Source organism: Papaver somniferum, chromosome 7 (assembly GCF_003573695.1).
Source record: "Papaver somniferum cultivar HN1 chromosome 7, ASM357369v1, whole genome shotgun sequence".
NCBI lineage: Eukaryota > Viridiplantae > Streptophyta > Magnoliopsida > Ranunculales > Papaveraceae > Papaver > Papaver somniferum.
The window spans coordinates 188,581,465-188,653,553 of record NC_039364.1 but is presented as its reverse complement, the minus strand read 5'-3'; the positions used below and the strand labels follow the sequence as shown (position 1 = coordinate 188,653,553).

The 72,089-nt window shown below is 35.9% G+C and overlaps 1 protein-coding gene across 2 annotated transcripts; it reads right to left on the bottom strand.

The window, feature by feature from the left end:
- Positions 1 to 46,751: 46,751 nt before the first annotated feature.
- LOC113299219 (E4 SUMO-protein ligase PIAL2-like) lies at positions 46,752 to 57,768 on the bottom strand. Of its 2 annotated transcripts, XM_026548201.1 has the most exons (17): positions 57,441 to 57,768; positions 55,871 to 55,943; positions 55,211 to 55,276; positions 53,887 to 53,952; positions 53,695 to 53,777; positions 52,750 to 52,801; positions 52,583 to 52,651; positions 52,423 to 52,490; positions 52,179 to 52,227; positions 51,972 to 52,056; positions 51,781 to 51,882; positions 50,603 to 50,654; positions 49,517 to 49,568; positions 49,142 to 49,258; positions 48,448 to 49,063; positions 48,217 to 48,326; positions 46,752 to 48,076 (listed from the first exon to the last, which is right to left on the bottom strand). In XM_026548201.1, exons 1-17 carry the CDS (start codon positions 57,650 to 57,652, stop codon positions 47,339 to 47,341), a joined length of 2,610 nt encoding a protein of 869 aa, XP_026403986.1. In that variant the 5' UTR covers positions 57,653 to 57,768; the 3' UTR covers positions 46,752 to 47,338. The 2 variants fall into 2 exon arrangements, with proteins under 2 accessions (XP_026403986.1, XP_026403987.1); XM_026548202.1 differs by lacking the exons at positions 53,695 to 53,777; positions 57,441 to 57,768 and having other exon boundaries at positions 55,871 to 55,939.
- Between the last annotated feature and the right edge of the window lie 14,321 nt (positions 57,769 to 72,089).

The window sequence follows — 72,089 nt, the reverse complement described above, 5'->3', positions numbered from 1 at the left end:
TAAACATAAGAAAGCAGCAATGGGTAACATACCGTCGATGGGTTTATCAGAAACCTCGTCTTTGGGCCACCAGTGTGTCAACCAGGAAGCATAGCATCCTTTACTACCAGCCTTATTCGCTTTCTCCATTGCAGCTGTCAAGACATGAGAAACGACGGTCTCCTCATCTGAAAGATCCCCAGGAAGATTGCCCGTGATCGGGAGATGCATCAGAGCCGCCACGTCTTCCAAGGTAATGGTAAACTCTCCCCATCTACATATGAAAGTGTGAGTGGGAATGCACCAGCGAGCAAACAGAGCCACAATACCACTTGCGTCATGATAAATGAACAACTCTCCAGAAGCTTGAATAGCTCTCGTCACCTGCGCCTGGTCGAGCATAGTCCTCACATGAGGAAAACCCAACATATGCCTCGCCCAGCCGGCAAATTTCTCCAAAGGTCGTCGAGAAAGCTTAAACTCTATGATTGATGAGGCGAAGACCCCTCGTTCAAGACAAAATCGAATCACTGTCTTAGGAGTCACCAATTCTTCTGAGTAACAGTTCTGGGATTTATCAAAAGACGATACACTGGGGATTTCAAATGTTGCTCAGCTCCTGGGATATCTTTTTCAAAGAATGCATCATCTATGTTCGGGACATTCTTAATCCCAGGGATTTCGTCTTCGTCTCCCCCAACGGAAGTTTCATCCATGCATGTCTCATCTCTGGAGATACCATCATCAACGCACATCTCTTCCCTCGAGGCGTCGTCAGCTTGGGAATTGGACATCTTTGCTAAGTAGCTGAAAAGGTTCACACTACATTCTACTTCAGTATGCCGTCCAGATATAAATCAAGGAAATACAAGCAAAAATGGTAACTCTTAACTCTTACCTTTTATACTTCCACTAACAATAGTGATAGTAATGCTAGAGTTAACACCCAAAATCGTTCGTCTCTTCGAAAACTGCAAAACGAACGAAACTTTATTTAATTTCCGAAACTGATTTTTCATGAAATCACGGACACAATTTTCATAATGTGAACATTCACACAACTGACCTATGAAGTTTACAACAATAAAATATTTCATCATAAATATATTGTCTATCTTCGAAGGTTCCTCAAAACCCACGTTTCTGATTTTTCGAAAAAACAGCAATTAATGCAACTTGCATACATAAATCTCAAGATTTTATTAATGAAAACAAATCATGAAATAAAATATCATCATATTTTACACAATATATGTCACGGCTGCATATATATATAAAAAAAATTTTTTCCTTCGTATCGTCATTCTTTGTCTTTAAAACGAAGGTTTATTTCAAAAAAATATTGTGAAAGCTCACATCTCATACATATGATAAAGTTTTGTATTTACATGAAATCTCATAAGAAAAATTTTATCACTGGACACATGTTCATCATACATATTTTCCTTCGTGTCATCGATATTTGTCTTTAAAACGAAGGATTATTCCGATTTCATGAAAATTCACTTCTTTTATGATAAAACCGTGGCACACATGAAAGCTCATACACTAATTTTTATCACTGGACCTAGTTCATATTAAAAAAAATCTCTCCTAAATCAGGGATTATAGTTAGTTTTCAAAACTAACGATCGAACGAACATACGTTTTTCAAAAACGAGGGTTTTTCATAAAACTCACACTAATATACACACATGTATATAACTTCATCATGATCAAAGCATGAACAACTCATGAGGATCATAAATATCAACAAACAAAAAAAACGCACCTGGGCGAATCCGCCGGAAGTTGGCCGGCGGCAACAGCGACGGCGCCGACGGTCAGACGGCGGCGAAGCTCCGACAAAAAATTTCCTCCACTCGCTGCTGACGTGAAGGTGATGGAGAGGTGAAGAAGGTGCTGGCCGTGTGTGAAGGAAAAAAAAAGGATTAATCCCTTTTATATCAATTTTATTTCCAAAACCTAATTTTCTAATTGGGCCCGACCCGCGAATCCTAACCGACCACGGACTCGTCGTCCAAACCAGCGGTTCAACACCAATTTATGCTCATCAAACGACGCTCCAATCATCACATTGAAGCATTCATCAAGTCGTGATTTTCTCATGCTCTTTAAATCCGGTAACGTCTCAACTTACGACTAAGTTCAATTACTGGTATTATTATTTATGACCGGAAAATCACCATTTAATGTTGACTGAGGAACACCACTTTCCTCAGTAAGCAGGGGACTTAATGTAGATGGTGGATTTTCAAAAAGAGATAAATTTGTAAACTCATAATTATACGAAGCTCCGATTCAGCAATCAGATGTGAGTATCGAGACACGGCTCTCTCATCGAATTCTCAACGGAGAGTAATTTCTCTCAGAGTACATGTAGATATGTAGTCTCACGACTGGACAACGACATATCTCATGAATACTGAATACTTTCAGTGTTTATTTCTATATAGCATCACGAGATGGCGATCTCCTAGACAGCTTGCTCTGCTAGTATAGAGCGATAACGTCTTCAGGAACAACAACAAGTTTACCCTGACTATATAAAGGATATGACTTACCGACAAGCTATCGGATAATTAATGCTCCTAGACAGCTTGCTCTGCTAGTATAGAGCCACAAAGTTAATTATTCCTAATTACAATCGCTCTATTCCATGGTCGAATCCACGACTGGTCCCATGGAATGACAATACAATTGTTCTGATTCTATGATCGAATCCACAGCTTGATCTCATAGAATAGCATAACTATATTATCTCATTACTTACTCTCTACTTACTACTTACTACTACTTTACTCCGATTTCATGATCGAATCCACAACTGGTCTCATAAATGGTAATAGATAAACCTTAATTACTCTGATTCTATGGTCGAATCTACGATCCCATGGAATGGTAATGCTCACTTTATTATTCTGAATTCGTAGTCGAATCCTCAGCTGATCCTATGAATTAATAATAAACATCTTATTACTCAGTTTTGTGAATTATTCTCCACTGAATTCCACAATTAGTAATAAATAATCAACAACCGGGCGTCTGAGCTACCTCTAAGTAAGCCCCGATTCAAATGGTGAAGGTGTATTCAACGATGATACACTAACAGTCACCGCACGAACGAGTATTTCAAAAATACAACGAAACGATGAACCTATGCAAAATAGAGAAGAAAATAATAAATAATTAAAAATATTGACCAGGGTGCTGGGAGCACGGACACACGACCCGACCGACCGTGTCGTGGTCAATCCCACGCCAGTTTTATATTTTTAATGCATTTTTATTATTTTCCATGATTTGATGAAAATCCTCATTTTATCAAATCTCCTTCGTCTCGAGGAAACTCCTCGGTTTCATGGTACTTCCATAAATCCATAAAAATAATATAAAATTAAGAAAAGGAGTGTGGGGCGTGACCATTGGCCAACCGGCCATGCCTTGGTCCCAACCGGCCCCACACCCACGGTTCCTTATTATTTTATTATTATTATTATTATTTCTCTAATTTCATGAAAAAACTCCTTGATTTTATGGTATTTTTGCACAAATCATCAAATAATAATAAAATAAAATAAATTATGAAAACTTGTGGGACCGGGCCTTGGCCGGCTGGCCATGCCCTAGCCGGTCCCAGACGCCCCTTTGTTTTATTATTTTATTATCAGTTTTCCTTGAATTCATCAAATTCCTTGATTTCATGGTATTTCTCTCAAATTAGGAAAAATTCCTTCAAATCATCAAAAATACCTAAAAAATATTAAAAAATTATGAAAACTCGTGGGACCGGGCCCAAGCCGGCCGGTCATGCCTCCACGATCCCACACGCCCTTATTTTATTATTTTAATATTTTTTGCTTCCCTGAACTCATGAAAACTCCTTCAGTTCATGGAAACTCCCTAAATTCATCAAATTTCTCAAAATTCATGAATTTTCATAAAATCATTATAAAAATAGGGAAACTCGTGGGACCGGGCCCTAGCCGGCCGGCCATGCCTTCCACGGTCCCACACGCCCTTGTTTTATTATTTTCATATTTTTTGCTTCCTTGAACTCATGAAAACTCTTTCAATTCATGGAAACTCCCAAAATTCATCAAATTCCTCAAAATTCATGAATTTTTCATACAATCATCAAAATATTATAAAATTAAGAAAAAGGCACCACGGGACCGTGGTCACGACCGGACGACCATGCCTTGACCATGGCGGTCCCACGCCTCCTCATTCCTTATTTTATAATTATTTTTCATCATCTCATGGTGTTTTCCTCAGTTTCGTCGAAACCCTAATTTTGGCATATTTTCTCGAATGGATGCTCAATTGCACGCCAGAAAATATCAAAATTCTCAGGACTGAGACGCGAACGCCTTGGGGACACGAGCACACTGCCTTGACCGACCAAGATTGGCTCTTTGGCTCACGGAAGCCGGTCCCATCAATTTTCACAGTTTTGACCTAATTTGCACAATTGCTCGTATTAGGTCCAAAACTCTCCCAAACACTTTGGATTTTCATGAAGTTATCATCAGGCGGTCACGGGACAACCCAGAGCCGGTTTCATGACTCCATGGTCGGTCCCTCGCCTCGTCATAATTAATTAGGTTTTCTCACCTAAGGCTCAGACGAGCATTATCGAATAAATGATTAAACCAGCATTTAATCATTCTTTCACCAACAAATCATCAACTCTTCAGGAGTTCTTCGTATTTGCTCACGTGAGCATATGGACACTACATGGTTGATCCACGGTCCCATGTAGTCGCTCCCTCCTTCATCCCATGGTTAAAATTCTGACGAACCATGAATTGATCATCAATTGATCAAATTAGGGTTTCTGAATCCAAGGATCATCATTCCAGATTCCAACCTTAATAATTTTACGACGACCTCATGGTCATTAATTTTATTAATTATGCTCGATTCAACGACCAGTATTCTAATTAATATTTTTAGTACGCTGCCAATAATCCATCAGATGAGCAACACATGCTCAGACGATCAAATATTCAACAATTCATCACGTGAGCAGCATTTGCTCAGATGAGGAATATTTTCTCAAACCAAGGAATAATGGTTCAGCAATCGATATTCAACGATCCATCAAATGAGCAATACTTGCTCGCTTCATCGTAAGAACTATACCTCTGTCTCATGACATGTTCAATTCATGAGTTTCAGAACATCATGTTCAACTCAGCAACTACATGGACTCATCGTCCCATCAAACCACGAAGTCATCAATTGACTAACAAACCACGAGATGTCAATCGTGTCACTTGGGGGGATATCACTTAGGGTTTTGGTCTGGCGGTCTATGGCACGTGTGTTCAAACACACGATGGAATGTGAGCAAGTCGTGCAATCAGTTGAAGGAATTCACGAGGTAGTGGGTGGAAAATCGACCAAGTCTCCACACGATGAGCAACTGGTTTCAAACACGATCTCCACTTCCCCACTCCTTGATTCCATCAACTGTCACACTTCATGGAATCATGGTGTCTACAATTCCAGCAATATAAATAAGTCTCTGAATCACGATTGAATCATCATCGGTGTCACCAATCTCACGTCAAACTGACAACACGAGATCATCAACTCATCAATTGAGAAACTACTCTCAATTGAGAAATTTCAATCACTCAGAGCTTATCGTATTCGAAATTCACACACCCACAATCTTTGATTACCATTGATTCCACACATTTCTCATCTTCCCTCCTACAGATCAACCCATCCTCTCTTGTGGCCGAATTTACTCTGGAACGGTCATTGTCTTGATTTAGGCCGGAGTACTACAGATTGATCTCTCGAATCTAAAGCACCCCCTTTGCAACGGTGCATCTGTGTGAGGTTTAACATTTCGCTCGGTTTGAGGAGTCTCCTCCGTACGGTCGTCTCCCCAATTCCTTAAAAACCAGCAAATCGTTTTTCCCCATCTACAGATTGGCGACCACAGTGGGAGATCATTCTCTCGATTGCAATCTCACAATTTCACAAGACGGTTGATCTCAGGTCAGGTTCAGTTACGAATCCTAACACAAACCGTTCTAGCACTAGCAACAACAACAATCAGAATATCTCGGAGACAATTCCGACCTCCAACACTGATGGTGGTGACACTACTCCTCCTCACGCCGAAGGTCATCCACTGTCCAGACGACACCCTGAAGAAGTCATAGGAGGTCCATCGCCTACCATTGCTGATCTTATCAAAGTGCAGGAGACTCTTGCAAAGAACCAGACTGACATGGCTGTTACACAAAAGGAGCTGTGTAATTATCTCAAAACTCTTACTGACAAGATGTCAGAGAACACTCGAGAGAAGGGAAAGGAGAAGGAGAAATCCTCGGACGACGGTCCTGAAGTAATTCCAATCTATACAGTAGAAGACGACGAAGTCCACAAAACTACTACAGACAACTCATCAGCGAAGGGATCACCAAATTTCATCACTCGCGAGGATCTGGAGCACCTCTTAGAGAACCATGGAAAAGGAAAGACATCGCATGACCATCGTAATCAACCTCCTTATCCTTCCGCTACGCAGAGGATTCCACTCCCCAAAGGTTACGTTTCTACAACTTTCACCTTGTATGATGGAACTGCCAATGCTCGGGAACATGTCTCTCGTTTTCTCGAAGCCTTGGGAGAACATGAACATAATCATGTCGTCCGTCTCAAGGAATTCTCAAAATCTCTGAAAGGCAGGCATACACCTGGTATAACAGCATCACACCAGGGACCATCAACAATTGGGAGAAATGGTTAACGCATTTTACAGGAAATACTTCTTCGTGTCAGAACGTCACCCTCTCCGACCTTGGAAGAATGTTTCAAAGGGTCAGTGAAAATCCCAATGATTATGCGAAAAGGTTCAGAGTCCAAGCCCTGGATTGTCATGACCCAAATGTCATGGAACAACAACTGGTGGACTTGTGCATCAATGGAATGCTCCCGGTCTACAGGGCCTTGCTAGAAAACCTTCGATTCCAGACTTTCTCAGAGCTTCACGAAGCTGTAAAGAGGTCGGCAACCACTGCACCCACCTTATTGGAAAGAGCAAAGTCTACAAAGACTGGAGATTCAAAAGACACTCGATGAAGCAGGCATCTGATCAACAAGCAGTATAACCTGCAACCTTCAACAAATGCTATCGCGGAAGGGAGTAAGCGAAAAGCAGAACCACAACACAAGCAGACTTCCTCCACCCCTTCAAAGACACACAAGAAGGAGAATTCGAAAATCCCTCCTTAGCATACGGAAGATCCAGAAGCACCTGATTTTCCCTGTTCAATGGAAGAAGTTAATGAACTACTCGATGCCTGGATTCAAGACGGCGCGATCAAATTGCCTTATGTCAAGAAGGAACCAACTGAAGAGGCCATGGAAAATCCTCGGTATTTTCGCTTCCATAGATACGTCAGCCATCCCACGAGTGATTGCAAAATTTTAAAGCGCATATTCAAAGAAAAGGTCGAATCAGGAGAGCTCAACCTGGGGACTGAGGGGGTGCACAAAAACCCCCTCCCAGTTAGAACTTTTACCATCTCTGAACCTCCTGTCAAGAAAACGGTCCAATCTCTGATCGAACATGTCTGTGAGCTGTTGTATCTTTCGAAAACTCAAAGGAAAGACATGTTTGCTGCACTGAACCACATCGTGTCCGGAAGACGTCCGCTGATCCAAGAGACTACCACCGGACCTTCAGCCACCGACACAGAAATGTATAACTGGGGACTGCTCACCGCAGTGCACATTTAATGATTGATCACCCCCAAATGTTTCTTTAACATAAGAGGGGGCATTAAGGTCATTTATAAAGCACTTATGGCTAGAAACATGTTGAGGATAAACAGATAAACTCTGCCAGAATTGAGCTCTATCTGTTTTATTAAGTGGACCATAAGCTCATAACAAATTCCAATTAGGAAAGATACTCGATTGTTTAATTTGGAGATGAATCAAATTCTTGGATGAAAAAATAACTTCTGGATCAATATCGTCTTGTCATATTAACTGAAAACGCGGGGGTACCAAAATGCACCACTACTTTTTTCTTAGGAAATTTGTATGGACAAACTCAATTCAACTCCGGAAGTTAAACTCAATCAAGGAATAATATCTAGAGTTATATCTAGTTATTGTGATTAAAACATTTATAGAATTAAATCCGTTAACTTAATCAAAGAGATAACTTAGACGGTAACAAAGACCAATGTCCAAGAATCAATAAAGTTGTATCCAACAAACTAGGTCGGATGTATCTAATATGATTGATCAACGTACAACCCGTGATATTCCAATTATAAAGATGAACAATTTAATGCAGCAAAAACAAAAAACTCGGACACCAGAAGTTTTGTTAACGAGGAAACCACAAATGCAGAAAAATCCCGGGACCTAGTCCAAATTGAACACCAAACTATATTAAGCCGCTACAGACACTAGACTATTACCAATCAACTTTGGAATGGAATGTAGTTGATCCCTAAAAGGTATCCCACTGATTAACGTACAATCGCGCTCCTTATGCCTCTTGAATCCCAGCAGGACTCCGCGCAATTGATTCCCTTAGCTGACGCCACACCAACTAAGAGTTGCTTCAACTTAATTGAAAACTTTGAACCAATATGTTTTCCAGCAATTAATATTATATATGATTTCCTTTTACAATAAAGTAGTTTGATCAAAGGTGATGGAAATCAATCGCAATAGACAAAGTCTACCTAACCTAAAAATCTGGACTTATCCAACCCGAAGTACAGCCTAGATTATTATTCACCTCACAAGTATAAAACCTGTAGAATCAACAAATTTTGAGACAAAGAGAACTTTTATGATCTCTATATATCTTTATCAAGTGAGTAGCCTATGGTATTTTTATAGTGGTTGTAGATGTGGTAAGAAAGTGGTTCGTTAAGACTTGTGAAGGTTGTGATTTTAGATGTAAATTTTAAGAATAAAGAAAGTAAAGAAAGTAAAAATTGATGTAGAGATTAAATTAGAGAAACCGGGGTTCAGGATTTCACCATTCATCAATATTCATGTGATTCAATGTTAATTTTTATCATGCAATTCTAGACAATATTACTCCAATTTAAAAGAACTTGTGATTCTAATCATTGCCTTAACTAGATTTTCAAAACATTAGTTGTTAATCGCAAGCATGAAGTATCAAAATTCCTAAACTAAGCATACTTCATCAAGAGAAAACACAACTAATTAATAAATATCATTTACTCAATTTTCATTCGGTGCAAATAATCATAAAAGAATTGCATAAATAATTTTAAATAAATTTTACCACATAATTATTGGAAGAATGGCTTCCTCCATCGCCCCGAAGGTTGGGTTTACCTCCTCATATTATTCACTCGCTCAAAATATTGGTTCATAGCTCAAAAGTGTATAAAAAGAGGTTAAAAGAGCTAATACAGAGATTCGCAACAGTTATAAGTGTTGCAATTACACTGTTACAGAGAACGTTAAAGATGAACTGTCGTTTTTACTGTAGCAAATAAGTCTGCCTACAAAGTGTCGCTATTACTATAGCCTGAACGACAATTTTTGGTGGGTCGTTGTTCTTCGTGTTCTTCACAGCACCAGCAAAAAACTCGTCTCTGCAACTCTGATTTCACGCCTTTGTGATTCTCTAAACTCCGCCCAAACTCTCCATAACCCCTCTATGCTACCCCAGAGCCTTATTTATACTCAACAGGTCTAAGAATAACTCCTCATTACTCCACGAAATCTCTCATTATACGACAGTGAAGAAAAATGTTCTCGGGAATATTTTCTTCCCTGATTTTTCTTCTCATGCATCTGTTTTATCTCAGCACACTCCTTACACGCTAAATACAACTCCAAGACGGAGTAAAACTCGTGCACGCATGGAATATTCACGTAATCTTTTTAACGAAACCCCATGAAACTCTCATGCTCTGTTTTCTCCAATCCACGTAACCATCCCACTTTTCTCGATTCCAACTCATATATCAGCCCTGTTTAGTCGAAACAGTGTATATCCAATCCACATATCCCATTGAATCCGGCCAAAGCTTATTGAAATTTAATGCTGAAAATCTGACCAAATATCCCGTGAATATCACACTCCCTGTCTTGCTTCGAATGGATTATCCAACCAATTTTATTTGTATCCAAAGCCCATACCATGCCTGTTTCACTCATAGGAACAAACCCTGTTAATCTGAGCCATTGAGTCTCACTCTTTCACGCCCAAAAATCCGATCAAAAATCTGCCTTTGTTGCTGCCATTTTTCCCGCCAAAAATCAGTTTTGAAAGGTAGAAGATGGTTAGCCCTTATCCAAAATGAGGGTGCCTTTAACATTTTTCTGGGGTGCCTTTAGTAATTTTCTCCGGGGGTCCAAATAGCACTTTTCGAGCAACTTTTTCCGCACAAATGTATTTCTCCAAAAACACCTATCCAAACACAAAAACACCATAATTAGTACAAAATCGAGCACTAACAATACAGAACATTGAGGACAATTCAGACACAAAAATGTGTTTATCAAATACCCCCAAACTTATTATTTTCTTGTCCTCGAGAAAATCTAGAAAATAAAAAGACCGATTTGTAAACTCGAGAGGGTTTACCAGAGGTGTACCCACAAAACCATGACTTCTAATTGGTCACAAGTATCCAAAGAGCGATGAGGACATACATATTCTCAACCTATCTCCAAGTAACTAGAATGCCAGAGAAATTAAAGGTGTCAGCTCTGAAGATGACTGAAGAAAAGGGGAGACACACCCGCAACACTGCTAGATAAAGAGATATCCGCTACACAGCTAGATAAACATTGTAAGATGCGTCTGCTGCTTTACAGCTGGATAAGATTAGGAGAGAGATAAAGATGAGAGGGACATCTGCTACACAACTGGACTAATTACGTGTGATGAGTTAAACCAGTGCTAGAAAGATCTTGTGCCAAATTGAAAGCGGACTAACAAATCAACCAAAATGCATCTTTCTTCGACTCTCTCATAGTACGCGGTAAAAACAACGTCTTCTTAGGTCTTCAACTGTTGATGATAAACTCTCGAACCTCGTAGAACCTTGACAATTTAACTTTTCTCCTTAATTTCTTGCTTGAAACTTCCTTATTGAATTCTACTTCCCTATGGCCTTATTGAACAAAACGTAACGATGATTTTTTCATTTTTCATTTTTCAATTTTTCATTTTTATTTTTTTTGTGACACAAAAATTACAAGACAAAATTTATATGGCCATGAAGAAGGACTTTAAAACTTAGGTCTTCGCAACTTATGATGTCTTGGTATCATGAACTTCAACAACTTATATCATTTGCTCTTATAACTTCTTGTAACTAAGTCTTCAACTTTGATTTTTGAATCATTATTTTCTATTGTTGCTTCTAAACCTTAAACGTCTTCAACTTTCTTCATAGATTTTGATGTCGCTCCATCTGTTGATAAGTTTCTACTGAGAGAGAGTCTTAATCCAGTAACTAAGACTACATGATAGTTTGCTTTGTCTTTATGGCATTTCCTTATGACCTACTTGACTTTCCATCATGGATGGTTAGGTCCATCACGGTTACCCTATAAAAGGAACAAGTTCTCTCCTGAATTTCAAGGATCTCAATGTCTTTTTCTCTAATGTCTCAATGGGTTGTTATCCCTAGCATTCTAATTTCTATCTTTTAGGTGAGAACCTGAATGTAAACTTAGCTAACCAGATACCATGTGATGCTATAAGTTTCTCCCTTACCCCCAAACTTAAATCTAACATTGTCCTCAATGTTCTAAAGATGAAATTAAAAACATGAACAAGGAGAAACTGTTACCACTTGAGGGAAAATAAATAAGGAAGGATATTACCGTAAGCATGAGCGTAAGTGCCTTCCAGAAAATGCTAAGTTTAAAGTTTTTATCTAGACATCAAATACCTCAAAATGAATTGTCACCTTCCAAAGTTGTATACCAATAATCGAAATAATTGTGGGTCCATAAGACCAAATAGGGCTAACACAAAAATGAGACAACTGCACTGGTTTAGAAAAATGAATAGAAGGAGCACATCCTCATCTAAGGTTTATGTTAAGACAAATGGGTTTATCCGGGGGACATAAGAGAGCTTCATATGTGTGTCTCGATAAAGAGATTCATCTGAAATACTGGTATTTAATAACCGGGCCACCTCCTGGACAGTATCAGGAGGATCGGGTTGCGGAGTCTGAATAGACTCAAGTAATATCTCAACACACAAAGATCGAGTCCCAAGTTAGGGACTCCAATTAGCGAAACTTGACGATCACAAGAACCATCACTACCCCCAAACTTATGGTTTTCACTACTCACAGAAAAACCTCTAACTATTACTTGAATTTCTGGGTCCGTAAAGTCTTTAAAATACTCAAGGCCTTCTTCTAAAGATTGATCACATATCTGGTCTAAGAGAATGGTTTCCTCAAATTCATCTAAAGAATCTACCAATAGAGTATCATGCCAATTATCCTGAACTAAAGTGTTGATCATATTCACTTCTTCTAATTCATCATTCTCAGAAGGTTGTCTAGTAACATTAAATACATTTAGTTCAGTGGTCATATTACCAAAGAATATGTTCATAAGCCCGGTCCTACAGTTGATGACAGCGTAAGCGGTGGCTAGAAATGGGCGACCTAAAATCACTGGGATTTGAGCACTTGGGTCCTGAACTGGCTGGGTGTCTAAAACAACAAAATCCACTGGATAAATAAACTTATCAACCTCAATCAGAACATCCTCTATCACACCACGAGGGACTTTGACAGACCTATCAGCTAACTGTAGTGTCATTTTAGTCGGTTTCAACTTACCAAGACCTAGATGGGTGTATACATGATACGGGAGTAAGTTAACACTAGCTCCTAAGTCAAGTAATGCCTTATACTAGCTCCTAAGTTAACACTAGCTCCTAAGTCAACCATGTGATTACCAATTTCACAAGATATGGTGGGGAACCCAGGGTCCTTATACTTAAGGGGTGTTTGGTTCAGAAGAATTGAACTTACTTGACCAGCTAAAAAGGCTTTCTTATGGACATTCAGCTTACGCTTTCGTGTACAAAGATCTTTAAGGAACTTGGCATAAGCGGGCATCTGCCTAATTGCTTCTAATAATGGAATATTGATGTTCACCTGCTTAAATGTTTCCATTATCTCGTTGAAAGTCGACTCCTTCTTTGTTGGGTCTAACAAATGTGGATATGGGGCTCTAGGCACATAGGTAGACCTATCAGGAATCTCTTGGGAATCCTTAGAGACTGTTTCAGTTTCCTCAGCTACATGTTCCTCCTCTTGGGAAGTAGAAGGTGGAGCTACAGTATGTCCACTAGTCATGCCTACCTTATTGTCTACTGTTTTACCGCTCCTAAGGGTTTTTATCGATTTCACATGGTTTGATGATTCCTCACCAACTAAAGATATTTGATGGACCCCCCTAGGATTAGGTTGTGGTTGACTAGGAAACTTTCCTTTTTCTCTCAAAGTCTCATTTATCTGACTAACCTGATTTTTTAACTCGGAAATGGCCTGGAAGTTAGCATAACCTATGTTTTTACTTTCTTCTATCCCTTGCGCAACCAGATGGTTGATATTTTCAGAGCTTTTAATAAACGAGGCTAGAGTTTCTTCTAAACTCAGATCTTTTTATCTGAAGGGTTCTGAGTTTGTGCTAGTTCTGAAGGATTCTTATGATAGCCAAAACCTGGGGGAACCTGAGAGTTACTAGACTGACCTTGATTACGGCCCTTGGACCAAGAAAGGTTTGGGTGGTTTCTCCAACCAGGGTTATAGGTTTCTGAATATGGGTCAAACTTCTGCCGGTTTTCAAATCTAGTGTTATTATAAAGAGCATTGGCTTGCTCTTCAACCATCTGGCCCTCCCAAAAAGGCTCCATTTTACCACTACTACCACTAGAATGACATAATTCTAAGGCTTCTAACCTTTTGGATATGGCATCTATTTTAGCATCTGACTCATAATATCCTTCTATCCTATTGACATTTCCTCTACTTAGAAGAACTGTTTTCTTGGGTTCTCTACTATTTTCCCATTGTTGGGTCTTATCGGCGATTTCATTCAAAAATTTCATCGCCTCATCAACAGTTTTATTCTCAAACCCACCAGTGCATAAGGACTCAACCATGGTTGTTGTTGAATAATCTAAACCCTCGCAGAGGATCTGAACTAGCCTAACTTTCTCTAAACCATGATGAGGACATTCAGATAACAAGTCATTGAACCTTTCCAGATACCTATATAGAGATTCTCTCTCTTGTTGAGCAAAAGTACAGATTTGTGTCCTAATAGACGATGTTTTGTGCCTTGGGAAAAACTTATGTATAAAGGCAGATGTAAGTTGGTCATAGGTTTCAATTGACTCAGAATCCAAACTATATAGCCAAGATTTGGCTTTATCTTTTAAGGAAAAGGGGAATAACCTAAGTTTCAACTCATCATCACTAAGGTTTTTAATTTTCAGAGTACTACAAACTTCCTCAAATTCCCTAACATATAGGGGTTCTCATTCTCTTTTCCTAAAAAGATTGGGAGCATCTGTAAAGTCCCGGGTTTGAGTTCATAATTTGCCTCGGTTTCGGCTAACTTGATACAAGACGGACGAGAGGTCCTAGTTGGGTTTAATAAAGCTTTCAAAGTTGCCATTTCTGGCACTACCAAAGGACTAGGAGTACTTTCTTCACTAAATGTCAAGTTTCCAAAGATGAAATTTCCAAAGACAAGGCTCTCAAAAGAAGAATCTTCGAGCTCCCCGCCTTCAAAAGAAGAACTACTAGGTTTGTTACTAATCAAACGACCTAGAGTATTTCTTTTCCAAGCCCGTTCTTTAATGACCTCGTACATACACTAGAAAAACAAAATTAAAAAAAAAAAAGCCCTAAAAGGAAGGGAAGTTCTATGCAAACACAAACAAGGCTGACTCCAACATAGCAAACCTACTGAATTCTAGCAAACAAAAAGCATGATGGCTCCACTTAGATTGTTTCTAGACCAGCTTCTAATCCTTTGAAAGGTAATTCGTTACAATTTAAGCAAACCCCTCTGGAATCAATCCGAGTCAAAGTAAGTTGAATTGAGGCGAGGGAAGCTCAGTGGAGCTTTGATACCCAAGGCCTCACCGCTATTACAAGGCGGCGCAGTCACGCATTCAACTCACAGAAACCATCATGAACTTCGAAGTACGCTTAAAAGAGTAACCAATATTTTTCGAACGACTTTCCTACTAAGCTCGTTACCCTATAGGTCTCGTTCTATTCCAAATTTTAAAGCTTAGGTTCGCGTTTGGTTTCGTTTTCCTAAGGCGGGCAAGAAGAGAACGGTGATGAAATCTGAACCCTTATCTTGTATGGCCAGTCCTTGCCCTTTACTAGGAAAATAAAGCAGCCGTTTTCAGTTCCTCATCAAATATGCAAACGAAGGAATACAGTAACTCGCTAGCAAGGGATTCGCGAGTGTTTCGACAAACTTACCTCCCGTTCCAGACGTGGGATGAACTACTGAAGTCGACTCGGGCCACGACTCCTATGTCATGTACGAACCCGAGGGGCCGAGGCGATATCGTAATCGCCGTCTTTCTCTGCAAACAGTTTAATATTTAATACTACCCTTCCGTAGGGTTTAAAAATAAAAGAAAGTCCAAGTGTCCAAAGTCCAAAAGAGAGTCCAAAAATAAAGTGCAAAAAGAAAAGAAAAAATAAAAAATTCCTAATACAATCTAATAAAATAAAATTCTCTCTCTCTTTTTTTTTTCTTCGTTCTTTTCGGTTTGTCTTTTGACTCCAAATCTTCAAGTAATCACCAACAGCTTTGGCAACTTCTTCTTTCGCTCCGAATTCCAAAATCTGTAATAAAAAGACAAAAAGCCAAAAACGTAAAATAAAACAAATAAAATTAATAAAAATAAAAACCTAAAAAATAAATCTAAAAACTCTAGCCTAAAGAAAAGTCCGCGTCGGCGGCGCCAAAAATTGATGGTATTTTTACAGTGGTTGTAGAAGTGGTAAGAAAGTGGTTCGTTAAGACTTGTGAAGGTTGTGATTTTAGATGTAAACTTTAAGAATAAAGAAAATAAAGCAAGTAAAAGTTGATGTAAAGATTAAATTAGAGAAACCGGGGTTCTGGATTTCACCATTCACCAATATTCATGTGATTCAATGTTAATTTTTATCATGCAATTCTAGACAATATTACTCCAATTTAAAAGAACTTGTGATTCTAATCATTGCCTTAACTAGATTTTCAAAACATTAGTTGTTAATCGCAAGCATGAAGTATCAAAAGTCCTAAACTAAGCATACTTCATCAAGATAAAACACTAGTTAATAAAAATCATTTACTCAATTTTCATTCGGTGCAAATAATCATAAAAGAATTGCGTAAATAATTTTAAATAAATTTTACCACATAATTATTGGAAGAATGGCTTCCTCCATCGCCCCGAAGGTTGGGTTTAGCTCCTCATATTATTCACCCGCTCAAAATATTGGTTCATAGCTCAAAAGTGTATAAAAAGAGGTGAAAAGAGCTAATACAGAGATTCGCAACAGTTAGAAGTGTTGCAATTACACTGTTACAGAGAACGATAAAGATGAACTGTCGTTTTTACTGTAGCAAATAAGTCTTCCTACAAAGTGTCGCTGTTACTGTAGCATGAACGACAGTTTTTGGTGGGTCGTTGTTCTTCGTGTTCTTCACAGCACCAGCAAAAAACTCGTCTTTGCAACTCTGATTTCACGCCTTTGTGATGCTCTAAACTCCGCCCAAACTCTCCATAACCCCTCTATGCTACCCCAGAGCCTTATTTATACTCAACAGGTCTAAGAATAACTCTTCATTACTCCACGAAATCTCCCATTATACGGCAGTGAAGAAAAATGTTCTCGGGAATATTTTCTTCCCTGATTTTTCTTCTCATGCGTCTGTTTTATCTCAGCACACTCCTTACACGCTAAATACAACTCCAAGACGGAGTAAAACTCGTGCACGCATGGAATATTCACGTAATCTTTTTAACAGAACCCCATGAAACTCTCATGCTCTGTTTTCTCCAATCCACGTAACCATCCCACTTTTCTCGATTCCAACTCATATACCATCCCTGTTTAGTCGAAACAGGGTATATCCAATCCACATATCCCATTGAATCCGGCCAAAGCTTATTGAAATTTAATGCTGAAAATCTGACCAAATATCCCGTGAATATCACACTCCCTGTCTTGCTTCGAATGGATTATCCAGCCAATTTTATTTGTATCCAAAGCCCATACCATGCATGTTTCACTCATAGGAACAAACACAATTAATCTGAGCCATTGAGTCTCACTCTTTCACGCCCAAAAATCCGATCAAAAATCTGCCTTTGTTGTTGCCATTTTTCCCGCCAAAAATAAGGTTTGAAAGGTAGAAGATGGTTAGCCCTTATCCAAAATGAGGGTTCCTTTAACACTTTTTCTGGGGTGCTTTTAGTAATTTTCTCCGGGGGTCCAAATAGCACTTTTCGAGCAACTTTTTCCGCACAAATGTATTTCTCCAAAAACACATATCCAAACACAAAAACACCATAATTAGTACAAAATCGAGCACTAACAACACAGAACATTGAGGATAATTCAGACACAAAAATGTGTTTATCAGTAGCTCAACAATCGATCAAGATCAGAAGACTCGAGCTATCAAGGAAAGATAACTAGACCTGGCTTCATGAATCCCTATGAAGAATTTGTAGTCGATAAACCCTAAAATATTTAGGAAGAGGACGACTCTAAATACAACTAAGACCCACCGAAATGTAGTGTCGAGATTCAAAGATCTCTCTGAATATGATTTACGTAAACAAGTTATACACTCTGATTAGGTGAAATCGTAACTGAACCGTGTACAGATACTATGTTCAACGTGGTTAGGCAAAACTAGCCGATTTGAACTCAAAAAGCTTAATACTCATTTTCAAGAACACATAATACATTATCCTTGAGTTACAATCATGTGATCAAATAATTCTAGTGTTTTAGATAATTAACCAAATTAGCATGTTAATTATCTTGTAGGAATAATTTAATCGCACTCGAAAATAGTCGACATGGTTAGTAAATGCACAAGTACAAATACAATTACCATTCGTGACTTAGGTCAGTTAGAGTACGTGTACTGGTTTGTAAACATTTTACCAAACCAAGTTATGGAGTCAACATAACTATTTTGGTATGCTTACCGGTTTGGAAACCTTAAGATCATGACCAGTTCCGTAGTTCACAAAACTATTTTGGTGTACGTACCGGTATGGGTATTAAAATGAGTTCGGGAACACATAAGTATTTCGGTTTGCGTACCAGTTTGGATACTAATCCCGGTTCTGTAACCACAGTTCCAGAATGGTTTGCATACGGATACGCATACTGATCCAGTCCACGAGTTGAACAGATTTTTTATATGATATACATAATGTTAGAGCACTGCTCGGTTGAACTTACAAGCGTTTCTATCTCAAGCTTGTTTGTCAATGTTAGTGATCAAAACTATAAGTCTTGATTTTAGTCTACTTATAGATGTCTCAGACTAGGATAGATTGTGTAGTTGAGCATTAGACTTCACGGCGTTCATCATTTGAAGACGAAGAGCTACTAAGTAGAGATTGTGGAACTTCATCAACAAAAGGTATGTGGTGACTGAAACTCATCTATCACTTGGAAAATCTATTTCTACTCTATATCCTATATTGATACAAAAGTCGTAGTGATATATAGTTTTATATTATGCACATTTGATATTTCGAGCTGAGTTTAACTCGCTTACATATTTCTCGAAATATGTGTTGGTAAGCTTTCGTTTCAACCAAGTTCATCTTATATTCTTGACGAAATTCAAAGTATGATCATGTGAAAATTGTCGAGTAACAACTTACATGGTTTGTGTGATACAATCATTTTATGTAGACTAGGAATGTTTCGTAATGATTATTTCAATAACTTGAAAATTGTTTTGATGCTAATAGTGTGTGAAAACGGCTGTTGTCATCCTCTAAGAAAGTTCAATGATTGAAATAGAATTTTCTTAACCCATATTGGATTATGAACATGTTATACACTCTTGCATATATGTAATCCATGTCCGGAAACCATAGGTATGCATACATATTGGTTTGTGAAAGTGTAAGGACTTATTTGCGATTAGAGTCGATTCTCCTTTAACCTTAGGTTTTTCACGAAGCCATGTAGGTTAACGACTTAAAAGACTTCATTGGGATTGTGAAGCCAGATCCAATTATTTTCTCTGTAGTTGCTTACTTCTACTATGATTGAGTATTATATTGCTTGAGATTTATCTCTAATATGTAAGATTAAAAGCAGTCACAAGCAACTTCGCCTCATCATTTGTGATTCCACAATATCTTGTTTCGCTTCCATACGATTAAGATTATTGTGAGGTGATTGATAATACTAGGTTGTTCTTAGGGAATATAAGTCTGTTTTATCAATTGGTTCATGTTCACCTTGATTTATAAAAAAATGGAACAAAACTCGTAGGTATTTCTGTGGGAGACAAATTAATCTATCCCAACAGACTTTTCTGTGTGAGACAGATTTATTTATCAAGTCTTCGACTTTGGGTCGTGGCAACTCTTGGTTGTGCGTAGATACCTGCTGGGGTCCAGAGACGTAAGGAGCGCAACTGTACCTTGATCAGTGTGAGATTGATTAGGGCTCAACTACATTTCAGTATAATGTTCATTGGTAGAAGGCTAGTGTCTATAGCGGCTTAGTACAGTATGGATTTCAAAGTTGGACTAGGTCCTGGGATTTTTCTGCATTTGCGGTTTCGTCGTTACAAAATTTCTGGTGTTTGTGTTATTTCTTTTCTGCATTATATTTTTTTATATAATAGAAATATCACAGGTTATGCGTGAACATCAATCAATTAGATAATGCTGATATAAATTGATTGACACTTTAATATTGGTCTTTGGTACCGTTCAAGTTATTTCTCTTATTCAATCGGGCTCGCAAATTAATATTTTTCTGATTGCGGATTGAATTGAAAAATTGAGATATTGCTTTTTGATATATACTTTTTTCTAGATTGAGTCTGAATGTCTGGTTGATTCTCTTGAAAGCATATTGGAGTTTTTTCTCTCAGATTTTCGAACGAAATATTGTGTGCGGTTGTTAGATCCCCGCTTTTCCAATTGGTATGAGAGCAGGCAAACACGTTTAAGACCTTATAAGTCTGTGTTTGTAGCAATATGATTTCTGTGTACCTAAGAAGTATCTCACAAAATAATGCATATAGAGATGTCTTCCAAAGTTTCTGATTACGCCAAAAATCTTGGGTTTGCCTCAAAGGATAACTCCTCAGTAGAATCTTTCGAAACCTGAGAGAAAAACAAGAATTTTGATACCGTGTCAGAATCTGAAATGGAACTCACCAGATCGTTAAAAAAATCTGCTGAAATCATTGACCTTCAAGTTTCTAAAATCAAGACTCTTGAAGAAAAGAATGATCATCTCATTGATAAATTTGAGAAACCCCTTGAAAGGGAACGTGAACTCTACTACTTTATTAAATATCTCTCTAACAATATCAAAAAACTGGTTCAAGAAACTACTCTACAACGTGAAAGTTTAGTATGCTTGAAGATACTATTAAAGAAGACTCAATTAGAGAAGAACGTTTAATCGAGGCTCATTCATCAGAAATAAATAATATTCTAGTTGAAAAACAGAAACTAGTTGCATCCCTTCGATGTACCCTAGAACAGTGTAAAACCTTGGAAAAGGAATACTCTTTTTTGATGAGTAAGTCATCCTATGTACCTTTGTCGAATAATCATGAGGCTTTGCCAAGCGTGAAGAAAATTCCCTCAAAGGAATTACCCACTATGAAGTACTTGCAAGATTTGCATGTGTTAGAAAAGGTTATGAGTCCAGAGAATTATGTTTCTAATCCTAGATGTTGTTCCTTATGTAGGAAAATGAATCATTATACTCTTTATTGTTTTTCTAGAAATAAACGAATTTTTGATCTTCGTAATTTGCTTCTTTTTACTATCGAGAGAGTAAATCGTCTGACGACAGCTACAGTGAATCTCTTTCCTACAGAAACCCAGAGCTATTATCAGAACGATTTCCATGATCCCTCATCAAGAAATCTTCACCGAGTGCTTGTTCCTCATAATGGTATAAATCCTTGTGCCACTAATGAACACATTCCTTGTGTTTATAATAATGAATTTGGCAAGTCTAAGTTGAGAAGATGGAAGTCCTTCATCCCTTCTCCTCTAGAACCTGTTTCGAAATGTCCTAGACTTAGTCCTCGAAGAAATCCTTCGTATGGACCCTTAAAAAGGTTTATGACAAATTCCTCTGGAATAAGTTATAATCGATGGAAAGAAGGGAATACACGGTTCAAATGCGCAGAAGATATTCACAACTCTTCTCTCAGCAATCGCTGTGAGATTACATCTCACCATGTTACCTGATTCCAGGTAATCTCATCCTTGTATTCATCTTGAGAGTTGCAAGGATAGTGATTGTGGGAGTCTCAAGGTAGTTAATATCGCGTATCGGTCTCGTATCGGCCAGGTCCGATACACATATACAAAAGATAATATTTGCTTTTATCGATGATACATCATTTAATATAAAATTTCAAATAATTATAAAACCGTAATAAAAAATAATCAGAATAATACACATATCTCAAGTTTTCAAAATACAAGATAGTTTATTAGCCAACATTGTGATTGTTGTCTCATTATGCCGGTCAATCTTTTTTATTATCCTTCATATTTCTCTGCCTTGCAATCGAAATATGGTTTCCATCTTATATCCTACCATATAGTTATTAATTTTATATTATAAATATTTTAGGGCTTTTTACCTTCTCCAATTGACATTGGACATGTCTGTAAAGACTAGATGCATGCTGATGAAAATTTTATTCACAAAATAGATATTATTGGTGTACAAGTAAAACCGACATATCGGTCTGTACCGGCCTGTACAACCGATAATATCATTTCGTCTTTGTATCGCCGATATTTTTGATATCGTATAGGTATTTTCCGATATCCGATAAAAACCTGTAATATCGGCATGTACAACCGATATTGACTACCTTGGGGAGTCTCAAGATTAGTTGTTTCAGTATTTCTTTTTTGTGTTGTTTTATGTTAATTTTCTGAGTCTTTGGATCTTGCTGATTCCGTCTCAAGCTCTAATTTGAAGATAAACCTCTAAATTATTAAGCTAAATTAACAAATAATGTATTTTCTCTTATTGGATTTTTCTGTAATCCATTTTTATTTTGTGACCGGTCCACAAACGTCTGTGTCCGTCTCTTATGAGTTCGTAGGGTTTCGATAACGAGAAGTTCCTTCTCTTATTCTCAATTACATAATATATATATATTGTATTGATCCATCCCTACCAAAAATTATATGGAGAACTCTGCAAGATCTCAAGAGATTGTGCATCTTGATATGAAGGAAGACACTCAAGGATATGATTCAGTTCAAGAGCTTTTTTTGAGAAGATGCTTGCAAGGAAAAAGCACAACTCCTGGATTGCTGAATTTGTCAAGGATTTATCTCGTTTCCATGATGATTCAAAGGTCAAGTTTGCAAATCTCCAAATGCAAATAAATCATCTCTTAGAGGGTCAATCAAAAATCCTTGCTAATCGAAAGATCTTGATACGAAATCATAAGAAACTCATCGTGGACTGTGTTAATGCTAGACAACTTTCTCGTGTTGTAGATCGAAAGGTCAGTGTTCCAACTCATGAACATGGTGTTTCCACGGTCAAGAGAATCAAGGAAATTAGCGACACCTTCTATGATGGATTCATTGAAAGGTATGAGGTTATCAAAGAACCTTGAGCTTGTCTAGGAAACTTCTTATGAAAATTTATTCTTGTGTTTTTATGAAGAATAACTAGGGTTTAGGATAGAAATTATTGTGAGTACACATAGCTATTGCCAACGTTTTCATCTTGAAATGTTTTTAGATTTATTTATTTAAATTCTAAAGTTGATTGGGAAGATGATGTTTGCAGTATTAATCTTTATGGATTTATATATTGCAAATTGTTATGAGATATGTTGTTTACGTCCGTGAACCTTGACTGTCCCATATGTGTTCAAGAGTTAACTCTATTATATGTCGATATGCAAATATTGATAAAATATAGAATGAACTTTTGACAATAAAAGTTAAGTCTATTATGTCTTGATGCAAATATTGATGGAAGATAGGATGACTTTTGTTTTCAAAGATTTAGTCTATTATATGTCATTGTGCAAATAGTGATGAAAAATAGAATGAATCTATGTTTATTTCGCAGTATTGGTCTTTCCCTGATCCACATCTTTGTGTATGTACTATGTTGGTCCGTAAGGTTTCTTAGGAAGAGCATGGCTAATTGAATTGATCACTTTCTTTGTGGTTAATTCAATTGAGATTTTTGGATACAAATTCATGTTCTCATGTGAATTGATTATGTCCAAATAAATCCTTCTTTTCTTGTAAAAGTAAGGTCGCTCTTGTTGTTCTTTCGGGAATGACATTGAAAAAGCGGGGGTCTAACAACACCACACAATATTTCTCTTAGCAATCTGAATGGACAAACTCCAATATACTTTGCTAGAGAATCAACTAGACAGTCAGACTCAATCTAGATTAAAGTATATCGAGGAGTTAATATCTCTCTCTTGATTTGATCTTTACTCAAGCTAGTAACAATCAGCGAGTCTTAATCAAATACAAGGAATAACTTGGATGGTACCAAAGACCAATATCAAAGGATCAACCAATGAAAATCAACAACCAAAGGTTGGATTATTCTAATTGATGATCTAAATGCACAACATGTATTATTTTAATTATAAAGATAAAACAATATAATGCGGAAACAGATATAACACAGACACCAGAAATTTTGTTAACGAGGAAACCGCAAATGCAGAAAAACCCCGGGACCTAGTCCAGATTGAACACACACTGTATTAAGCCGCTACAGACACTAGCCTACTCCAAGCTAACTTCGGACTGGACTGTAGTTGAACCCCAATCAGTCTCCCACTGATCCAAGGTACAGTTTTACTCCCTACGCCTCTGATCCCAGCAAGATACTGCGCACTTGATTCCCTTAGCTGATCTCACCCACAACTAAGAGTTGCTACGACCCAAAATCGTAGGTTTTGACAATAAACAAATCTGTCTCACACAGACAAGTCTATCAAAGGATCAATCTGTCTCCCACAAAAAAATCCTAAAGTTTTTGTTCCGTATTTTGATAATAATCAAGGTGAACAGGAACCAATTGATAATACGGTCTTATATTCCCGAAGAACAGCCTAGATTAATCAATCACCTCACAAAAATCTTAATCGTATGGTAGTGAAACAACATGTTGTGGAATCACAAACAATGAAACGAAGATGTTTGTGATTATTTTTATATCTTGCCTATCAGAGATATCAATCTCAAGCCAATCAATATGATTGTACTCGTACGACAGAAGATGCAAGATTAGATCACACAACTACGATAAAAGTAGTATCGGTCTGGCTTCACAATCCCAATGAAGTCTTTAACCTGGTTTTAGAAGAAGAAAACCAAAGGTTAAAGGAGGACCGACTCTAGCACGCAAACTAGCATCACACATAAGGTGTGGGGATTAGTTTTGCAGAGTTGCTAGATGTCCCCTTATATAGTCTTTCAAATCAGGGTTTTGCCTTGGTAACAAAGCAATCAATATCCACCGTTAGATGAAAACCTGATTTAGATTCAAGCTAATATTTATCAACCATTAGATCGAAAAATTAGCTTGTTATACACAAATAAAATGCACGCTTTTAGGTTTGTTAACAGTACCTAAATGTGTACATTGTTGGTTCAACAATAGTTAACCAAAAGGTTAGCCATATAAACATCTCATATCTACCATGTTCTTCTTCACCATAACTAGTTCAAATGACTCAAATGAACTAGTTAGAGATTTCTTCAATTCAAGAAAATCTTATGTAACTACACAAGACACAATTGAAGCAGAGATGATTTGATTCACTCGAATCGGTTCATGAACTTTTATAGCCACGGTTTGCATACTGCATTCCTTAGTCTTTATAATTTTAAGTTCAGAAATCATCTTCAGATATATAACCTTCTTAAGTTCGCAGACTAGGTTCCCGGACTTAAGTAACCAGGCAGAGTTTACAAACTCCAGCAGAAAATCTCGGCAAAAGACCTTCCACCGGTTCGCGGACTGAGTTCACAGATAGGGTTCGCGGACTAGTACTCACGCAACTAGTTTGTCAACTCCAGCAGAATTTCTCGGGATGAGAAGTTCGGCAGTTCGCGGACTTGGCAACAAGCCATTCTTCCAGTTTCTCTTGATCAACAAAGCTTGACAACTTTGGTTCAAGGAATAGGACTTATGCACATATGTGTTTACATAACAATACTTATGTCCATCATTGATTATGTAATCTAAACTCTCATTCCAATCATTGAAACATTCTTAGAGGACGTTACACAGTTGTTACACCATTTCTCGTCAAAGCAATTTTCAAAGTGATTAAAACACATCATGACTTTCGTCACTAGGTAAAGATAAACACGGTTTAAGCGAAACGCTTACCAACACATATTTCGAGATATAGATAGGCGAGGTATACTCGGCTCGAAATACCAAATGTGTATAATCTAAGTCTATATATAGCATCCGAATTTTTGTCTCAAGAAGTAGGAGATAGAATAGATAGACATTTGAGCTATAGATAAGTTCAAGTCTTCACATACCTTTTTTTCGAGAAGTTCCACCGGTTCCTTGAGTAGTTCTTCTACTTGTATGATGAATCGCAATGAAGTCCTTGAGTTAACTACACTTACTATCCTAGTCCGAGGCTTAGATATAGTAGACTAGAAATCAAGACTTATAGTTTTGATCACTAACATTGACAAACATGCTTGATATAGCAACGCATGCGAGTTCGACCGAGCAGTGCTCTAACAATCTCACCCTTTGTCAATTTTAGTGACAAAAATATCAATACATATGGAATACAAAAAAGATAATGAAACTTTAGTATCTCCTATTCCACATGTATAATCTTCAACATTCCTTGAAAACTCACTTCCAAGTACTCCAATGATCCCAAAGGTTGTAAGTTTAGCATCACCGTTGTTGAAGATCCGTAGCTATAACAATGAGAAAGCATCGGTCTGGATCATTGTTATATAGTGTCATAGTATTAGTACAGTGTCAAAGTTCAATTGTATCACAACCTTAACAATAATACTATGGTGATATTTATCACTCCCCCTTAGTCAATACTCCATCTCACAAGGAAACCACTCCCCCTTACACAATGATCCGAAAACCATATGTATTTGTAGTGTGAACTACATATTAATTCTCTCCCTTTTTGTCAATAAATTGGCAAAGGTCCAAGAACGGGATCATAATGAAATTTCCGTAAGAGACATTTCATGACTAAAAAGAAGGAACTCACATCATCTTATTTAGATGCAATCATATAGCCGAAGCTAATGGCATTCATCAAGGAGTTTAAAGATACAAGATAACCCCTCTAAAATTCCACAGCCGCACCCCTCAAGATATTACCATTAAGCACAAATTCAAAAGAACTCTCCCCCATTCGATGTCTTTCCCAAAGGAACAACAAGAGCGACCTTAATTTTGAAAGAAAAGAAGGATTTTTTATTGGACACAAAAACCATAAGAATGATTTTCTATATCCAAAAACTCAATCAAATTAATCATAAGTAAACCCATGATTAATTTAATCGGAATATGCAATCAAATTAACCACAAAAAGTGATCAATTCAATTGATTATGGTCACATAGGAGAACTTATGGAGACATGAGAATACTCAACTAGATTAATTACAAGAGAACCCATAATTATTATAATTGGAATACATAACTAAACTAATCACGAAAGTAATCTATTTAATTGTTATTTACTTTGCTCGATATAAGAAAACTTACGGAGCAATAACTAAATAACCAAACCAGATGATTAATTTAGTTCAATATGCTCGACATATCATATCTCATGGAACAACAACTAAGCTAAAACTAATCAACTTGGTTGTATAGTGCTCAACATAAGATACATAGATAGTTTGTTCCATCAAATCTTGGCGGTACGAAATCGATTCATGTGAACTCGAGTTCATTTCTTGTAGGTTGGATCGCACCAAACACAGATGGTTAGATCTTTTCGTGTTTGCCTGCTCTGATACCAATTGAAAAGATGAGGGTACCCAAATACACCATAATCTTTAATTTATCCACCTATAAGTCCTCTTACCGAAAGTGATTTTCTATGGACGAAGTCGAAATAATACTACAAATTGGTATTCACACTTTGTGTGATTGTCTATGGATACGAGATCGAGACAATACAACTACCAAAGTGTGATTACTTGATAATAGGTTCGTACTTAACCAAACTCTATAGGGTCACTATCAAGTAAAGCGGAGTTAACGTTTGTGTAATTTACTTTAAATTATAATAACAACAATTATAATTACGGAAAGGAAAAGTAAATGACGCAACAAGATTTTGTTAACGAGGAAACTGCAAATGCAGAAAAACCCCGGGACCTAGTCCAGAATTGAATACTCTCAGAATTAAGCCGCTATACAAAATCTAAACCAACTTCGTATAGTTAAGACCAAACAACTAACCCTAGTTCACTTAGGTTCCTCAGTATCCATGCGCTTCTGACTTCGATGAGTGAACGCACTGGAACAATTCCTCTGGATCGTGTTCCAAACAGTAAAGGAACAACAAATATGTTTGGTAACAACTTTATTGATTCTTTAAGATAAGATATCTCAAGTCGTATGCAAACGCTCTTCCATTTAAGCTAAAAAACTCCTTTACCTGGTTAGATCAATCAAATCTCTATTACCTAAGTAGTAAGATTCGGATTTGTAACAATCAAAATAGATCTCAAATGAACTATTATGCGTTACCGATCTCACACAACTAATCAATCGAATAAATTCGATTCTAGTTGGATCCAAGATGATCAAGGTTTGTGCAACACAAAGATATGAGAAACCAATAAGAAATCTTCTTCGTATTCAAATCTGCTTTAATCTTCAATTAAAACTGCACAATACCACTTGAATCTCTTGTGATCAGTCACGCATAGAACGAAGTCTATTAACATTAAATTATCACAAGATGTCTTTAGATCTATAAAAAATTCTAAAGATCCCATGGATACTTCGATCTAGTTTGAGTGAATCTTATACCAAATGAGAAGATTCTCAAGAATAAACAAACTAGGTGCAATCAAAGTTTCAAAAACCGTTAGTCAATCAAATTAATCGAAAACTAATAACACTGCAATTATCAATTTTCCCACCAACTGTACTCGTAGAGCTTCTTGATCCCACATAAGTCTTTAAACGAGCAAAAAGATGAAGTTTTCCTGGCTCTTAGGATAGTTTGCTAGAAAAGCGAACTTAGGTATTTATAGACCAAGGATGTTTGGACACCAAGGAATTCCCAACGACCAATGCTCAAGTGTCAATCAATTTAAATCAACAACCAAAGGTTGAATTTAGCAATTGATTGAAATACGCACAACCTGTGATATTTCAATTATATAAACAAATATAATGCGGAAAAGAAATAACACAAACACCAGAATTTTCGTTAACGAGGAATCCGCATATGCAGAAAAACCCCGGGACCTAGTCCAGATTGAACACCACACTGTAGTAAGCCACTACAGACACTAGACTACTACAACATTAACTTCGGACTTGAATGTAGTTGATCCCTAACCAATATCACACTGATTAAGGTACATTCGCATTCCTTACGCCTCTGAATCCCAGTAGGACTTTACGCACTTGATTCCCTTATATGATCTCCCACACAACTAAGAGTTGCTACCACCCAAAGTAGAAGACTTGATACACAAATCCGTCTCCCACAGAAAAGTCTCTTTAGATAGATAAATCTGTCTCCCACAGAAATACCTATGAAGTTTTGTTCCGTCTTATGATAAATCAAGGTGCAAGGAACCAATTGATAATCCGGTCTTATAGTTCCGAAGAATATCCTAGAAACATAAGTCACCTCACAATAACTTAACTATAAGGTAGTAAAATAAGTTATTGTGGAATCACAAAGAATGAGACAGAGAGCTTTGTGATTACTTTTTATATCTTACCTGTCGGAGATAAATCTCGAGTCAATCTTAGATAAGATAGTACTCAATACGATAGAACAAGTAAGATCAGAATACGCAACTACATAGAAAATAGTTGGATCTGGCTTCAGAATCCCAATGAAGTCTTTAAGTCGTTAACCTAAATGGTTTTAGGAAAAAACTAGGTTAATGGAGAACCGAATCTAGGACGCAACTAGTATCACACATGAGGTGTGGGGGTTAGGTTTCCCAGTTGCTAGAGTTCTCCTTTATATAGATTTCAAATCAGGGTTTGCTTAGTTAGCTTGGAAACAACGCATTCATTATTCAACGTTAGATGAAATCCTGATTTAAGATGCAAACTAAGTTTTGCTTGAAACCAAAGCAATATATCTCCACCATTAGATGGACTTAGCTTGTCGCACACAAATAAAATACACTTCATTTATATATGGGTAACCGTACCTAAACGTGTATACTTAGTTGGTTCAACGGTAGTTAACCAAAGTTAGCCATATGAACACTTTGTCTAATCCACATTCATCTAACACATCAAGATCAACTATGATAATCAAAGATAATCAAAGCATCTAATTGTGTTCTTCATAGAGTTGTTCAATTGTTCGTTATCTTATAGTAAAATACATGAACGAACCGAAGAAAAATAAGATTGATTCGGAAGAATCAATTCATGAACATTTAAGCCACGGTTTGCAAAGATTGTATTCCTTATTATATAAATGTATTTGTTCATGCGTATGAAATCATAGTATGCCTAAGAACTTGGACCACTTAAGTTTGCGAATGGGTATGGTTCCGAACATTGGTCACAAGCTAACAGTTTGCAAACGGGTACGCAAACTTTAGATCCGGACCAAACTCAGTTGAACCGTTTGCGAACGGGTACGCAAACTTGGTTCCAAGACTGCAATAGTTAAATCAGTTTACGAACGGGTATGCAAACTTAAGAACCCTGACTTAATCAGTTGAATAAGTTTGCGAACAGGTATGCAAACTTCCGGTCCTGAATTCCATCAAAACAGTTCGTACACTAAGTACAAAAACCGTAATGTATCCAGACATAGGTTTTAGCTCTTAACTCCCATTTCAATCATTTAGACATTCTTAGAATACAAAAATGAATGTCTCACACACACCATTAGCTAATAAGCAATTTCCAAGTGATCGAATGATCAATACGAAACTTTCTAAGTCGACTTCAAATGACTGTCTCACACAAATCATGTAATATGTTTCAAGGCAATTTCCACATGATCATCTTTTGACATAAAGTCAAGAATAATGATGAATGTAACTAAGACATAAATCTACCAACATGTATTTCGAGAAATAGATAAGCGAGTTATACTCAACTCGAAATATCAAATGTGTATGATATGAATGACTATATCGTATACAACTTTTGTCACAATAGGAGATAAATATGAATATAATAAACTTATGAGGATTGATAAGTTTTAGTCTCCACATACCTTTTGTTGATGAAGTTCCTCCGAGTTCTTCAATAGATCTTCGTCTTCAGTTGTAAGCACCGTGAAGTCTAAAGCTCAACTATACAATCTATCCTAGTCCGAAACTCCTATAGGTAGACTAGAAATCAAGACTATAATTTTAATCAACTAAACTTGACAAACAAAATTGAGATAGCAACACTTGCAAGTTCGACCGAGCAATGCTCTAAAAATCTCCCCCTTTGTCAATTTTAGTGACAAAACTATCAATAGGATTACATAATAAATAAGACTTTGTAACTTCTCATCCATCATGCTTGATTTCCTTGGCTCTTCAACATTACTTGAATTCTTTGCCGCTCCAAGTATTCCAGTGACTCTGAATGTGTTCGACCCAGCATCATTGTTGTTGAAGATCCGTAGTTATTACAATAATCAACAAGATTATTTTCATATTGTTATACAGTGTCATAGTATTATTACACAACATCAAAATTTAATTGTACCACAACTTTGACAATAATATTATGGTGATATGTATCACTCCCCATTAGTCAATATTTCATCTCACAATTAAAACCACTCCCCCTTACATAATGATCCGTAAACCATATGTATGTAGTGTGAACTACAAAATAATTGTCCCCCTGTTTGTCAATATAAATTGGCAAAGGTACAAAAATTATGGGATCATAATGAAATTCTCATAGAGAACTTCATGACTAAAAGAGAACATATCAACTTTGTTTTGATGATTTCACATAGTCGAAACTTAGTGTACTCACCAAGGAGTTAATAAAGATACAAGATAACTCCTACAATATTCCACACCCGCACTCCCCACAAAGATTTTTCAATTAAGCACAAGTTCAATTAAGAACCGTCTTCCATAAAATGTCATTCCCGAAAGAACAACAAGAACGACCTTACTTTTACGAGAAAAGATGGATTTCTTTGGACATTAACAAATCTCATGAAACATGAATTTGTATCCAGTAAACTCAATTAAATTAACCATAAAGGAACCTTAATAATTAATTTAATCGGAAATGCTCAACATAAGAAAAACTTATGGAGCCATACAGTACTTTCACATAGAAGTGGATCAGGGAAAGATCAATACTGCGGGATACTCAAAAGTTCATTCTATCTTTTACCAATATTTGCATAATGACATAATTGACTTAACTTTTGACATATGTGGGAAAATCATAGTTCATGGACGTAAACACACATATCCCATAACATTTTTGCAATATATAAACCCAATAAAGATTAATACTACAAAATCATCCTCCAAATAACTTAGAATTTAAATAAATAAATCTAAAACATTGCAAGATGAAAATCGTTGGCAATAGCTATGTGTAATCACAATATATGCTATTCCAAACCCTGGTTATCCTTCTTAAAAACTCAAGAACAGATTCTCATAAGAAGTTTCCTAGATATTATAGATCTTTCTCAGAGCATCTACTAAGAATTCCTTTTCATTAAACCCATTGATTTTGGGAGCCTTTAATTCTTCCAAAACTTCAGAAATATCAGTTAGATCACTAAGTTCTCTTTTTAGATCACACAAGGTGTTCTTCGTCAGAGATAACATTTGTTCATAGTGAGCTATCTTTTCTGAGGATAACATGATTTGAGATTTTAAATCATTTCTTTTGTTAAAAAATTCTTTCACCATTGCCCTAAAGTTATTATCATTTTGACAAAAGGATAAAAAAAAGTTATAGAATGAACCTTTTTCATCATTTGAGCATTTCTCCTTTTTCTTCTTAGGATATTGGATTCCTTCACACAGATACACATTAACTTCTTCTACTGTATCCCTTTTTGTGGTACCTCTGGTTACAGGAGCCATGATACTGTATCTTTCAAAGAAGAGAGTGAAGGAAATTTTGTTCACAAATGAATATAAATAGAGCATTGGATAAGTAAACCCTAATCAACACTTTGAAAAGTCTTCACGGTTTACGATCCATTATCTATTTTTGTAAAGAAAATATTCAAATGTAAAACTTAACTTGAATAATCTTAAACTGTCGAGAATAAGAAATCACAAACTATAAAAGACTTGATCAACCTTGATGCAATCCTCATATTCTCAAGTTAACAATGAGGATGCATATATCACAATAATTATATAGTGATGGAGTGAGTAGAATGCTCAAATCTTGTGTCACATAATGACTTATCAAGGTTCGTTATATAAACATACTTTTTACCTCGGATGACTTTGGTTCTTTTAGACTTCTTCTTGTCTTCAGAAGTTCCTTGTTGGTTATCTAAAGCCAGATTCATCCTCTGTATGTCATTCTGAAGTTTGGAAATTCGGTTGTTGTTCCTCTTGAATTTACAACACTTACTTTGAACATGATTTGCATTTCCACAAAACAAACACCTCAAAGATGAATTTTTCGTTTTGCAGATTTGACTCCCGTTTATCACAACTTTTAACATTTATTATTCCAGAACTGGCCAGAACAAAAGAGTTGTTTGTGCTCACAGTCTTGCTTTTCAACCCCAAACCGTTTGTGTTACCAAAGGACTTCTCACGGAATAACATTGTTGAAATCTTATCAAAACTTCCAAATAACCTTTGCAGGTCACACTTAAGAGTGTTAATCTCTTTTTCTTTTAGAAATAGGGTTCTGGTGAATTCATCATTAAGACAGTCAATCTCAAGATTTTTCACCTGAACTGATGATTCAAGTTTCTTCAACCTCAATTTTAGTTGAAGATTTTCTTGGTGAATTTCTTCAGTTTTTTTTAAGAATTCAAAAATCTCAGTGTCAGACTCGCATTCTGAATCAGAATTTGAGTTACTAGAAGTTTCTGTTGTAAAATATGAAATTTCTGTGCAAACTCGAAGTATGCAAAAAGACCAACTGAATTGATTTTAATTTTGTTGAATCATCTGAAGCATTAGATAGAGAGAGATGTTCCTCAGATCTTTTGCTTCTTCTCACAATGTTCTTGATATTTTGTATCAATATGATTTGGACAACATTCATCAGCCCAAGAAAAGTTAGAAGAAATACTTGTGTTGGTCACATCATTGAACGCGGATGTTCTGTCTATGTTCTGATCATGATCAAGAACTCTTAACTTTCCAATGAGAGAGTTTCTGAAAAGTGTATCAAGGTTATTTCCTTCAACGATGGCATGCTTCTAAAATTAGTATCTAGCTGGCAACAATCTGAGAATTTTCATCACAATATCCTTTTTAGGAATAGTCTTACCTAATGCAAAAGATGCACTAACAATTTCAAACACTTAGTGATTAAACTCATCAAACGAATCTTCATCATCCATACGAAGGTTTTTCCAATCGGAATTTAGGTTTTGAAGCCTAGCTTCCTTTTCAGAGGTATTCCCTTCAAATACGGTTTCTAAGATATCCCAAAAATCTTTAGACTGAGTGCACGTAGTCACATGGTGTTGAAGATCTGGGGTAATAGCATGGATGATAACATTTAACCAGTGTGAATTTTTCTTTGCAGCGAGAATCTAGGCAGGATCATATGCACCAATATCCTTTGGAACAGTTACATCGCCTTCTGTAACAACCGGGGGATTATAGCCATTAACAATATAAACCCATGATTGAAAATCATGTGCGTGAAGTAAGGCACGCATAGCAATTTTCCACCATAAGTAATTCGAGCCATCGAAGAATGGCGGTACATTTATAGAGATATCACTTCTGTCCATAGAGTCAAATTGCTACAAACACAGACTTATAAGGTCTTTAACGTGTTTGCCTGCTCTGGTACCAATTGAAAAAGCGGGGGTCTAACAAACATACCCAATATTTCGTTTAGAAATCTGTATGTACAAACTCCAATATGACTCCAAGAGAATCAACTAGACAGTCAGACTCAATCAAGGAAAATATATCCAAGAGTTATATCTATGTTTCTCAATGTAATCACCAAATCAAACAGAAAGAATATGTGAGCCAATGTTCAAGTGTCAATCAATTTCAATCAACAACCAAAGGTTGGATTTACCAATTGATTGAACTACGCACAACCTGTGATATTTCAATTATATAAACAAATATAATGCGGAAAAAAAATATCACAGACACCAGAAATTTTGTTAAGGTTTGTGTAATTTACTTTAAATTATAATAACAACAATTATAATTACGGAAAGAAAAAGTAAATGACGCAGCAAGATTTTGTTAACGAGGAAACTGAAAATGCAGAAAAACCCCGGGACCTAGTCCAGAATTGAATACTCTCAGAATTAAGCCGCTATACAAAATATAAACCAACTTCGTATAGTTGAGACCAAGCAACTAACCCTAGTTCACTTAGTTTCCTCAGTATCCATGCGCTTCTGACTTCGATGAGTGCACGCACTGAAACAATTCCTCTGGATCGTGTTCCAAACAGTAAAGGAACAACAAATATGTTCGGTAACAACTCTATTGATTCTTTAAGATAAGATATCTCAAGTCATATGCAAACACTCTTCTATTTAAGCTAAAAAACTCTTTTACCTGGTTAGATCAATCCAATCTCTATTACCTAAGTAATAAGATTCGGATCTGTAATAATCAAAATAGATCTCAAATGAACTATTATGTGTTACCGGTCTCACACAACTAATCAATCGAATAAATCCGATTCTAGTTGGATCCAAGATGATCAAGGTTTGTGCAACACAAAGATATGAGAAACCAATAAGAAATCTTCTTCGTCTTCAAATCTGCTTTAATCTTCAATTAAACCTGCACAACACCACTTGAATCTCTTGTGATCAATCACGCATAGAACGGAGTCTGTTAACATTAAATGATCACAAGATATCTTTAGATCTACAAACAATTTTAAAGATCTCGTCGATACTTCGATCTAGTTTGAGTGAATCTTATATTAGAAGAGAAGATTCTCAAGAATAAACAAACTAGGTGCAATCAAAGTTTCAACAACCGTTAGTCAATCAAATTAATCGAAAACTAACAACACTGCAATTATCAAGTTTCCCACCAACTATACTCGTAGAGCTTCTTGATCCCACATAAGTCATTAAACGAGCGATCGTAAAAGATTTCGCCTAAGTAGGGTACTTTCCTCTCCGATTAGACGGCTCCACCAGAAACAACAAAAAGATTAAATTTTCCTGGCTCTTAGGATAGTTTGCTAGAAATGCGAACTTAGGTATTTATAGACCAAGGATGTTTGGACACCAAGGAATTCCCAAAGACCAATGTTCAAGTGTCAATCAATTACAATCAACAACCAAAGGTTGGTTTTACTAATTGATTGAACTACGAACAACCTGTGATATTTCAATTATATAAACAAATATAATGCGGAAAATAAATAACACAAACACTAGAAGTTTTGTTAACGAGGAAACCGCAAATGCAGAAAAACCCCGGGACCTAGTCCAGATTGAACACCACACTGTATTAAGCCACTACAGACACTAGCCTACTACAAGATTAACTTCGGACTTGAATGTAGTTGATCCCTAACCAATATCACACTAATTAAGGTACATTCGCGTTCCTTACGCTTCTGAATCCCAGTAGGCCTCACGCACTTGATTCTCATAGCTGATCTCCCACACAACTAAGAGTTGCTACCACCCAAAGTAGAAAACTTGATACACAAATCCGTCTCCCACAGAAAAGTCTCTTTAGATATATAAATCTGTCTCTCACAGAAATACCTATGAAGTTTTTTTCCGTCTTATGATAAATCAAGGTGCAAGGAACCAATTGATAATTCGGTCTTATAGTTCCGAAGAACAGCCAAGAAATATCAATCACCTCACAATAACTTAACTATATGGTAGTAGAACAAGTTATCGTGGAATCACAAAGAATGACACAAGGAGCTTTGTGATTACTTTGTATATCTTACCTGTCGGAGATAAATCTCGAGTCAATATTAGAGAAGATAGTACTCAATACAATAGAACAAGTAAGATCAGAATACGCAACTACAGAGAAAATAGTTGGATCTGGCTTCAGAATCCCAATGAAGTCTTTTAGTCGTTAACCTAAATGGTTTTAGGAAAAAACTAGGTTAATGGAGAACCGAATCTAGGACGCAACTAGTATCACACATGAGGTGTGGGGGTTAGGTTTCCCAGTTTTTAGAGTTTTCTTTTATATAGATATCAAATCAGAGTTTGCTTAGTTAGCTTGGAAACAACTCATTCATTATTCACCGTTAGATAAAATCCTGATTTAAGATGCAAACTAAGTTTCGCTTGAAACCAAAGCAATATATCTCCACCTTGGACTTAGCTTTTCAAACACAAATGAAATATACTTCATTTAGATATGGGTAACTGTACCTAAACATGTATACTTAGTTGGTTCAACAGTAGTTAACCAAAGTTATCCATATGAACACTTTGTCTAATCCACATTCATCTAACACATCAAGATCAACTATGATGATCAAAGATAATCAAAGGATCTAATTGTGTTCTTCATAGAGCTGTTCAATTGTTCATTATCTTATAGTAAAATACATGAACGAATCGAAGCAAAATCAGGTTGATTGGGAAGAATCAATTCATGAACATTCAAGCCACGATTTGCAAAGATTGCATTCCTTATTATATAAATGTATTTGTTCATGCGTATGAAATCATACTACGCCGATTTAATAACTTGGACCACTTAAGTTTTCGAACGGGTATGCAAACTTTAGTTCCGGACATTGGTCACAACTAACAGTTTGCAAACGGGTACGCAAACTTTAGCTCCGGACCAAACTCAGTTGAACCGTTTGCGAACAGGTACGCAAACTTGGTTCCCGGACTTCAATAGTTAAATCAGTTTGCGAATGGGTATGCAAACTTAAGAACCCTGACTTAAGCAGTTGAATAAGTTTGTGAACGGGTATGCAAACTTCTGGTCCTGAATTCCGTCAAAACAGTTCGTACACTAAGTACAAAAACCGTAATGTATCCAGACATAGGTTTTAGCTCTTAACTCCCATTTCAATCATTTAAACATTCTTAGAAGACGACAATGAATGTCTCACACACGCCATTAGCTAATAAGAAATTTCCAAGTGATCGAATGATCAATATGAAACTTTCTAAGTCGACATCAAATGATTGTCTCACACAAATCATGTAAGATGTTTCAAGGCAATTTCCACATGATCATATTTTGACATAAAGTCAAGAATAATGATGAATGTAACTAAGACAAAAATCTACCAACATGTATTTCGAGAAATAGATAAGCGAGTTATACTCAACTCGAAATATCAAATGTGTATGATATGAAAGACTATATCATATAGACTTTTGTCTCAATAGGAGATAAATATGAATAGAATAAACTTCTGAGGATTGATAAGTTTTAGTCTCCACATACCTTTTGTTGATTAAGTTCCTCTGAGTTCTTCAGTAGATCTTTGTCTTCAGTTGTAAGCACCGTGAAGTCTAAAGCTCAACTATACAATCTATCCTAGTCCGAAACTCCTATAGGTAGACTAGAAATCAAGACTATAATTTTGATAAACTAAACTTGAAAAACAAACTTGAGATAGCAACGCTTGCGAGTTCGACCGAGCAATGCTCTAACAATCTCCCCCTTTGTAAATTTTAGTGACAAAACTATCAATAGGATTACAGAATAAATAAGACTTTGTAACTTCTCATCCATCATGCTTGATTTCCTTGGCTCTTCAACATTACTTGAATTCTTTGACACTCCAAGTATTCCAGTGACTCTGAATGTGTTCGACCCAGCATCATTGTTGTTGAAGATCCGTAGCTATTACAATAATCAACAAAATTGTTTTCATATTGTTATACAATGTGATAGTATTATTACACGACATCAAAATTCAATTGTACCACAACTTTGACAATAATATTACGGTGATAGGTATCACTCCCCATTAGTCAATATTTCATCTCACAATGAAAACCACTCCCCCTTACATAATGATCCGTAAACCATATATATGTAGTGTGAACTACAAAATAATTCTCCCCCTGTTTGTCAATATAAATTGGCAAAGGTACAAAAATTATGGGATCATAATGAAATTCTCATAGAGATACTTCATGACTAAAAGAGAACATATCAACTTTGTTTCGATGATTTCACATAGTCGAAACTTAGTGTATTCACCAAGGAGATAATAAAGATACAAGATAACTCCTACAATATTCCATAGCCGCACTCCCCACAAAGATTTGGCAATTAAGCACAAGTTCAATTAAGAACTGTCTTCCATAAATTGTCATTCCCGAAAGAACAACAAGAGCGACCTTACTTTTACGAGAAAAGAAGGATTTATTTGGACATTAACAAATCTCATGAAACATGAATTTGTATCCAGTAAACTCAATTAAATTAACCATAAAGGAACCTTAATAATTAATTTAATCGGAAATGCTCAACATAAGAAAAACTTACGGAGCTATACAGTACTTTCACATAGAAGTGGATCAGGGAAAGATCAATATTGTGGGATACTCAAAAGTTCATTCTATCTTTTATCAATATTTGTATAATGACATAATAGACTTAACTTTTGACATATATGGGACAATCATAGTTCACGGACGTAAACATACATATCCCATAACATTTTTCCAATATATGAACCCAATAAAAATTAATACTACAAAATCATCTTCCAAATAACTTAGAATTTAAATAAATAAATCTAAAACATTGCAAGATGAAAATCGTTGGTAATAGCTATGTGTAATTACAATATATGCTATTCCAAACCCTAGTTATCCTTCTTAAAAACTCAACAACAAATTCTTATAAGAAGTTTCCTAGATATTATAGATCTTTCTCAGAGCATCTACTAAGAATTCCTTTTCATTAAACCCATTGATTTTGGGAGCCTTTAATTCTTCCAAAACTTCAGAAATATCAGTTAGATCACTAAGTTCTCTTTTTAGATCACACAAGGTGTTCTTCGTCAGAGATAACATTTGTTCATAGTGAGCTATCTTTTCTGAGGATAACATGATTTGAGATTTTAAATCATTTCTTTTGTTAAAAAATTCTTTCACCATTGCCCTAAAGTTATTATCATTTTGACAAAAGGATAAAAAAAAGTTATAGAATGAACCTTTTTCATCATTTGAGCATTTCTCCTTTTTCTTCTTAGGATATTGGATTCCTTCACACAGATACACATTAACTTCTTCTACTGTATCCCTTTTTGTGGTACCTCTGGTTACAGGAGCCATGATACTGTATCTTTCAAAGAAGAGAGTGAAGGAAATTTTGTTCACAAATGAATATAAATAGAGCATTGGATAAGTAAACCCTAATCAACACTTTGAAAAGTCTTCACGGTTTACGATCCATTATCTATTTTTGTAAAGAAAATATTCAAATGTAAAACTTAACTTGAATAATCTTAAACTGTCGAGAATAAGAAATCACAAACTATAAAAGACTTGATCAACCTTGATGCAATCCTCATATTCTCAAGTTAACAATGAGGATGCATATATCACAATAATTATATAGTGATGGAGTGAGTAGAATGCTCAAATCTTGTGTCACATAATGACTTATCAAGGTTCGTTATATAAACATACTTTTTACCTCGGATGACTTTGGTTCTTTTAGACTTCTTCTTGTCTTCAGAAGTTCCCTGTTGGTTATCTAAAGCCAGATTCATCCTCTGTATGTCATTCTGAAGTTTGGAAATTCGGTTGTTGTTCCTCTTGAATTTACAACACTTACTTTGAACATGATTTGCATTTCCACAAAACAAACACCTCAAAGATGAATTTTTCGTTTTGCAGATTTGACTCCCGTTTATCACAACTTTTAACATCTATTATTCCAGAACTGGCCAGAACAAAAGAGTTGTTTGTGCTCACAGTCTTGCTTTTCAACCCCAAACCGTTTGTGTTACCAAAGGACTTCTCACGGAATAACATTGTTGAAATCTTATCAAAACTTCCAAATAACCTTTGCAGGTCACACTTAAGAGTGTTAATCTCTTTTTCTTTTAGAAATAGGGTTCTGGTGAATTCATCATTAAGACAGTCAATCTCAAGATTTTTCACCTGAACTGATGATTCAAGTTTCTTCAACCTCAATTTTAGTTGAAGATTTTCTTGGTGAATTTCTTCAGTTTTTTTTAAGAATTCAAAAATCTCAGTGTCAGACTCGCATTCTGAATCAGAATTTGAGTTACTAGAAGTTTCTGTTGTAAAATATGAAATTTCTGTGCAAACTCGAAGTATGCAAAAAGACCAACTGAATTGATTTTAATTTTGTTGAATCATCTGAAGCATTAGATAGAGAGAGATGTTCCTCAGATCTTTTGCTTCTTCTCACAATGTTCTTGATATTTTGTATCAATATGATTTGGACAACATTCATCAGCCCAAGAAAAGTTAGAAGAAATACTTGTGTTGGTCACATCATTGAACGCGGATGTTCTGTCTATGTTCTGATCATGATCAAGAACTCTTAACTTTCCAATGAGAGAGTTTCTGAAAAGTGTATCAAGGTTATTTCCTTCAACGATGGCATGCTTCTAAAATTAGTATCTAGCTGGCAACAATCTGAGAATTTTCATCACAATATCCTTTTTAGGAATAGTCTTACCTAATGCAAAAGATGCACTAACAATTTCAAACACTTAGTGATTAAACTCATCAAACGAATCTTCATCATCCATACGAAGGTTTTTCCAATCGGAATTTAGGTTTTGAAGCCTAGCTTCCTTTTCAGAGGTATTCCCTTCAAATACGGTTTCTAAGATATCCCAAAAATCTTTAGACTGAGTGCACGTAGTCACATGGTGTTGAAGATCTGGGGTAATAGCATGGATGATAACATTTAACCAGTGTGAATTTTTCTTTGCAGCGAGAATCTAGGCAGGATCATATGCACCAATATCCTTTGGAACAGTTACATCGCCTTCTGTAACAACCGGGGGATTATAGCCATTAACAATATAAACCCATGATTGAAAATCATGTGCGTGAAGTAAGGCACGCATAGCAATTTTCCACCATAAGTAATTCGAGCCATCGAAGAATGGCGGTACATTTATAGAGATATCACTTCTGTCCATAGAGTCAAATTGCTACAAACACAGACTTATAAGGTCTTTAACGTGTTTGCCTGCTCTGGTACCAATTGAAAAAGCGGGGGTCTAACAAACATACCCAATATTTCGTTTAGAAATCTGTATGTACAAACTCCAATATGACTCCAAGAGAATCAACTAGACAGTCAGACTCAATCAAGGAAAATATATCCAAGAGTTATATCTATGTTTCTCAATGTAATCAGCAAATCAAACAGAAAGAATCTGTGAGCCAATGTTCAAGTGTCAATCAATTTCAATCAACAACCAAAGGTTGGATTTACCAATTGATTGAACTACGCACAAACTGTGATATTTCAATTATATAAACAAATATAATGAGGAAAAAAATAATACAGACACCAGAAATTTTGTTAACGAGGAAATCGCAAATGCAGAAAAACCCTGGGACCTATTCCAGATTGAACACCACACTGTAGTAAGCCATTACAGACACTAGCCTACTACAAGATTAACTTCGAACTGGAATGTAGTTGATCCTTAACTAATCTCACACTGATTAAGGTAGAGTCGCGTTCATGACGCCTCTGAATCCCAGTAGGACTCTACCCACTTGATTCCCTTAGATGATCTCCCACACAACTAATAGTTGCTACCACCCAAAATAGAAGACTTGATACACAAATCCTCTCCCACGGAAAAGTCTATTTAGATAGATAAATCTGTCTCCCACAGAAATACCTATGAAGTTTTGTTCCGTCTTATGATAAATCAAGGTGCAAGGAACCAATTGATAATCCGGTCTTATAGTCCCGAAGAACAACCTAGAAATATCAATTACCTCACAATAACTTAACTATATGGTAGTAGAACAAGTTATTGTGGAATCACAAAGAATGAGACAAAGAGCTTTGTGATTACTTTTTATATCTTACCTATCGGAGATAAATCTCGAGTCAATCTTAGAGAATATAGTACTCAATACGATAGAACAAGTAAGATCAGAATACGCAACTACAGAGAAAATAGTTGGATCTGGCTTCAGAATCCCAATGAAGTCTTTAAGTTGTTAACCTAAATGGTTTCAGGAAAAAACTAGGTTAATGGAGAACCGACTCTAGGACGCAACTAGTATCACACATGAGGTGTGGGGGTTAGGTTTCCCAGTTGCTAAAGTTCTCCTTTATATATATTTCAAATCAGGGTTTGCTTAGTTAGCTTGGAAACAACGCATTCATTATTCACTGTTAGATGAAATCTTGATTTAAGATGCGAACTATGTTTTGCTTGAAACCAAAGCAATATATCTCCACCGTTAGATAGACTTAGCTTATCACAGACAAATGAAATATACTTCATTTAGATATGGGTCACCGTACCTAAACGTGTATACTTAGTTGGTTCAACAGTAGTTAACCAAAGTTATCCATATGAAAACTTTGTCTAATCCACATTCATCTAACACATCTAGCAAAATCGGATTGATTCTGAAGAATCAATTCATGAACATTTGAGTCACGGTTTGCAAAGATTGCATTCCTTACTATATAAATGTATTTGTTCATGAGTATGAAATCATACTTTGACGATCGAAGAACTTGAACCACTTAAGTTTGCGAGCGGGTATGCGAACTTAAGTTTCGGACATTGGTCAAAAGCAAACAGTTTGCAAACGGGTACGCAAACTTTAGCTACGGAGTGAACTCGGTTGAAATCGTTTGTGAAAGAGTACGCAAACTTGGTTCCCTGACTTCAATAGTTAAATCAGTTTGCGAACGGGTATGCAAACTTAAGAACCCTGACTTAAGCAGTTGAATAAGTTTGCGAACGGGTATGCAAACTTCCGGTCCTGAATTCCGTCAAAACCGTTCGTACACTAAGTACAAAAATCGTAATGTATCCAGACATAAGTTTTAGCTCTTAACTCCCATTTCAATCATTTAAATATTCTTAGAAGACGACAATGGATGTCTCACACACACCATTAGCTAATAAGCAATTTCCAAATGATCGAAATATCAATACGAAACTTTCTAAGTCGACATCAAATGACTGTCTCACACAAATCATGTAAGATGTTTCAAGGAAATCCACATGATCATCTTTTGACATAAAGTCAAGAATAATGATGAATGTAGATAAGACAGAAATCCACCAACATGTATTTCGAGAAATATATAAGCAAGTTATACTCAACTCGAAATATCAAATGTGTATGATACGAAAGACTATATCGTATACGACTTTTGTCTCAATAGGAGATAAGTAAGAATAGAATAGACTTGTGAGGATAGATAAGTTTTAATCTCCACATACCTTTTTTTGATGAAGTTCCTCCGAGTTCTTCAGTATACCTTCGTCTTCAGTTTAAGCACCGTGAAGTCTAAAGCTCAACTATACAATCTATCCTAGTCTGAAACTCCTATAGGTAGACTAGAAATTAAGACTATAGTTTTGATCAACTAAACTTGACAAACAAGCTTGAGATAGCAGCGCCTTGCGAGTTTCACCGAGCAATGTTCTAACAATGAGGATATCGCTGTTAAGACCACTTTTCATGCTGAAACCATGGTTGATGTTGCTCCAGAGACGAAAATATGATGATTGGGGCGTCAACATAGTATTTGATACTTCATTCAGTGAGTCATTTCTATATCACGAATGAAAACACAGGCAATACTCTAACAACGAACTAGTTGGTGGATTTACTATTCTTGTTGGGTATACTGGATTTTATGTTGAGATATGGCAGAAGCATATACCCATATTGATTCTATCAAAAAATCCAAACATCTCACCAGGTAGAAGAAGTAATGCATTTAGTTAATGAGACGCGTACCAATGCTTAGGTTGTCATTATTGAAGGTATATTTGATGATAGGTAATTCCACTTGGATGCTTCTGAATGCTATGATTTTAATGTGAAGTGGCTTCGTCAGGGGATTGATGAACAAGATGCAATCAACAACTGTGGCTCCTTCTGATGACGTTATTGTAGAAGCAAAAGTAAAAATCGCGAGGTTGACCCAAAAGTTGGATTTGGAGAAGAATGCTCTTGAAAGAATGAAAAGAGCTTTAAAGAGCATAAGCCGTTCTTAGAAAATTTCACTTAGTTTTATTTTATTTCTCCAAGACTCTTTTATTTGGACTTTTGGTAAATGTTATAGGTGCATTATTGGCACTAGTTTGGTACTTAAGTGCTCTGCTTTATTGTTAGTTTTCGTTTCATTATGCTTTGATTTTATTTGTTTTTGAGTTTCTTAGGTGTTTGAGGTTATCTTAACCAAAAGGAAGCGAAACTCGTTTAAATCCGGGATTTCTTCGCATCACTTGAAAAGGAAGAAATTATGAAGCAAACGGCGAAAGAACGAGATTAATCCGACGACATATGAAGAAGTTCCGAGCATTGGAAGCAAGTCAAGACAAGCACTTATTAGGAAAAGTCGGAAGAATACACACGCTACCTAAAAATTAGGGAAGCAGTCTGGTAAATAAATTCAGCGTCGACAATAAACATTGTCAGAGGCACCTTGGGCACTCACCTAGACACTAAAGTCAGGCAGCGAGCGCCTAGATAATTATTGTCAAAGGCACCTTGGGCACTCACCTAGACATTAAAGTCAGGCAGCGAGCGACTAGATAATAAAACGCCCAAGGCGCAAAATGTAAGCTGTCATGTTTTAGAAAAATAAATAAATCTGGAACCTTAGCCATGTCTCGCCCCTCGCACGACATAGTTATGGAGGATTGAAATGGTCAACATTGTGGGTGAACATGCCCACAAATATCACCATATACAAGTAGGAAATACCATTAGGTCCTAGGAATAATGTATTAGAGAGAGTCTAGTCCAGTTGACTCAGTCAACTGTCTGTTTGGCCCTTTTTGAAAATATAAATTATAGTTTGGTCCTAGAAATTATGGTTTGGTCCTAGGGTGATGTCATGGATAATGTAATTATCATCTTGTAGTGGCAGAAATACCCTTTTGGATAAGGACCATATATATAGTCAAAAAGTAAGAGAGAAGAAATCATTTTCAGATTTATTTTCTCTCACCTTTTTTTTTCGGATCTACTTTTTCTCTGGTTTCTTCTCTTCTTGCTGCTACATAGAAAAGATGAAGATTTTTTAGGGTTTTAATTTTGCAGAGATGATGTGATACAAGAAACGATGCTGCTACTGTTGAAGTTCATCGTCTCCATCTTTTATTTTCCTTTTTCGTCAACTGTTGATGTGAAACAAGCAACAAGATGATAAAGACGACAGAGAAACAAGAAGAAAACGATGACGACGATTCTGCTGTTGTTTTTGATGTTTGTTGTTGATGATGAATAAGAAGAAGAAAACTATGACGACGATTTTCATGGATTTGGTGCTGCTTTTGATGTTGTTGTTGATGATGAAGAAGAAGAAAACGATGACAACGATTTCATGGATCTGCTGTTGTTTGAATACAACGAAGATGATGCTACTGCAGTTCATTTTTACGAATGAATTCTGATTTTTATGGATTTTTTTGTGTGTGTTCATGTAAAGAATGAACTCTGTTTTTTTAGGTTTTTATATGGAGTTCATTTCTGGAATGAACTCTGGTTTTTTTAGGTTTTATATGGAATGAACTCTGTTTTTTTAGGTCATTATATGGAGTTCATTTCTGGAATGAAGTCTGTTTTTTTAGGTCATTATATGGAGTTCATTTCTGGAATGAACTCTGTTTTTTTTAGGTTTTATATGGAGTTCATTTCTGGAATGAACTCTGGTTTCTTAGGTTTTTACATTGAGTTCATTTCTGAAATGAACTCTGCTTTTTTTTTTAGGTTTTTATATGGAGTTCATTTCAGAAATGAACTCTGTTTTTTTTTTAGGTTTTTATATGAAGTTCATTTATGGAATGAACTTTGTTTTTTAGGTGATTTCTGAAAAAATAAGTAGAAATTAACAAGAGTTCATTTTAACGAATGAACTGCTACGAAAAATAAGTAGAAATAACACGGAAGGATACTTTTGTCCATTTAATATTTTTAAATAATTATGGACCAAACAGTAAAGATATTTTCCCAAAGGACTAAACAGACATGGACCCACCTAAAAAGGACCAAACGATTATTTTCCCCAATATACAATTGCTGGGGTTATAATCAAAACTTTACGATTTTGGTTTCTAAATATTATTTTTTTTATATATAATCGGGCTAGATTAAATTCCTACCAACCTAAACAACCAGCAGTGTTTGATAATACCTATTCATCATTTAGGCTCTCACAATTACCTAAGCACAATCTATAACCAGAAAATGCAGACTGGAAACTAGGATGAACCAGTCACCTTAATTACCCTAGGTTTAAAAGAACTTGGGTCACCTTTACCATCAACAAAAGTTCACTTTATACAACAAGAGCCCCTCAATCTGAAACCTATTCGCAAAACAACTATAATTAACTCTACAAAAAAGGAGGGATTTATAATTTAACCTACTATCTACAGACAAAAAAAGATTATACCTACTTCTACTCTACGTTAGGCAATTTAACTCTACTCTATTTGGAACATAGTTAAAGGGATAATGCCAATGCCCTATCTTCTGTCATTCGACATAATTCAGCGGTTGATGAACTGCAGATTGAGCTGCTAGGATAGGTGGTGGTGGTCTGGCAGGTTGAACTCCTTGAGTTGGCTGTATAACGTACTGGGCGGGAAAAACCCGACCAGCCAAACTTCCCCTCATTCGTCTCATGGGGTGGCCTTGCTCTTGTAAGAACTCCACCAAGTCTTCTGTTCTGGAGACAGATTGCACCACTCCTGCTGCGGTCCCTCTTGTACATTGCTCACCAACATTTGAATCCATTCTAGCTGGTCCCAATTGAACCGGTGTAACTGGTGGTACTCTTGCCATGCTGGAAGCTTGTTGAGCAGCAACAGCAAGACGAGATTGAATGCTCGGTGAGCTTTCCAACACGCGTTGGCTGTTACTGCCTTGTAAACCTCGTCGAATGTTGGGTTGAGGGATATGAGAGGATGGTACCATTGTGCTAAATGGTGGTGTTGTGGATCGAGGGAAACTTTGGTATGCGGACTGTTGACGCTGTAAGAAATTATTAGGAGTTCCAATAATTGGAGGCTGTGATGTGGATAGCGGAACCTGTTGATTTGTAAAATGAGAAGTAAATGGTCCCATATACATGTTAGGAAGTTGTGTGGATTGTGAAACTCTGATGTTCGAATTATGTAGGTGATGAGAATTTGGTACTTGGGTGGTTGCAGGAAGGCCAACAATTTGCTGGGATGAGAAGCTCGGAACGTTTATATTATTCTGGGATGAGTCCTGCACATGCAACTGATGTAAAAACTGAAGAAGAACGAGACAGCAGGTTGGGAAACGAGACAGCAGAAAGAAATGACCACGCAGCATATTAATTTAACACAAGTAATCTGGCAATTGTTGCGCAGAGAAATAAACCAAACCTGTCTGAGCAAATGAGGCTGCATTGCAGTTGAAGCCGTACCAGAATATTGGGGATGATTCATAGAAGACCTAGCACTAAACTGTTGTTGCATTTCTGTGACATTTCCACCTGTGTCAAAGCCAATTGGCACCCAAGAAAAAGAAGTATCAGAAACAATGGAAGTGTTCAGCATCTCAAGATTCGATCTTCGATGTCAAATTTAGAAAATTGCATGCAGGAAGTGCCTGACCTGCTATCTGTATTCTAGCAACATTTCTGGTTAATGCTGACCCAACACCAGCCTGGACAGCTGGATTTCCAATTGGAGAAGGTTGAAACCGTGTACTAGTTGGTGTTGAAAATTGATCTTGACACATAGATACACTGCTATCTCGAGACGATCCACCACGGGAAACCCCACTTAGTTGATCAAGCGTTAGAGCAACAATATCTCTTGGAACATTTGACATCATAGAATCGGCAGGAGGATCAGACACACCAGTAGACATTCCAAAAGAGTTAGAACAGGCTGAGAGAATTCCCGCCCAGATATCACCTACTGGAGGCGCAGTGTCCTGAACCTGATGAGTACCGTTAACTTCCAAAGGTGGAGTCGCATTCGTGGAAGTAAGTGCAAAACTTTGAAGAATCTCTGGGGCAGGTTTTCTATCTTCCATGTCCCAAGTATCCCGAGGATCCATAGTGTCCATTACTCCTGTTGTAAGGTCCACAATATTACCCGCACCCTTAGAAGATTCAGACTCCTCTGACATATCTTGCTGGCACCTGTTTTCACTGACAGGTTGAAAAGATCCATCTGTTGAGATGATAACTTCAGTGACACCGTCTCCTACTTCTCTCAGGACCTGAGCAATAAACATGATTATTCAAATTCGAAAGAGAACGACATCCAAAGAAACATACACGCATATGAAACCATATACCTTTGCCATGAACTGATCGATCCGTATATCAGTGTAGCAAACAGATTGACTACATTGAGGACAGCGCCAAGATGGCCGTCTTAAGTTTATCTCAACAAAGTTGTCATAATCAAAACACTGCATAATGCACGGAGAAACCCATACAATAAAAACAAAAATACTGCGCAGTTCAAGTTCAGCCACAAAGATTATAATATGCCCAAAGGAAAAGTGATAAACAATAAAGATGAGTTTAAACTTAAAGGGTTTCCTACGCCTAAGGGATGAAGCCTGTTGGAGATTCAACAATAACTGTAACAGCTCAAGTGCTTAACCACAAAAAATCAATCTATAAGGCAACTACACTGATGGCACAGAAGATCTTTAAATTCTCACCTGGTGATGTTTGCAAAGGTGTCCTTTAACTGGAGTTTTAATGTGCTTTAAGCTGAGAAGTAATGCATAGGTAATGCAAGAAAATTAGCTCAGCTCATCAAAAGGAAGCATGTATTTGGAGCATTTTCAATCGAAAATAAGAGAGTAATGTGTTGTTATGATATATACAGCTAATATTAAACCCAAATGATAATTGTTTCGCAAATTGCACACATACAGAAGAAATATACTACATTGAACAATTTATGCAGCTTCTAATTAAACTAAAACACTCAATCTATTTAGAGCGGGTATCGCTAAGAACGTCAGGTTATTTTCAACAGCAAAATGAATTGGCTTTTTTTGTTACTTTCAGGGCACAGTCCTCCTAAGCTTGCAGCAACTATGATGGCAAGCTCAAACCCTTTGGCTTGCAGTGTGTATGATCTTCCAAAGGAGGTTTGTAGCTTATTAATTAGTTGCCATTTGAGCCAAAAGCAACAAAAAAAAAAAAGACTTAACTGTCTTAAGCACATTTGAACTCTTCCATCTGCTATTTAGCTCTTTTCTTCCTTCATTCTCATTTTCTACTAATCGGATATATATTCCAGTTCTAATTACAAAGAATGCTGGCAAACAACTCTTGAAGGAGTAGCACGAAGGACACTCTAAAATACTACCTCCGTTTTTAAAAAAAGAGATACTATCACTTTTTCATTTTAGCCTAACAATAGGCCAAACTGAAAAAGTGATAGCATATCTTTTATAAAAACGGAGGGAGTACAATATAGACACTACATTTCAGAAGATTGAAGGAAGAGTTTCTTATTGCTTGCAGAGAAGCATATGTGCTACCCTTCTAATAGTCACATTTTGCATTTTTGGGGTGTACTTCAATTGCTACAAATGCCAAACAAGAGCATAATATTCATCGTAAGAGTGAATGACAGCTTCCATAACTCAAACACAATATTTATTCAAGTTGACAACTTTCCTCAAGTTAACCAATAAGATATATACATGTGCAAAATGGAAAACTGGTCTATCAAGGTGGAAGACAGTTAGAACGAAATGCACCAAATAATACTCAAGAGAATGAAAGCATACCTTATCGGGCAGTTGATTGATATTCGTGATGACCCCTCAATTATATCCGTGTCTATCATAAGAACAAATACGAATATTACTTCTGCAATTGGCTGTCCAACTTAAGAATAAGCTACGATAATGCATATCAACACACCAATGCATAAACTTCGCGTCAAATTAAACGAGAATAAGGTTATCGAAGATCAAAAAAACAGATACAACCATGTCATACTTCAAAGCTATCACCCCATGGATTTCCCATCATTAAGTACCTTTACCATATTTAAGGAGCCTCGAAGAAGGTGACTCGCTTGGACAGCTGGCTAAGGAATAGCCAAATTATATGGATGGTAGTAAACTTACAAAATGAATAACCTATTCTCAATGCCATGAAACAAGGGTTTCTCTTGGAAGGAAAATATAAGCTTTTATTTTTCTTCTTAAAACATGTACGATTTAATTTCATTATTACCAAAAATATGGAAAATATGTTTTTCTTTGTTGGAGAAAAAATATTTTTGGATTGAAGTAAAATCATTTTTTGTTAGTTTCTTCCTATTTTATAGAAACTAATAAAAATATATCTAAATCAAATTTGTTCTTTGATTGTAGAAACCATATATGTGTCAGCTTCTCAATGGTTAAGAAAAGAGGCAGACTAATAAAACCGAGAATGTGAAAATTATTTTATGCTCAAGGGCAATTTAGGAAATAACATTTCTTTTAAAAATAAAATTTGCTGTAGACCAACCATTTATTGTCTCGGTGAAATTTTCGAACTTTGATGCAAAAATAACAGTTTAATAATATTTTGTTAACTTGTAGACTGGGATACAAGTTAACAAGACCCTTATTAAATTGGGCCCATAATCAATCGATTTAAAGGTTACATAAGGCCTTCAAATCATAAATCTCACCCCTTCAAACTACATGAGAAGTTGCAAATTTATAGAATTCATAAAGCAGTACAAGATTTGGTAAATCAACTAGGACATGGTTTCCAATTGGGCAAAATAATCCTCTAGTTTGATGTCAATTTTGTTTATATGTTCTATTAGACAGGAAATCCTAAACTGTTATATTTTGCTTATCCATGCAAACTGTGATAGAGATTTTATTCGGTAATTAAACATATGGTATAAACTCCAGTTCTCTTCAGAAATGACTAACAGAATGATTTGGTCCTTACAACATACCTGAATTATGTGCAGCTATAAGAGGTCTGGCATAATCTTGCAATACTGGAACCTCTGAGGATGACATTACACTCATGACCACTACTGCCACAAAATAATCGCCTGCAAAATAGTTAATTCGTTCACTCAATAAGACAAGTTTCACACAAGAAAGTCAACATGGAGAGACCCGGAATCTGATATGAGCAGACCATCGAAAGGCCCAATAGCTTGTAGCAAGTTTGTTCCATATCTAAGCATTGAAGTAACATTTGTTGGAAACTGAGGTCCATTGTCCTGATTACGTTAAGGCATGCAAAGTAAACAAAGGACTAGGTCAGATTTCGTACAGACAACTATTACCAATAATTCTAGGAAAAAAAGGAACATCAGAAAACCAGAGAAACTAGGCAAACCACCATTGACATATTAGTTCTTCCGTCAACACCTCTTCCATTCAACAGAAAGCTACATAAGAATGAAGGGATGTTTAGGATATATGTAGAAGACATTAACTCTATGGACTTGAAGAGCAATGAGAAACAAAAAAAAAAGAACTTACTTTACTAGAGGAGGAACAAAGGGATGTTTAGGATATATGTAGAAGACATTAACTCTATGGACTTGAAGAGCAATGAGAAAAAAAAAAAAAAAAGAACTTACTTTACTAGAGGAGGACTAACGATGCAAGAAGATGTCTCCGTGTTATCCATTCGAGCTACAAATAAGTGCTGTAAGGGGTGCAAAAAGGAGTAAGCTGTGCAAACATTTCTACATATAGTGGTGAGAGAGGTAGAGCAACTCAAACTCAATTGATGCTTACTAGTTTCTCATGCTCAGTCATCAATTTCTTTGGGATATCAAAATCAGTTCCATAAGCCCCATAGCCAGGCTACAGAAAAGACATAATGCTTCATGGATATATACATAAAGTAAGAAAGAAAATAACAGATACTTTTTATTACAGAAAAGCCCAAACTATCAGCAAACCTTGATTTCAAGAGAAGCAAGAATGTGGCCCATCTTCATTTGCGGATAGTATCTGTAAAGAAAATGAAAGAAAACAAGGGAAAAAAACATATTATGCTACATTCCTCATAAATGAGTACAACCATATGAAGTACAAACCTAAAATACTACATTAGCTCAACAACTCGTTCGACCAAAGAAAAGATTGTTAATTTTGGCTTGTGCTTTGCATCTAGCCGATTATATAACATGATAATTTAACATCCAATATAACAAGGAACCCAAACAATTATAAAAAAAGGATGACAAAATAGGCAGAGACATGTAGGAACACCATTCCAGAAGCTGAAAAAGGAAGACATGGCAACAAGAACGTAAGTGTTGTCTTCCCAAGGTAAAAATCTTTACTCTTTACATTTAACATTTAAGAAAAACAAATGAAATATTTTTCCTTCACAAAGTAAAAAAAAAAAAAGAAGAGAGAGAGAGTCAGTTTTCTATAAATGTTGGTAACAAGAATTAAAGATATCAAACTTGAATGTATGCATAATACTCGTCTAAATACTAACCTTTTGAATGTTAGAAGTCTATAATATGCTGACTACAGATGGTGTTTAGTTTACTCTGGTTTGTATTTTGGGTTTCTTGTTTACCTATAATATAGGAAGTACTCTTGCATAGTGGACAAAAGCTTCCATGGTACTCTAGCCTCGACACTCTGAATTGCAAATCCAAGTACAACACTTGGTGTCACTGACCTTGACGTGCTACCAAATTAATGGTAGTTCTTCAGTGTTTGCAATACCAGAGACAATATTAAAAGTGCCTTTATTGGAGAGAAAAGCAACACAAAAACCTTTTTAACTGGTATGAGTAACAAGTAACAAGATAACTTGGAACTCATTAGAGAAGCATCGCTTCTGCTAAAGTTTTGGATGACAAAACAGAGCATAAAACAGTTCATACCTGGACATAATTTTGGAAATCATAAGAGAAGCATTGCTTGATTCAGGTTGGATACTCTCAGTACTATAAAAGAGGCTTCCTAGCTAAAATTCAGAAAAATTCTACTGTTAGAAACATCTGAACAGCACCATGAACCAACCGGAAAAAGTTTAGCCTAAATGAAATTTAGAAACTTTGAGAACAATGAATAACCTCATTTGTGAGCTTAAGAAGTTCATCTGCATCCCTGACCGTAAACCATCCACTTTTACAAGCGCCCTACCATTGCAAACAGTAGCAATGAGCAATCACAATCTTTATGTATAATTGCATAAGAATGGTTTGAAATAAGATATATGTTTGGCTTAACCAGGAGACTTAAGAAAATTCTGGACAGCAGTGAATATGAAAAATTTAAAGTCTCATAATTAGCAATTCAGCAGTAATGGACAGTCCACCACAGACTCGGGGTGCTGAAGTCTGATCTGAGACACAAACAGATGCGTAACTAGCTAATGATTGGCCAGACTATGGAATTTCAATTCATTTTACTATTAACAGAATCTTTCTCATGATGAATTGCTCCATATCTCCACTTTCTTTAATGTGGCTGAATAAGTCACCTAAGTCATTTGTCTCTCGTGTGCACTTTCTTATGAAATCCCCATTAGGTCACACTATTATTTACTATTACCTGCAGATAATGTAACAGTTAAATACTTTCAGAGACAAATATTCTGGAAACATAATGTGGTTTGTATCCAACACTTAAAATATGCACAGCGTACACTTATTCTTGTATGTGTCATTTACATTAGATCTCAATCTCTCAATCAACATAGTAAATCGGGATGGCTTTTGTGTGCTATCTATGTTTGAATTTTTTATTTTTTATTCATTTAACCAACCAACTGATGAGCCTTTGTGTGCCATGTTAAATGGCATGGGTTTAACCTGGTGAATGTAACATTAATGGCACATACATACATATAAATAAAAGTAACCAGAATTAAAGATTATTAACAAAAAAAAAAATAATAATAACAATACATAAACAAAGAAGAAGAAGTATCCTCTAGAATGATGCAACAACCAAAAATGCAAAACGCCTTATTTATCCTAACATCGAACAACTAACATGAATATGAGTAATTTGTATGACCAGAGATTCTGTTTGTGCATCTTGTGTTTCTTATGTAAGGTTTACATCAAGGTGATAATCCAAAGATAAGGGTTCACCTAAATCTACAAGTTAATTACATCACCCCTTGAGTCGTTAGATCATGACCATGCAGGCCCAGAGGAGTTGTTCTAGTAAAATCATGTCAAATCTGAAGTGGCATAAGATGGGAATTCGATGCACCCAAATGGATTCACAGCTTTAACAGCTTTAGTTATAGCCTCCTCATCATAGGAAACTTAATTCCATGCAACTCCATCCTTCCATCGACATTAAATCAATAAACTCTTACTAACACGACAAATAGAGTTGAAATAATTACAAACGGAAGTATGAGCACCAGCATGCAAGAAATACCTTGACGGATATCATCAGCAACATTATTGCTGCTTGAAGGCTGTTGTCACTTTTATGTTGGTACACCTAAATAATACAATTAAAGGTATCATAAGAATGTTATAAAAAGATAATGATACAAAATGAGAAAAGATACATTCCAAGTAAATGAGAAATCAATAATAGCCCGCCGAGAGTAACATTTCGTACAGACTTCCAAAAATATCAACATAAAATAGGTTTTTTCTTCAATGATATATAAGCTTTCAAATAGACCAATATTCTACCAGAGCCATTTCAATGCTAAGCAGAGATGGAAGGCATGTACCTATAGAAGTAGGGACTAGCAATGTAGCAAAATATAGTATGAACAGAATTTTGTCTACGCTTCATTTTACCAAGGATATAGACAAGTCAAGTGAATATTAATAATGTCAAGTACTCAACATAACTTACTTTCTCAAAATAATACCAGCAATATGTTACATATACTGATTCCCTTATCTACATGTGCTCGATTACTTCATGCATATGCACAAAAGCATAACCGATAATAATTCATGCTAAAACTGAACATGGAAATACCGCATCAGATCTTACTTAAGACCCATTTATGTGTCATGCTGTACAGTTATCAAACACAAAGATCAATTAAAAAGGTAAGCAAGTAGATGTGGTTACTTGTTTAAACAGTATAGGCATTTCAGAGGCTCTGGGTGAAATCTCGCTGTTGGCAACTGCATAATCAATACCTCTGCATTTGTCAAAACATACCTTGTCAACTAAAGGAGGGAGAATGAAAACCACAAGAATATCTGTGCAGTTTATTTCCTGCTATGACAGAACTACCTATTAAGCAGCAAAAAGGACAACAAATAAAATGAAAAAGATACAGGTGAAAAAACTTTGTTTCATCCTGGAAGGATTCCTTTACCATAATCATAATACAAGTGCCAACATATTGTCAGCCGACACAATCAATTCCCCAAGTGCCCAGGAAAAAACTCAGTGTTCTTGCATCGCTGAAGCTAATCCTAGTCTTAACCTTTTTAGACAACAAAGATAAACAAAGTTGACATTTTCCGACAGTTGCTTATTTAAACACCAAGTGGTTTACTTTGTTTTACGTTGTCAAGGGTATACTAAGGTGAGGATGTGAAAACGGTCTTCAACGAAACAATTCTTGGTATCTTTTCAACCAAAGGAAATTTCATTTGGAGCATTCTCCCTTTTGCGGTTTGATGGGAAATATGGAATGAGAGAAACCAAAGAATGTCCAAGAAAATGTGACAGAGATGAATACTCAACAGATTATAAATGAAGTGAAGGCTAGCATACCATACTGGTCGCACCCTTCTCGCACATTGGAGGGCATCAGGTTTGAAGATCTCATGGTTAAATGGAAGGAAACAGTGCGGTGAGTGTTTTGTATTGCTTCTGTAACTATAGGGCTTCAGACTTGTTTGTTCCTTCTCAAATCATCCAAGAGTATGGACAGTAATTCTTTTATTCTTTTATATAACATATAAGTATCATTTTATTGATCAAAAACAAAAAAAAGAGTTCCAAGTTAACAAACTTGTACCGGGACTATCTGTAATTTTTTAAACCAAAACTTCAACTTCTTATTAAGATGGCTTAATAGATGGGATTGGGCAACTAAAGGGAGAAAACATGGAGAACCTATATCGGTCATTCAAGCCTTCAAATAATATTTCACCCATGTTTGACATCACTCAGCTAAGGCCGAGACACCACATCCTTAACGAAAAAGAATATAAAATACATAAATCCAAATAATTTTGTAACAAGATTCTACCCTTTCCTTAAAATAATCATGCCTTTTTAACCTAATAACAACATCATTCACATATGTTAAAGTAGTAATAATAAGTAACCTCATTGTTCATTCTCAACCTTATATTAAAGAACAAAAATTTGAACCAAAACGACAGCGAAAATACAAGAAAAAAAAATGAAACTATTGAATCAATGAAGATAGTATATTAAAATCCAAAACCCAAACAAGAAAAAGTAATTGATTATTCACTAAATTAAACACAAAAATAAAAAACTTGAGCGATGAAACCCTAACATGCAGATTCAGGCGTCATTAATGAGAATTTAGCCAAAAATAAGTGGGATTAAGGATATACTTAGGTCATAAATTGTTATCTTAGTTACCATAATAATAACCAGATAAAATAAAAGAATTTGTTTTGATCACTTGAGTACAAAAAAGAAGATTAACCTTGCTAAGTAAAGACAGAGACCGCAGAACTCAGCCGGGTTGAAGTTTGTTGCGTCCTGCAAGCATACTTTGAACCGCTCCATCACCATTGCAACACGAAGTAAGTTCAAGGAGGACGCGTCGTGTGGATTCGGATTACTAGTAGTGGTGGTTGGTGCCGGAACCGGAACCGGAAATGGCACCGTGAACTGCTGAGGCATAACCCCAGCCATTTCTGTATCTCAATTATGTATATATTTCTCTCCCTTCTCTCTCCTGTGGTTTGCTATCTTCAGCGGTTCTCTGTTTTCAGAGTTTTTGAACTTTCTCTTCATCTCTTTTCGCCTACCGAACCGAAATAAATCTTTTATATTTTATTCATCACACTGTTTGCACTGGCAGAAATAAAACCGCGCAAGTATTTTTCGTTGGTTATTCGAGACGACGTAAAATAAAACAAGGTTTGCCTTTCAAGTTTATTACGAGAATACTTCCTAGGTACGGTCGTAAATATGCGGGGTTAGTGCCGAATTGAAAGCTCAGTTTAAGTCAAATTTGGTTGTATCCGTATGAATTTTTATCTACTCTGAAACGCATCAGAAGCAATTTACTGATTACAGCACAGACTATCCATTTTCTGATAATATGATGTGATGTATTTATTTTATTCGTTTCTCGCTTTTTCCATTTTTGAACATCAGAATTTTTTTTTTTTTTTTTTATCAGAAAATGAACATCAGAATATTGTGCCAGCTCGAATCGTCCATTTCGGTCAACAGTTTTTCTTGGCACGGGTCTGCTTTCTTGACTTGTGATCAGAAGGAGCATGACCTTTTTGTTTTATTTCGAAGCATCAAGTACCATGACCTGATGTAAACAGAAACCTAAATAATAATAATGGAGCAATAAGATGGCTGAGTGATAGTAGTTCTAATTTTAGTCAATTACAACACAATTAAAAAGAACGAAAATTGAAACATTTCTTAACACCAGAAGTACATGCTTCGAAAAAGAAAAAAAAAATCTAGAAAAACATATTTCAAGAGAGAGAAAAAAAAATCACTAGCAAAACTATAATATCTCACGGAGTCCAAATCTGTTCACACTCCTCTACCGAGTGTATATTTTACATGTTCTTCTGATTGATTGATTATTTAACTGATGGTCTCATTACCCTCCATGTTTAGAATCATGACCCTCGTTACATAACTTTCTAAATTAAATCAAGGGTGGAAATTAAAATGTGAAATATACACTCGTTAAGGAGTGTGCACGAATTCGCACTCTATCTTACGCGTTCTTTGAACATCTCACTTAATGTTGTAAAAATAATCTTAAATTCGTTCTCATTTCGTAGTGTTGTTCTTTTATTGCTTTTATTTTTATTTGTATGACGAAAGTATTCCTTAAAAATCATATGTAATTTTTTTCTAATATACCTTTTGTTTAATAGTAGATATATTTTCTTCATCCAGAAAAATATGAGAAAAAAGAAAAACAAAAGTGAACTACTCTCCAAAATCACCCCTCACATGGGGTGTTTGTTTGTGGGTCCTTTCGTTTTGTCATAGGCCCGTCATTTTCAAATATAGATTTTCATTTTTTGTCTTGTTGTGTTTTAGGAGTGTTTTGAACTCAATTAGGAAATTAATATAAATTTTTCCTAATATACCTTTTGTTTAACTGTAGATATATTTTCTTCATCTGGAGATATGTGAGAAAAAGGAAACACAAAAGTGAACTACACTCCAAAGTCACCCCTCACATGGGGTGTTTGTTTGTGGGTCCTTTCGTTTTGACATGGGCCCGTCATTTTCAAATATAGGTTTTCATTTTTTGTCTTGTTGTGTTTTATGGATAAAATTAATATTATTTTTCTTTTCTTTCTTTTTTTAAATAAAAAAGGCATGCTTTATAACTCAACCACCATATTTTATTTCTTTTTGGTACTAGTGTATTACTCCATCTCCACCAGGTTTTTTTCTTGCTTTATGATTTTTCTCTTTGTTGTTGCAGAAGCAAGGTGTTGCAACATTTTCTGGCCTGATTTTCATCCTCATAGATCAAAACACTCACGCCTTCTAATGTTTTTTTAAAGCATCATTATGTTGTGTATGTTTGCTCCTCTTCAAATGTATTCTTTATTTTTTGTCTTCTTATTTCACGCTTCTCAACCACTAAGTTAGTAGGTTAATGGAGAGATTAGGCACAATTTGAACGAACCACGTATATATCAAGGTACTCTGAAATCATTCTGATTAATTCACGAAAGACTGCAGGTTTGTTGCTGGTGGATTTTCGACAAAGGTCAAAAGCGTAAAATCATGATATTGCATGTTTCTGACCCGGCTTCAGGAGCGCATGTGACGATTCATGATTTACGATCCGTGAACCGTTTTCACGATCTCTGACTGATTGAGCCTTCCTCTCAGCGCCATGATGAATATGTTTCTTGAAAGGCCTCCCACTAGCTGAGCGTTCGATGCTACGCATTTTATCGTGCCCTCTATGTAGAATAACATGATTGGGCGGTCCTCCTACATAATTGTTTGTTGAGAGGGCTTAACGCCTTCAGGACGTCGGCGATACTCGATGTTCTCTGACTACATAGAGAGACCCCCCTCTACATAAAGAAGGATTGGGCGGTCCTCCTACATAATTGCTTGTTGAGAGGGCTTAACGCTTCAGGACGTCGGCGACACTCGTTGTTCCCTGACTATGTAGAGAGACTGTGTATAGATTCATGCGGTTGACCTACATAATTGTTTGTTGAGGGGGCTAAACGCCTTCAGGACGTCAACAACGTTGCACGTTGTTCCCTGATTATGCACCTTTCAGAACGAGTATGATGCTTCAACTATCTCATATCTCGATTCTACAATAGATTAATTCAACTGTGACATTCGACACTGAATTCCTAGAAAATAATCTATTATATCTTATTTCTTCGTTCCATGAATCCCCGTCTGACTCCATGGATTAGTAATAGATAACCAATTTATCTCATTACTCTGTTCCCTGAATTCCCCGGCTGGATTCATGGATTAGTAATAGATGCACAATTCATGATTATTACTCTGTTTCATGAATAATTCTCCACTGAATTTCATGAATTAGTAATAATTACTCAATAATTGGGCATCTGGACTATCACCGAGTAAGCCCCAATAAAATGGTGCAAGTGTACTCAACAATGATGCACGAACGAGCACCCAAATGCACGAACGAGCATTCGAAAATATGGAAAAACGAGGAATCCTACACAAAACATGAGAGAGAAAATAATAATAAAAAAATAGAAAAGAGGTGCATAGGGACCGGGCCGGCCGGCCATGCCGCCATGCCCGGTCCCTCACTCCTCTTCCTTTATTTTTCTTATTTTATTTATTTTCATGACCTCATGAAAACTCCTTCATTCCAACTTTCCTTGTTTGAGCAAAACTCACAGTTTCTCCATATTTTCACTTTCATGAAAAATAATAAAATAGGGAAAGGTGTTACAGGACCGGGCTACCTAGCCGGCCGGCCATGCCCTAGCCGTGGCCGGTCCCACACCTTGCAATCCCTTGTTTTCATAATTATTATTTCTCTAATTTCATGAAACTTCTCTGTTTGAACAAAAATCATGGTTTCTTCATATTTTCTCAAATATTGCTCAAACCATGAAAAAGCCAAAAAGTCATATGGTCACATAACCGACTAAGCTATTCACAAAAAATATTAAAATATTATTATTATTTTAATATTCTCAAAATTTTAATCAAACGAGCAAAATTCTACTTGCTCATTCGAGCAAAATCAAGAATTTCAGTCAAAGATCAAACTCTTCTGAAAATCCAAAATATTGCTCAAACGCACACCAGAAAATACCATAACTCTCAGGATTGAGACACAGACATTATGGTGACACGAGCATGCTCCCTTGACCGACCAAGGCCAGCCCTAAGGCTTGCCAGGATCTGGTCCCACACATCTTTATGATTTTGACCTAATTTGCTCAATTGCTCATATTGGGTCCAAACTCTTTCCAACTGACTTGGAATTTGCTCAAACAACCATTAGCTGGTCCCACGACCACCAAGGGACGGTCTCATGCCCTCTTGGTCAGTCACTCACTTCTCCATAATTATGTTTCATCACCTAATGCTCAATTGAGCACTATTTCAATAAATGGTTAAACCTGCATTTAATCATCATTCCACCAACCAGTCAACACAGGACTCTGGTACGCACTCATTCGAGCACTTGGGCACCATATGATAGTCCATCATCCCATGTGGTCGGTCCCTCCTTCACTCAGTGACCTATTTTCAGTAATTCATCAATTGACGAACAATTGATCAAAAATTAGAGTTTCGAACAAATGCTCTGCAAATCACGATTTTGAGCAATTTCACTAATAAATTTATGTTGACTCAGCAATCAACATCTGGAATAATTATATGATATTTGGCAGGCTACCAATATTTTAATTAATATTTTATTAGGTCACGTTACCAATAATTCATCGAATTGAGCAATACTTGCTCAGTTGTTCGAATATTTATACAACGATCAATATTCAGCAATTTATCGAATTGAGCAATACTCGAATATTGATCTAACTATCAATATTCAGCCGAATATTACTCAATATTCAACAATTCGTCGAATTTACAATATTTGCTCAGACGACCAATATCAACATCATTCAAGAACTATAACATGTTCAATCCATGAATCACTAAGCATTCGTCAATCATGCTCAATTTAAAAAACTTAGACTTACTGTCTAATCAAGTCAACGACTGACTAATCAAATACATGTCTGCTTTGTAGACTCCACGTTCGTGAGATATCAATCACGTCACATGGGGGATAACAATTAGGGTTTTGGTCTGGCGCCCTACAGCACATGTGTTCATCCACGATGAGAAATTTGAGTAAGTCGTGCAAATGGTTGAGGGAGTTAGCAAAGTAGTGGGTGGACGATCAACCAAGTCTCCACACGATATGAACTGATTTTACCACGATCTCCCACTTTCCCACTCTTTCACTCAAGAAACCGTCACACTTACTGGAATCAATGTGTTCACTATTATGACAATATAAATAAGTCTAAAATCGATGACTAAGAACAACATTCGTCTACACAGAATTCTCTCGATCGAAACTTATTCACATAACTCAACTCAGTAGTTCATCAATTTGCGGAAACCCACAACACATCCACAATCCTTGATCATCATTGATCCCACAATTCTCAGCTTTACTCCTACAGATCAACCCATCTCCCTCTTTGTGTCTGAATTGACTCTGGAACGACCAGTGACTTGGTTTAGACCGGGGTCCTACATATTGATCTCTCGAACTCAAAGAACTCCCGTGCAGTGCATCTGTGTGAGATTAAGCAGTTTGCTCGGTTGAGGAGTCTCGTCCGCACGGTCGTCTCTTCACTTTCCTAAAAAAACAGCAAATCGTTCTTCCCCATCTACAAGGTTTAAAATGTTAGTTAGATTGAAAAGTTTGTTTTAAAATAAAACTTTCATACCACGCCAACTAAATACAAAAATTGTAGTATCTCGAAAGCAATTGACATATACATACAAAGTACCGCTAGAATAACTAGGTTCTAGCTAAAACAATGGCATCACTAACCTGATCAAGGGTGTCAAATAATTAAACTATTTTCAATGATGCTATTAATTATTCATCTATTGATGTCGCCAACAATTTTTTTTTATTTGATCGAGGATATTTGATCGATTTGGCATATATATTATATGATGAACTTGCAAAGTTTGTATTAAGAGTTTGGGGAGACAACAAAATATAGTAAATCATACATATCATATAAAAGATTGCATATGTTTTGGTGTAAATGAATATTTGTGATTAAAATTTATTGAATGAAACATTCGATTTTATTTTGAACAAAACGACAGCTTACGTCGAGCGTGTGTACTGGTATTTAAATAAATAATCATCAATTTGTTTCAATCCCTCAGTACGTTACTTTCATATGATTTTTATTTTATTTTATTGTACTTGAAGTCCCCAAAAACCTTTCGCTTAATGAGATCTTTTTCTTATCTAGAAAAAAATTGAGGAAAAAAAAAAGAAAAAAAATGTAATGCCCTCCAAAGTAACCTCACATGGGATGCTTGTTTGTGGGCCCTGCAATTTCATATGGGCTAATAATTTTCAAATATATAGAGAAAAAAACAACATATCATTGAGATAATCGTGATTGAAAAATAACACACATATTTTCAAATATAGGGAAAAATAATTAGCCCACAAATATGGGAATAAAATCTAGTAATTGATAATATTTGAGATATTCGTATTTATAAGAATATTATATTTTCGGAAGTATGAAAATTATAAAAAGATCCTTCTCTTTATTTGGCCATTCCTTGTCCGAACTACGAGTTTGGATCCAATGTCTTCTCTTGATAAGATGCTAGATCAGAAAGATCACTTTAAGAATAAGTCTGCATCTTCTTTTGATATAGAGAAATCAAAGAGAAAAATCAAAAAGAGAGATTGGCTTAGCAAGAAGGAAAGAGAGAATATGTCGAAGAAAGATCAGTGTATTGAAGCATTGACACACTTTTGTGTTCAATCAAAGACAGAATTATATGTTCTTGCAGAATCCTTCACGAAAATTTCTCAACTGCAAGAAATTTTGGTAAAACAACAAGGTTATCTACTTGAAAAATTTCACAAGCTGAAGACTGAAAGTAATAATCTACCTTCCTCTAGCATTGAGATGAAGGATTAAGTCAAGAAAATAGACATCATTTTTTGATTTCTTTCAATAAATTGTATAAGGTCTATTTTGAATAAAACTATCTATTATTTATGAATAAAATTATTATTTTATAATTTTTCTTGTGATAGTTTTCGGTTACATAGCTTGTGCTTGAATGATTTATAGTATTGCTATGTATGTTATGGGATGTTTGATTTCGGTTTTCATAACCTTAATATTCGATCTCATTTGTGTGAACCCTTATGGTTTGAGTGACTTTTTAGTTTAGCAGGATTAAGTTCTAACCCATGTTGGTATGCTTTATCAAAGGATCATAAGGGGTTCCGGTTGAAACTAATATGTGAAAAAGTCACATAAAAGCATAAAAGCATATGTGTTTCGGGGTTTCAACTTTTGCATCGCATTAGTTAAAACCGATTTTCAACCTTTCTCTAGTAAAGGTTGGTCCTTGTTGTTGTTCTTTTGTCTTGCGAGAGAATGACAACACAACGTGGGAGAGTTCTATGTGAACTTGCGCTTAATGACATATCTTTTGGGGGTGAAGAGGATGCGGAACTTGAGGTAACGATTTTTTTAGTTAATTGTTTTCATGTTTAAGAAAAACCTGATTTTATTGCATATATTTATTGCTTTTGCTTAACAAAATTTAGGTACAATTGATGTTTATTCCATTATTTGTGTATGGATGTGTGTGTGATTCAATTGTTTCCGGTTAAGAAAAACTATTGTTATCTTTCTTTGTGGTTTGGTATCAATTGTTTAGGCTTACAAAATTACGGTGCAATTGCGGTACTTTAATGTCTATGTTTGTTTCAATTGCTTCCGGTTGAGGTAAATTATTATGCAAGTTGATTTATTTGGTTTGTATGAATTGTTTATGGCTTAACAAAAGGGTTTTCGGGATCAATTGTTTAGTCCAATTGGATTCCGGATAAGAGAAACTAAGTTAATTCTGATCTTAGTTAGACTTATCAAAGTGGAGGTTTCGGTTATTCGAGTCTAATCGAATGCCTTAACAAGAAATGCTAGTTAACTAATCTAGCACTTGTCTTGTTTAAAAATGAAAGGTCTAAGTTATTGTTCGAATAACTAGAACTTGATGAGAAAAATAGATTTAATTCTGATCTTTATTTTGGTCTTATCGAACAAGCGATTATATTTGTACAATCGGTTTAGCAAGTGCGTAGTCAATTTTTAATTTGCTAAACTATTAGAGAAAATTACTTCCGGCAATTTTTTCCTTGGTAACATATCAAAACAAAATTACTTTGTAGTTTCGATTTTGATATTGGTTATTTAAAATGGTGTGTGGAACCCTCGTGCTTAACTCTTATAGGTTATGCAAGTCTTTTAGATTTGTAAGATCCTTTCAGTTTGTCTTTTATTTGCTCGTACCTTTGTCATTTTGTGACAAAAAGGGGGAGAAATATATAGAGTAAACAAGTGATTTGGTATCACTAAGGAAAGGAAAATGGTGGTTAAACATTATATCTAACGAAAGAGTAAAGCATAGACTAAGGGGGGGGGGGGGGTAACATATCATATTGATACTTGTGGTTATCTTAACTACAAAGGGAATAACAAAGACACGCGGATTGAAAATCTACATATATTACCTTTAGGGGGAGTATTAGCTTTGTTATTATAATGTCAACAACGGCATTTATGGATTGAATATATACATGTTATTGTGTTGTTGAAACTTGGAATCAAGCGTATGTGTGATGAATTCTTGTAATTTTTTTATCCATATGATGTAAAAGTTTGGTCACTAAAATTGACAAAGGGGGAGATTGTTAGAGCATAGCTCGGTTGAACCCACCAAGCGTTGGTATATAAAGTTTGGTTGTCATATTTTAGTGAATCAAAACTCATTTAAAGAGTCGTTTGATTATATACTAGAGTCAACTTTGTATAGGTTAGCTAGAAAATTACTAGGATATGAGACTTACAAGTATTACGTGAAGACTTGAAGAATGTGAAGAAGTAAAGAGCTACATCGACGACATCATCCTTCCTCTTGAGGTTAGTAATATTTGACTTGAACTGTTTCATTCCTAACGTATCTTTCAAGTCATGAATATTGAAAACATAATTGCGAAGCTATGAATGATTATACTCTAGTTAGACATAGTATTAAGGAATTACAATACGAAGTATAACGTCTATCTTTTGAACTTCGTATATAAGACATCGACATAATCGTATGAATGCTATTGTGATTATGTATGGGTATGGGTGAATATTTCATCCTAGGAAACAATGTTTTACATTTGTTTAAAGGAAGTACAATTCATAAACTTGTTTTGTGAGTCGAAAGGGAAATCGCTAGGCTTATTGGTATTGTTATTCATTGCAAATATGGATTACCAATATGTGTGTTTAGTATAACCGCTCATAACTTGTTTATGTACCTTGGTAAAACTATTCACAATGCCTGACTATTGTATTGGTATGACTTTTATTAGTGAAACCGATCTTAAGTAATCGCCTGAGATGGTTTGATCGATATATTGTAATTGGTATGACCAACTCTAGACATTGGGGAGCCGATCCTAGTAAGAGGTGAAACCGATCACAAGTATGTGGAATCAATCCTTGTAAGAGGTAGAACAAGTCTTAGTAATTGGTAACCGATCATATGACTTGTGCAACCGATTACAAGTAAATACCATAATTATGTGGTAACCGATCCTAGTGCCTAGTCAACCAATTTTTGGAAATCTAGTGTGACCGATCCTAGTACCCACATGGAGGTAGAACCGAAGTTTTGTGTTTTGGTAGAACCGTGAAACCCATTAATGGTGATTTGATAGGATAATCAATCACATAGTTCTTGGAAGTCATATGAACCAATTCTAAACTCGTTTGGAAATGTGGCAAATCGGTTTCAAGATTGTAAATATGAAAAAGGATTTACAAAGTAAAGATGTCGACATACTTTGAACATGTGCAGTCATTCTTATTTTTTATTGTTCAAAGATATTCCTTAATAACTAAAGGAGAATCCCGGATCGAAATAAATTGAGAATCTTTTAATTAAGGTTTTTAGTTTTTATATGCTTTTAATTTCCAGCAATTAAATGCATATCTTTAGAAAATAAAAATTGGTAATGTGCATTTACTAATTGGAGATTTTCTACTGAGATTTCGGTCAATATTTAGGCAGGGCATTTCCAGGAATTATGAAAACCATTTTTGGCTTTATTGAATATCTTTGAGAATATTTGGTTTTGGAAATTCCTTGGTGTCCAAACTTCCTTGGTCTATAAATATTGAAGTTTGTATTTCGAGCAAGCTAATCCTCAGAGCCAACAAAACTACCGAGTTGTGTTGTTAATGGTGGAGCCGTCTATTCGGAGAGGAAATTACCCTAATTAAGCGAAATCTCTTACAACCGCTCATTTTAAAGACTTCTTTGGGATTGAGAAGCTCTACGAGAACCATTGGTGGGAAACTAGATAATTGCAGTTTATTATTAGCTTTCGATTGATTTGATTGACTAACGGTTGTTGAACTTTGATTGCACCTAGTTTGTTTATGCTTGAGAATCTTCTCTTCTGATATAAGATTCACTCAAACTAGATCGAAGTATTGACGGGGATTTTTAGAACTGTTTGTAGATCTAAAGACATCTTGTGATAATCCATCATCAATAGACTCTGTTTTGTGTGTGATTGATCACACGAGATTCAATTTGTTTATGTTCAGGTGTTTATTGAAGATCTAAGAAGATTTGAAGACAAAGAAGATTTCTTAATTGAGTTCATAATCTTTGGTGTGCACAAAACTTGATAGGCTGGGGATCCAACTATAATCGGTTTATCTTTGTGATAACCTTGATTGATTAGTTGAATAGATCGGCATCAATACAATTCTTTGTGATTAATAGTATTGCTTGCATAGTCTAAACAATTACTTTGGTAGTTTTTAAATAGATTGATCTAAGAACCTGACAAAAGAGTTTATTGGGATAAACGGAAGAGCCTTTTTTCAAACTCATATCACGTTATTTGAAAAAAGTTGTTACTGAACAGATTTGTTGTTCCTTTATTGTTTGGAAGACGAACCAAAGGAATTGTTCCAAGTGAGTGACTTATTACAAGTTGGAGGCGCAGGCATACTGAGGAACTAGGTGAACTATAGGTTTAGTTGCTTGGTCTCAACTATACGAAATTGGTTTAGATTTTGTATAGCGGCTTAATTCTGAGAGTATTCAATTCTGGACAAGGTCCCGGTTTTTTTTTGCATTTGCGGTTTCCTCGTTAACAAAATCTTGCTGTGTCTTTTACTTTTCTATTTCCGCAATTATAATTATTTTATTATATTAGAAGTAAAATACACAAAGGTTAATTCCGAATATACTTGATATCAATCCTATAGAGTTTGGTTAAGTCTGAACCTATTATCAAGTATCATACTTCATTGTTGTATTGTCTCGATCTTCTATCCGTAGATGATCACACGAAGTGTGAACCGATTAGTTGTATTGTCTCGACTTAGTCCATAGACAGTCACTTTCGGAGAAAGGACTTATCGGTGGAAAAGTTTTAGATTGGGGTATATTTGGGTACCCTTGTATTTTCATTGTGGAATCACAAACGATGAGATGAAGATGTTTGTGACTACTTTTTATCTTGCTTATCGGAGATTAAATCTCGAGCAAATCTTAGAGAAGATAGTACTCAATCACAATAGAAAACAGTAAGATCAGAATAAGCAACTACAGAGAAAATAGTTGGGTCTGGCTTCACAATCCCAATAAAGTCTTCAAGTCGTTAACCTACAGGGTTTTAGAAAAACCTAAGGTTAAAGGAGAACCGACTCTAGTCCCAACTAGTATCACACAAGAGGTGTAGGGATTAGGTTTACCAGTTGCTAGAGTTCTCTTTTATACAGTCTTCAAATCAGGGTTTGCAATCAATGTTACCTTAGTAAAAAAGCATTCAATATTCACCGTTAGATGAAAACCTGATTAGACTCAAGCTGTTAGAGCATAGCTCGGTTGAACCAACCAAGCGTTGGTATGTCAAGTTTGGTTATCACATTTTAGTGAATCAAAACTCATTTAAAGAGTCATTTGATTATATACTAGAGTCAACTTCGTATAGGTTATCTTGAAATTGTTAGGATATGAGACTTACAAGTATTACATGAAGACTTGAAGAATGAGAAGAAGTATGGAGCTATAACGACAACATCATCCTTCCTCTTGAGGTTAGTAACATTTGACTTGAACTGTTTCATTCCCTAACGTATCTTTCAAGTCGTGCATATTGAAAACATAACTGCGAAGCTGTGTATGAAACTCTAGTTAGACATAGTATTAAGGAACACAATACGAGGTTTATTGCTTAACCATTAAACTTTGTATATAAGACATCGATATGATCATATGAATGCTATTGTGATTATGTATGGGTATGAGTTAAGATTTTATCCTAGGAAACAATGTTTTACATTCGTTTAAAGGAAGTAAGTTCATAAACTCGTTTTGTGAATCGAAAGGGAAATCGCTAGGCTTATTGGTATTGTTATTCATTGCAAATCTATTTTGAATTACCAATATGTGTGTTTAGTATAACCGCTCATAAACTTGTTTATGTATCTTGGTAAAACTATTCACAAGGCTTGACTTATGTATTGGTATGACTTTTATTAGTGAAACCGATCTTAAGTAATCACTCAAGATGGTATGATCGATGCCTTGTAAATAGCAACTTTTATCTAGTCATTGGGGAACCGATCCTAGTAAGAGGTGCAACAAATTTGCAAGAGGGAATCGATCCTTGTAAGAGGTGCAACACGTTTTTAGTAGATGGGGGAACCGATCCTATGAACATGTGCAATAAGTTTGTAGTTTTGGGGGTACCGATCCTATGGACATGTGCAACTGAATACAAGTAGTTACCATAAGTTGTGGGGAACCGATCCTAGTACCTAGTCAACCGAATTTTGGTAACTAGCATGACTATGCACAGTACTCACATGGAGGTAGAACCGAATTTTTTTTGGTAGAACCATGAAACGCATAATTGGTGATTTGATAGGATAATCAATCACATCGTTCTTGGAATTCAGACGAACCAATTCTAAACTTGTTTGGAAGTGTGGCAAATCGTTTCCAAGATTGTAAGTATAAAAAAGGACTTGCAAAGTAAAAATGTCGACATACTTTGAACACGTGCAGTAACTCTTATCATTAATTGTTCAAAGATATTCCTTAATGGCTAAAGGAGAATCCCGGGATCGAAATAAATTGAGAATCTTTTAATTAAGGTTTATTAGTTTTTATATGCTATTTAATCTCCCGCAATTAAATGCATATCTTTGGATAATAATAATTAGTAATGTGCATTTACTAATTATAGATTTTTTTATTGGGATTTCAGTCAATATTTGGACAATGCATTTCCAGGAATTATGAAAACCGATTTTGTGTTTATTGCATATCTTTGAGAATATTCGGTTTTGGAAATTCCTTGGTGTCCAAACTTCCTTGTCTATAAATATTGAAGTTTGCATTTCTAGCAAACTAATCCCTAGAGCCAGCAAAACTACCTAGTTGTGTTGTTACTGGTGGAGCCGCCTATTCGGAGAGGAAAGTAACATAATTAGGCGAAATTTCTTACGGCCGCTCAGTTTAAAGACTTTTTTGGGATTGAGAAGCTCTATTAGTACCGGTGGTGGGAAACTAGATAATTGCAGTTTATTATTAGTTTTTGATTGATTTGATTGACTAACGGTTGTTGAACTTTGATTGCACCTAGTTTGTTTATGCTTGAGAATCTTCTCTTCTGATATAAGATTCAATCAAACTAGATCGAAGTATCGACGGGGATTTTTAGAACTGTTTGTAGATCTAAAGACATCTTGTGATAATCCATCGTTAATAGCCTCCGTTCTGTGTTTGATTGATCACAAGAAATTCAAGTTGATTGTGTGCAGGTGCTGATTGAAGATTAAAGAAGATTGGAAGACAAAAATACTTTTTGGGTTCATAATCTTTGGTGTGCACAATACTTGTTTCGGCTGGAAAGGGATCCAACTATAATCGGTTTATCTTTGTGATAGATTGGATTGATTAGTTGAGTAGATCGGCATCAATATACTTCTTTGTGATTAATAGTATTGATTGCATAATCTAACAATTACTTCGGTAGTTGTTGAGAGATTGATCTAAGGACCCGACAAAGGAGTTTATTGGTTAAACGGAAGAGCCTTTGTCAGACTCATATCACGTTGTTTGAAAATAGTTGTTACCAAACAGATTTGTTGTTCCTTTACTGTTTGGAATACGAACCAAAGGAATTGTTCCAAGTGCGTGACTTATTAACAAGTTGGAGGCGCAGGGATACTGAGGAAACTAGGTGAACTATAGGTTTAGTTGTTTGGTCTCAACTATACGAAGTTGGTTTGATTTTGTATAGCGGCTTAATTATGAGAGTATTCGATTCTAGACTTGGTCCCGGGGTTTTTATGCATTTGCGGTTTCCTCGTCAACAAAATCTTGCTGTGTCATTTACTTTTATTTTACGCAATTATAATTATTGTTATTATAGTTTGAAGTAAATTACACAAACGTTAATTCCTATTTTACTTGATAGACAATCCCTAGAGTTTGGTTAAGTCCAAACCTATTATCAAGTAAACATACTTCGTTGTTGTATTGTCTCGATCTTGCATCCATAGTCAATCACACAAGTTATCATGTTGTCGTATTGTCTCGATCTCGTATCCATATACGATCACACGAAGTGTGAACCGATTAGTTGTATTGTCTCGACTCAGTCTATAGACAATCATTTTCGAAGAAAGGACTTATAGGTGGAAAAGTTTTAGATTGAGGTATATTTGGGTACCCTCGTCTTTTCACAAGCTAATATCTTTCAACCGTTAGATCGAACTTATCT

What these genes read in the sequence shown, in the direction of transcription:
- LOC113299219 (XM_026548201.1), bottom strand. Translation starts at nt 57,652, where the DNA reads ATGGCTGGGGTTATGCCTCAGCAGTTCACGGTGCCATTTCCGGTTCCG. An exon ending in TTCTTAAGCTCACAAATGAG is followed by an intron (nt 53,778 to 53,886) that starts GTTATTCATTGT and finishes TCTGAATTTTAG; the next exon opens with CTAGGAAGCCTCTTTTATAG. An exon ending in ATTTCCAAAATTATGTCCAG is followed by an intron (nt 52,802 to 53,694) that starts GTATGAACTGTT and finishes TTTTCTTTACAG; the next exon opens with ATACTATCCGCAAATGAAGA.